The 72,089-nt window shown below is 32.3% G+C and overlaps 7 protein-coding genes across 8 annotated transcripts in view; 4 read left to right on the top strand and 3 right to left on the bottom strand.

The window, feature by feature from the left end:
• Positions 1 to 2,589, bottom strand: part of LOC106126474 (venom acid phosphatase Acph-1) — a 3,772-nt gene extending 1,183 nt beyond the window's left edge. The window contains exons 1-5 of the mRNA XM_013324161.1: positions 2,337 to 2,589; positions 2,153 to 2,246; positions 1,847 to 2,051; positions 1,054 to 1,209; positions 323 to 552 (exon numbers count right to left, since the gene is read on the bottom strand). Of these exons, the coding sequence (XP_013179615.1) occupies positions 323 to 552; positions 1,054 to 1,209; positions 1,847 to 2,051; positions 2,153 to 2,246; positions 2,337 to 2,564 (913 nt within the window). The 5' untranslated portion in view covers positions 2,565 to 2,589. The remainder of the gene's footprint in view (positions 1 to 322; positions 553 to 1,053; positions 1,210 to 1,846; positions 2,052 to 2,152; positions 2,247 to 2,336) is intronic.
• Positions 2,590 to 5,455: 2,866 nt separating this feature from the next.
• Positions 5,456 to 10,417, top strand: nes (lysophosphatidylcholine acyltransferase 3 protein nessy). The gene is made up of 4 exons (XM_013323960.1): positions 5,456 to 5,590; positions 6,053 to 6,780; positions 7,091 to 7,225; positions 7,921 to 10,417. Exons 2-4 carry the CDS (start codon positions 6,060 to 6,062, stop codon positions 8,517 to 8,519), a joined length of 1,455 nt encoding a protein of 484 aa, XP_013179414.1. The 5' UTR covers positions 5,456 to 5,590; positions 6,053 to 6,059; the 3' UTR covers positions 8,520 to 10,417.
• A 3,404-nt stretch (positions 10,418 to 13,821) lies between these two features.
• On the bottom strand, positions 13,822 to 18,884 carry LOC106126148 (enolase). Its single transcript, XM_013323631.1, has 4 exons — positions 18,802 to 18,884; positions 17,681 to 17,903; positions 17,373 to 17,461; positions 13,822 to 15,352 (listed from the first exon to the last, which is right to left on the bottom strand). The coding sequence occupies exons 1-4, from the start codon at positions 18,858 to 18,860 to the stop codon at positions 14,071 to 14,073; spliced, it is 1,653 nt and encodes a 550-aa protein (XP_013179085.1). The 5' UTR covers positions 18,861 to 18,884; the 3' UTR covers positions 13,822 to 14,070.
• Positions 18,885 to 20,842: 1,958 nt separating this feature from the next.
• On the top strand, positions 20,843 to 22,437 carry Dpck (Dephospho-CoA kinase). The gene is made up of 4 exons (XM_013323663.1): positions 20,843 to 21,054; positions 21,198 to 21,489; positions 21,594 to 21,797; positions 22,136 to 22,437. Exons 1-4 carry the CDS (start codon positions 20,943 to 20,945, stop codon positions 22,224 to 22,226), a joined length of 699 nt encoding a protein of 232 aa, XP_013179117.1. The 5' UTR covers positions 20,843 to 20,942; the 3' UTR covers positions 22,227 to 22,437.
• Positions 22,438 to 23,722: 1,285 nt separating this feature from the next.
• On the bottom strand, positions 23,723 to 24,576 carry LOC106126153 (uncharacterized). The gene is made up of 3 exons (XM_013323639.1): positions 24,516 to 24,576; positions 24,379 to 24,447; positions 23,723 to 24,201 (listed from the first exon to the last, which is right to left on the bottom strand). The coding sequence occupies exons 1-3, from the start codon at positions 24,557 to 24,559 to the stop codon at positions 23,997 to 23,999; spliced, it is 318 nt and encodes a 105-aa protein (XP_013179093.1). The 5' UTR covers positions 24,560 to 24,576; the 3' UTR covers positions 23,723 to 23,996.
• Positions 24,577 to 25,505: 929 nt separating this feature from the next.
• On the top strand, positions 25,506 to 35,422 carry Atg9 (autophagy-related protein 9). The gene is made up of 15 exons (XM_013324066.1): positions 25,506 to 25,959; positions 26,801 to 27,071; positions 27,725 to 27,845; positions 28,264 to 28,388; positions 28,483 to 28,610; positions 28,700 to 28,884; positions 29,635 to 29,813; positions 30,384 to 30,515; positions 30,758 to 30,932; positions 31,297 to 31,443; positions 31,685 to 31,751; positions 32,132 to 32,298; positions 32,638 to 32,748; positions 33,092 to 33,310; positions 33,426 to 35,422. Exons 1-15 carry the CDS (start codon positions 25,788 to 25,790, stop codon positions 33,531 to 33,533), a joined length of 2,307 nt encoding a protein of 768 aa, XP_013179520.1. The 5' UTR covers positions 25,506 to 25,787; the 3' UTR covers positions 33,534 to 35,422.
• An 8,634-nt stretch (positions 35,423 to 44,056) lies between these two features.
• Positions 44,057 to 71,482, top strand: LOC106126300 (mucin-5AC). Of its 2 annotated transcripts, none has more exons than XM_013323863.1 (11): positions 44,057 to 44,134; positions 44,379 to 44,482; positions 61,288 to 62,256; positions 62,340 to 62,519; positions 62,594 to 63,252; positions 63,899 to 64,008; positions 66,247 to 66,353; positions 67,481 to 67,645; positions 68,016 to 68,202; positions 69,239 to 69,394; positions 69,918 to 71,482. In XM_013323863.1, exons 2-11 carry the CDS (start codon positions 44,463 to 44,465, stop codon positions 70,125 to 70,127), a joined length of 2,763 nt encoding a protein of 920 aa, XP_013179317.1. In that variant the 5' UTR covers positions 44,057 to 44,134; positions 44,379 to 44,462; the 3' UTR covers positions 70,128 to 71,482. The 2 variants fall into 2 exon arrangements, with proteins under 2 accessions (XP_013179317.1, XP_013179318.1); XM_013323864.1 differs by having other exon boundaries at positions 44,086 to 44,232.
• Positions 71,483 to 72,089: the final 607 nt, after the last annotated feature.

Below are 72,089 nucleotides of genomic sequence, written 5' to 3'. Positions count from 1 at the left end.
GCTAAATATGTATCAGATTTTATCAAAAATCGTTCAGCATTTCCGGAGGATAACAATCATCCATCCATCAAAATTATCGTACCTATAATATTCAAAGGTTTTTTTTAAGAGAAAGAGCAAACGATTGCCTACTATTAGTTGATTCGACGTCCATGGATATCCGCAACACCAGGGGAAACACATATGTGTTGCGAGCCTCTAAGATGTTTCAATTCGATTTTGATTTAAACCTTGATAATTTTTCAACTAGCTTCGTTACGATTTTTATGTAGGCATAATTTTAATAAAATTTAATAGGTGAAAAAATAATACTTTTACTTGCCATATAAAAGTTCCATTATAATTGTTGCAGTGGTCAGTGGACATTGCCCATCAAACAAATTCAAAGCATTCAGAACATTACCTATTGTGCTATCATCTCCACTATATATTGACAATGTAACATCATTTGGCATCTCCAACATTGTATAAGCCATGTTACTCACAATTTCTTGGATCAATGGTCCCACCAATAAACGGGCCATAGTTGGGGTTGCAGATGACAAAGCATAACTGAAAAATATGAAATACTACATATCACCTGCGACTTCGTCCGCGCGGAATTAAAAAAAAGAAAATTAGTAGCCCATGTGTTCTTCCAGCCTATATTCTATATGTATGCCAAGTTTTATCGAGATCCGTTCAACCATTTTAGAGATACCTTCAAACAAACATCCATTCATTCATCTAAACATTCCCAATTATATTAGTATGATTTTCAATTATTACTATTAAAATGGAATTTTTAATTATGACGAAATTATTTTCATCAATATTCTCTAAATGAACTGTAAGTTTTTCAAGGTAATTACGTAAATTTAAGTAGGTTAAAAGTAGATTAACAAATGTACAAAAACTGGCCACTCAATTGGATTCAAGTTGGATCTTAAATATGCTTAAGGTTCCTGCCAGACATTAAAAAATATTGCAAATAATTAACTTCGGAATCATTTCAATTATCACATTCACCTAATTAAAAAAAAACACTAAGCTAATTAAAATATAATAGCTCACCTATAACACGCCAGATCTTCGAGTTTTTTTGGAAAAACCGCTTGAGCCCAGCTTGGCAAAGTCAAATTGTACGAGGACTCGACCAACAAAATGTTATAAATTTCATTAATATCATCGTAGCTTTCAACGGTCTTGTTTGTATGTTCCGATAAGTAACTAAAATTTATTTACACAGACATTCATTAAAAAATATTCATTAAATTAAGGAAAAATTATTAAAATTGTTGAACTTATAACTAGAGATGATTTCAGAGGAAAGAACTTATTTATATTGTGTTTATTTAAGGATGATTAGTTTGGACTACTGATGCTTATGAAAAATTAAATTTGTTTGATGATTTTTGTTGTATTTAATGGACGGGTGACATAGTGTCGGACCGTAGCGGTATAACGAATAACCGTGAACTAAGTGGATCGGTCTTGTAAAATAATGTAAATAAAAAAAACACTAGGAATAGAAAATCACAATTAATTTTTATATTCATTAAAATACAATAATCTTGATGTGTTCAATTGATAAAATCGAAAAGATTCATAACCGATTTTATTCAACCCAACTCTAGTGAATTGTCAAACTAACCATCCTTAAATTGACACACTATACTCTGTACCATCTTTGTTATACACATGTTTAAAACATTTTCAGAACTGGTGATATTATAAGTTAACACTATGCATTACCACTGCCAAAAACACATTCTCAGGTACCAAAAGCTTAGAAATAACTTAATCTACTAAGTAACAGTTTGAAGTTATATGAAATGGATAAATATGGTTAAAAAAAGCTACTTACTCCAGTAGTTTTTTGTAGAAATTGAGTCTATATTTAAAGTACTCCGTGTTTATAAATTCATTTTTGAGTTTATTATATTCCGGACATAATCTTTTCATAGCCAAAATTTCATCATCATTTACTGGTACGGTTGTTATAAAAATCGGTTGCTGGGCCAAATATGCTTTCGTAAGATTGTTGTTGCTCATATTTGAAAGACACATACCTAAAGAAATTTTGTTTCATTATTCACAGATATAAATTTAACAGATCATATTTTATGAAGTCAAGAAGTTGGGAGCAGATAAATATTAAAAATCATCTTACCAGCTAAGTTATATTGTGCCGATTTTATAGATACATCTTCGTCGATAGAGCGTGCGGAGATCATTTCAGGGTCACATCGATTTAAAGACGCATTCTGAAAACAATGAACATGTTAAATAACAAATTTAATTCAAGACGCCATAGAAATCAGTTCAATTTGTATATATAAAATGAATAAGCTTACAAGGTATCGTTCTCCAAACCATCGTCCTAAAGCGTGATGCTGTTCATTACCGATATCGATGAGTTTGCTATATTTATACGGCCATACAGCTTCATCACGTAATGGATCTGTAGGATACGGCTTTATCGACGTATTAAAACCCGAACTAAATAGCATCGCTGAATATTTTATTGAAACTTGAGCAAAAGTGCAGCTCAGGCAAACAAAAAGACAAAATAGTAAATGCATTTTAACAAAATGACAATATTTAGAATTTTTCGTACGAAGACCGCCCAGCTAAAGGGCTAATCTACAAATGGCAAAATCTTCAAGTCTTCCTTGAATTGTATTCGTCCGCCTTCTAGAAATTTCCAATGCAGGCATAAACACAGCAAAGACTGACGTAGATAGAGCACGTGCAGAGTAAACATATTCAGGGATATAAATGGATGTATGGAAATTGGTATGCCAGTATGGCCAGGGACGTATTTATCTCAGGGACAAAAAGGCCTATTGCCCAGGGTGAAATGATGCAAGGGGCATGATTTTGTATGATCGAAGAAAGTAAAAGAAGTCTTTTTAACTAACCTTGGGTTTCTAAGATCACATTAAAACATATCTCTGTTTGAGCAAAGATAATGAAAGGGATGACGATATATTTTATACGGTATGGTCTCAGAAACCAACGTTAGTTAGGGATAAAATATTATCTTAAAAAGCTAAGTGAAGTCTTATTTTTATGTACTGAAATGGATATGATGCGGATTAAATTGGGTTTTGTACAATATCGATCCCATTCCTTAATTGATTCAACTGTTGTATTTTTAAGTTTTAATGGACACTGACGAAACTTACAAGTACCACACTATCTCAGTGGAAATTCATCTAAACCGTCTCCACCACATGATGAAGTAAAACCGGACGTCTGAGTTTTCTTTATAAATAAAAAATTGATTTCTCGTCGTGAAACTGTCGGCTGGAGAATAAAAAACTAATATGCTATGAAAGCTTTCCGTACTCTTTATAGTTTTTTTATTAAAAATATTTTTTTAAGTTATTACAGTAGCGACCATCATAGTCAAGACGGCCCTGGGCCTACAGAGGTCACGGTGACAAGATCGAAATCAGATGTAAATGTATACGGGGGGATAAGTGGGGCCGTCTGTGCCGAATCGTTAGCACGTAGTTCACCTTTAAGTACTGCGTATTGAATATTTGTCGCTATTTTTGAATTTGCTACTTTGTAACATTTAAATCTATAAGATTTTAGCTCTGTGCCGCCAGCATCCAGCGCACTAAAGCTACCTGGACCAGACACTGGTCGTGGTATTGTTTTGAATCTGTTATCATTGGGGAAGTGATTGTTGGGAACGATGATATAATTTTGTATGGCTTAATAAGTGTTCGAAGACGATTTTAATGTTTCAAGCTAAAGTCGTATGTAGAGGAACAACATATACTTATTAATCTCGGTGGCGAATCTCGTGAAAGATGTCTAAATTTCCCTTCACTAAAGAATACATGGTCGCTGTGAGTTACCTTATCCTCAAAAATCTTCAAATATCATAATTATAACACAGCCATGGTAAAAATATAGGTAAAACCTAAAAACTGTCAACATTTCTATTCGTCTTTCATAGTAATTCGTATGATTGTTAAAGTAGAAACCTTTTTGAGCTAAGAAACATGTCTGTTTATTATTTACTAGTTGTCCCCCAAATTCTGTCCACGCGTATTTAAAAAATCTAAAAATTACGTAATACAGAATGTCCCTTAGGTAGGTACTGAATAGACCGACTTGGCATTATGATTAAAAAACTTTTTACGGAAGAAATACTGATTGTTTTTATTGCCAAGTTTTGTTATAAGAGTAAGAAATAAGATAATGTTGAAGGGTATCAATAAAAACTGCAGCATATGTATAGCTACATTACATTACCTACTTATTGATAAAGTAGATGTTATATTTACTTCTCAATGTATCCTCTTGTAAAGATTAATAGTGCATTGAAAAAGATTGCAATATTTTTTTTATATGTAAACAACTAACTTTTACTTGCGATTTCGCATACCCAGAATTTAAAAAAAGAAGCGAAAAAAGTATAAGATATGCGGAGTTATTAAGTTTATATGTAAATCAAACATGTCCATCAGGAACCGTACATCTAAACCAAATTTCATCGAGATCTTGCAGCTGTTCTGGAGATACCTTACCTTCTACAAACATCCTTTCATTCACACATTAGACAGTGTCATCAGCTGTGAATAATTTAGTTGTTAAGCGTCAGCGCAATAAATTGGCAGCTCATAATTTATCGCGATGTGATATAACTATATGAGCCAAAGAATGATGACTCACAGTTTGCAGTTCGAAACGCAAATGATAACTCTATGCAGCTACAAATTGTGCTGAGCTACGAGCCGGTTCATTGATCTGCTTCTTCATACATACGAGTATAAACCGTAAGCGGAACTGGAAATCATCAATTTTAGTTAAGCTACCCATGCCTAGTCAAACGGTATATAAAAGTGGCCAATGTTAAGAATGTTATCTAAGGTCAAGTCAGCAAAGTAAGATTGTCAGTTAAAATCAAATTGACCAAAGAGTATTTAAATAATTGACGGAAATTGACGGTGACAATTCTAAACTAATGCCAGTCACTCATTGCCATATTTAGAAATTAAATTCACTGGTGTTATTCTTTCACGTTGACAAGGGGGCGCTAGTGAGCTATCAAAATTTAATTTGACTTATGTCTACTCCACTGGTTTACAAGAGTATTGTCGGTCTATATATAAGAGCAATAATTACAAAAGATCCTACAATACTGAAAATACTAGATTTGATTTCTAATTGTCATAATTTGAGTTTGATTGACGTAGATGAAAAAAGTTGCAAATCAATGGAGACATCTTTAACGAAATTGTAGCTACCAAACTACCAATACATGAAATTATTACTGTAGGTTTTTATTTTCTGCAATATGGTGAAAGTTTCTATTTATAGTAAGGATAAAAAGCAGACATCAATAAGTATAAAGAAATAAAACCAAAGAGTATATAAAATAAAAACACTCATTATCTTCTTTTTGGATAGCAACACTGAATATACTATCGGTTCGAATCGGGCAAGATTCGGGAATCGGCCATTGCTATTGCTTCGTACTCGGCGGTGTCACATTTTTCATATTTCTTTGTTATCGCTATAGGAAGCAACAATGCTAGGGAATTAGTAATTGTAGATTATTTAAACCACATTGTTATTGATATAAGAGGTAAGTAGTGCTTATATTAAATTAATATTACTTTAAATTATTGATATAAATATAAGTAGTAGTTTATATATGAATATAGTTTAAGAACTTCATAAAAAATTATTTGAATTAGATATTTTAGAATCCATTTCAAGAAGTTAATTTTAGAATTAGTTTTTACCTGCGTTTCTATTAATTGCCGATGAAAAGATAAGATGCCACGTTGTTATGTAAAATTAGTTAAATTGGCGTTCTCACAATTCTGTGTGCAACAATTGTGATGTCCTTCTTAATAAAGTAACAAGTGTTACACATTGTGTGTGCATTCTGTTACTTGAAAATAAATGAACACATATTCTAATAAATAGTGATAGTATTTTTTATTATTTGACAACACGATCTAGATAAAATAAATTATCTAAAACTGGAGTTTTAAAAATGTACTACTGTGTCAATCACCTTTTTTGTACTATTTTTTTTCAGAATCAATATGTTTGGACTCTTTCTCTCCATATTAAGCTGGGTAGGGCTCAGCCCCGTCCCTTTTCTTGCCAATATATTAAATACAACTGAGCCAGCTCTGAGGCTATTAATATCAATTTTATTGGGTTATCCTTTGGGTATTATTTACCATAAATATGTACGAAAATACCCTGAATATAGGAACCTGTATTTTGTTATTACTGGTGCAGACATAGCATTGTACAACTTTGGAAAAGCTATAATACACAACACTGTACCAGCACTCATGATATATTTTACAACATCTATGTTTGGACCCGGCAAACTGAATGTGATTATATCATTTGTTTTCAACATGACATATCTCATTGTTGGTTACATAATGACAGAATCAGAGAATTATGATATCACATGGACAATGCCTCACTGTGTATTAACTTTGAAGCTCATTGCCTTGTCTTTTGATCTATGGGATGGGCAAAAACTCTTAAAAGGCGCAGAATTATCAGAAAATAGTAAAAAAACAGCACTCCGTGAAACACCTTCATTGTTGGAACTTATTGGATTTGTGTATTTCCCAGCTTGTTTTCTTGTTGGACCTATATTCTCGTTTAAGAGATATTCTGACTTTTTGTCTGAAAGATTCCCATTTGATAAGGAAATAGTGAATACAAAACATATTTACGAGACCAAAGCTATGAAGAGGCTAATACAGGGCATAGCATACTTGGCCGCATTTCAAGTTGGAGGTAAGTTTTATAAAGTAATTAATAAATTCCCAGTAATTACACAATAACAAATAATTTGCGTATTTGTAACATAAAATTAAAAATTGTTGATATATTAAGAAACTTCTACGACATAAAAAAGAAGCCATCATTTTTATCAAATTAAATTTTACTATTACTACAGGAATTTGACCGACAAATTTGATTGACGACATTGTCAATGTATGTGTGTGGGTCTTAGTATGCAACTGTGAAATTACTCTGTCAAAATATTTTCGCATTGTATCACATTTTTAAAACTAGATACACCTATTTCAATAATTTTTTTCAGGGTCTGTCTTTAATGTGAAATACATGTTATCCGATGAGTTTTGGGAGACGTCTATATTTTACAGACACTTTTATTGTGGTTTGTGGGCCCATTTTGCTCTCTACAAATACATCTCCTGTTGGCTGCTAACTGAAGGTAACTTTATAAGTTTTAACAATTTACATATACAAATATGTTATTTTCTAAAATAATTTGAATACAATGCTGTATTTTACTATTACCACATATGCCTTTACTGAACTACAACACTGTGTACCACGTCTTTGTGAGTTTAAATGACCCATTGACCTTATAACCTGTAATAAACATATAATGGTTACATGGACATTGGAAATGAGATTATTACGACAAAATCATCACCACAAATAAGTTTATTTAAGATATGACAGCTAATAGAGATATATGGAAGAGTATACTGTAATGATAACCTGTAGGGAAGGGTAGTGAAACAAAGGCCCAAGAAATGATATGTTCTTCAATATTACATCATATTATTTCACAAAAAAATATGGTTTAAGTATTGTGATTTTATAATAAAGTGTTTATCAACATATAGAAATACATATACTGACTAATATTAACATTTCACAACAAATATTTTTGTGTAAAATAAGTAAAGTCAAGTATTGTTTAAGCAAATTAAGATTCTATTGAAATAATAACTTTACTATTCAAATTAAAACAAAATGGAAATAAATTATCAAATATGATTACACAATGTTGTATAGTATATATTAATATATATGTTTACATTAGTTTTATCTATAATTATAGATAAATAAACATTAGAGAGGATATTATTTCTAATATTTTGTGTAATATTTTGACAGCATCCTGCATCAGAATTGGTATTTCATATAACCGTGCGGATGAAACACCAGGTAAGTTATCTAACTGGGACGGCTGTAGCAACATCAAATTGCTGTGCTTTGAAGGTGCAACGAAATTTCAACATTATATTGATAGCTTCAATTGTAATACAAATCATTTTGCTGCCGAGTACATATATAAACGTCTCAAGTTCTTAGGTAACCGTAATCTGAGTCAACTGTTCACTCTGTTCTTCTTAGCGCTGTGGCATGGTACTAGATCAGGATATTATGTTACCTTCTTCAACGAATTCATTATTATTTACATGGAAAAAGAATTTGAAAGTATTATAAGTAAAACTGCGATTTATCATGAAATGTGGCAGAATAAATTTGCTAGATACATTTTATATGTCATTCTGAAGATATACACAATAGTGTTTATGGGTTGGAGCTTGGTACCCTTTGATGTGAAAGTAATATCAAAATGGTGGTCCATATATTCCAGCCTCTATTTTTCTGGTTTTATAATTTTCTTGCCATGGGGTTTTGCTTATAAACCCCTACTCATATGGTCTCTAAAATATTTTAATGTAAGAAAAGTAACTAAAAATGAATAAATATTAATGTTGATAAAGTACCAAATATTAAAAAAGTATATAAATTGTCTATTTAAATGTACAAGAGTTATTTTGCTCTGTTTGATATATTAGGTATACCGGTATGAAATTAGCGTTTTTTTGTGAAAATAAATCACTAATTATTAATGGGAAAGTAAAAAACATTTTATTCAAAGTATTGGCCAAAGTATTCACCATATGCCTCGACAAGCATTCGATGCGACCTTGCAGCACTTTTCTTCAAATGAAAACAAAAAATTAATGCTTTCCTCAAATCATCACTTTCTGGTACAAAATTTGACATTTTTAACACGATGAAAAAATATGATGATGTCTGTTCAATGACTTGATGTAGACTAAATATGTTTCACAGATGTCATAGCAAACAAACAAAAAAAAATAAAGGCTCGTTCTAAACAAATGTTCCTTATCTAGACATTTGTATCTTGACGCTCACTTCATACCGGTATACCTGGTACATAATGTGATAATACAATGTTTAATGATGAACATGAAAAAATTATGCACTACTGAAAATCTTTATTGTTTGTTATATTTTTTTTAAATGTTAAAAAACATATGTCGTTTTTTCGGTTAGTTTTTTTTTGTATTGGTATTAAAAATGTTGTACCACGTTTTAATTTTGGTAGTGACATTAAAAAATTGTTCTTAATCATTAATGAATTTGATAAATCAAAATAGGTTGTAATTCTGTTATCGTACAATTAAATGCAAATTAATGGAGTCTTTTTTTTGTGACTGAGTAGTCACTGTTTGCCTTGAAGAGGCATTTACAGCTTCACCGGGCTTGAGGTGGCCCAGCGCAAATGCCGTGAATTAGGCTTAGCCTGATCCTCGTTTAAGAGTAACAAGACTCGAGGGCTCCCTCAAGAGCCTCGACTCGGGCTGTTACTTCGTTATAGTTACTAGATTCAAGGGTGTCCGATAGGGCCGAACCTCGGCTTGATCGGTTGCTATTATCGGATAGCTATAAATACATCTAACATTACTATCACTTCGGAAAGCGTTATCGTTGGGAGAAGAAGTGGCGGAAGAAACTCCAGCAACGCTTCTATTATTAATAGGAGAAAATCTTCCTGCTATGAGGCCGTATCGCGAGAATGATGTCCGCAGCCGACAGCGACTGCGGCGTTTGATCTGTCTGTGTTGTTTTACCTTAGCTCGAGCGATAGGGATTGGATCGTCTTGTAAGTCAAGGATGTTCCTAGGTCTACGATGATCCCGACGGAATTTACCGAGTGCGATTGGTTTGTAAGTGGCGGCACTTACAACTAGTGGATTAGGATGGCCGACGGCAGAGTCAAAATAACGACGCGACGCTAACTTCAGGTGTTGGGCAAGTCCAAGTCTATATGAAGATCACTGTTGCGCATGTACCACGGGGCTCCCGTGGCTCTACGCATGAATCTATTCTGAATCACCTGAAGTCGATGTATTTGTTTCGGGGATATGTGCGCAAATACCGGGCTAGCAATAATGGAGTCATTTTTGTAGTATTTCATAGTGTTTTATGGTTCTTTTTTATGTTTTTTTTTTTATTACATGTAATAAGAAATATAAAAGGATAGTTGCAAAAATAAAGGAAAATTTTAAATTCATTTTTTAGCATAATAATCTTCACAGTCATCTAAAGTTTATATCTAGAAATATATATCAGTTAAAATGTAATTACAAAAACATGCAAATGAAATTTGGAACACCATTGTGTGCACCATAAAATGCTTTATAGATATTTAATTACTAAACATAAAAGTTCATATAAGCATTTTAAATAAATAGTTGTTTGTAGCTAAAACGTAGGCATTTTCCTCGATGATGCATCAGTGATTTCAGACCTTTTAGCATATTTTGGTAGCTTCTGATTGTATGCATATTAACCAAGCCTAGAACGTTTGCTGATGACTCTCCTACTATTCACAACAACCGCGACCCGCGGTCATCTGCTATTAGTAAGCAGTTAACGCGTGACGTCATACCATTGGCAAAGCTTCTGCGCACTAGTATTGAGACACGAATTGTATACAATTAGTTCTTTCTAGCAAATAAATGTTCTCTAATAGTAAGAATATGGTGATAGTGAGGTGTATTTCACTATTATAGTAGTATTAGTAATAATTTTAAGCGACACTGTTGTTTTTAAATAGTAAGATTTATTCTATATAATTTTTTCCTGTTCCCATAGCTGAATTTAATATAAAATTTAATTACTTTCAAATTGATTTTCGATTCTGATTTTTTTGTGAATTATTCGACTGATTACATATTAATGATATTTGTAGGTGTATTTTGTTATGCCAAATAAAGCTGTATTAATTAAAAGTAAAACTTTTTTTTCTTTAAAACCCTTTAAATGAAACAACAGGTTACATGAAATATAAGTACATCTACATGTAAACTAAAAATAAATCACCTAAGTAATAACATGAACAATATCCCAAAATAAATTTATGTGCATTTCATTTTCTTAATAATTCGACATAAATATTTAAAAGTAAAAAGAAATTACTATTTGTGTTTATTTTAAAGGCGAACCTTTATTGCCTTGCAAGGCCAAACAGGTCAGTCATATTGTATTCAATACATGTTTGTAGTCGTATTTGTCCCGATACTAGCTTGTCGTTGGTTTTTTAGATTAAAATATCTATATGAAACATGTCATCCCTGCCGTCTTTGACAAAACAGGTATAACATTATGTTTTAAACGGGGATTTTGGTTTTGAAAGTCACGGTTAGTACGTAGAAGTTTTATTGGACACGAGCACTTAGATAACGTTTTATGTGGTACCTTGACCAAGGTAAAATCAATCGATAAAACATTTCTACGACGTCTTTGAATATATCAACGTTACAAGAAATTTTAAAACTTTATTACTGCTTGGTATCTCCTTTTATTTATTCTTCTACTTGTGTATCCAATGTTTCATATTTTGGTAAATTCCCGCCTTTGTGAATCACTTATTAACCCAATCCTATTTTTCTTTTCTGTACAGTAGCATTAAAAAATTTATACCGTAGTATCGCAAATGGCAGATAAATATAAAGATTGTAATAAACTTTTGCGTTTAGCCTACCGATTGAGGTAGTGGGGCTTGCTGTTCGTATTCTATCTTTAAAGTATTACAACTTCTTGTAATAAGTGAACGAAATCCGTTGAAACTTAGGCCAAACTATATTAAGGAATAGTTAATCAAGTTGGTTCTATCTCCTAAAACCTTTTCAGATAAGGAATGCGGATTACATATACAATTTATTCCAAATTCTCGTTGGTACACGATGTTCCTGATTCAATGACTACTAATTAGCGTACAATATATTATGGCGTCAGTACTGAAATATTTCATGAAAGTAGAAAATCTGATGTCTCAGACAGTTTGGGGTGTTGCTCGATCAATATCCAGCGTTGTTGGATTGGCCGCAGATGTTGGTTCACATGCCAACCCCGCCTCTCGGTGAGAACACGCCAGTGTTTCGCTATGTCTGCGTAATGTTACCATGGGTTTCCACTGTCGGAAAACCTGTATAAAACCAATTATTGCCTAGGTTTTTTTTCCACCAATAATAAAATAAGAATAAGTCAACAAATTATACGAAGGATCGTCTATCGTTTACTCGTAACGTTTTTGGTAATCCTATTTTCGGTCATATTTACATGAAAATATCATTAGATATTCCAGGAAGTATGTTTTAAATGATGGTGAAGGAAACCAAATTATTTATGGTCATTATAACTTAAATACAATTTAATTACCTAAATGGCGTTCGCTGTTATTAACATAATTTAATTTAACATAAAAACTAGTTAATATATACACAATATAGAGGCGCAATTAAGCTTGTTACATAATAACTTTAACAATATAACAATATTCTGAAATATATAGATTCAGGTTTTAAAATTTGTTATGACTAATATTGTAAAATTTATTCTTTCTTCTCAATGCTGTTTGAGTTGCAGAACATCTTAGGATCTTCTGGCACCCAAATTTTAGCGTGCAGTGTTCCAGCAGTCGGCCTTTCTCCACGACGAGACCAAGACAATGAATGTGCTTGGAAATTACTACCTGTAAATAATCCAAACTAATTAGTTTTATCACGATTTACGTTTAAACGATATTCAACAGATTTAAAAGGGCTATTAAAAATCACCGGTACCTAGAAGGTAGATTACATGAAAGATTTTTAATTTGTAATCTGTATTCATATCTTATCTACTATTATCTATAACCTATTTATGTTTACTTGCAGGTTGGTATACTTTAAATTACGCCTTATTTGATTGTTATTGTTCTGGTAGATTGAATTTGCAAATTCACCGTGACCTTTGTTAATTATGCCTCGCACACTCTGTTGTAAATTTGACTAATTCCAATTAAAATTTTATTTAGCACATATTGAAAGTTATGTCTTACTTACTTTTAAATATTCGAGTGAATTATAAATTATTTAAAAAAATGTCACCTAAAACATTGCTTTGGAGGAAACCTCAAATGGGTGTGTAGCTTTGATATAAAAATATACTTAAATCACCTGTAGATGTTTCAATAACTTCATTGTGTTTCTTTCTTTTTTGTTTTAATGCTTTTAATTTGTGTTATCTCGTCAGCGTTCAATAACTTTATTATTTAAAAAAACGCAACGCCATTACGTTTTGGCGATTTAAAAAAAAAGTTAGTTAATAGTAAATTAGTCAGAACTCCATGGCATTTGTATTATTTCATGATATTTGTAGTAAAATTAAATGGCTAATCCGTGATCGGTGAACTATCAATTAGATTCGCACAATAGCCGGCGTACGGCCCTCGCTGAGCACAAACACAATTCTTATTTATCTGCAATTATGCTGAAGAGAGCTTAAACAATTCTTTGTGGGGACTCTTCTAACTAAACATTTCGCGATGTGGTACAATATCAGGGTGTTGTGTTGGGGGAAAAGCGGGGGACGCGCGCACGTGCGGTCCCTTATGTCCCCTTTCTATTATTTTTCTAGGGCTGGCAAATAATTATCGATACTACGATGAATATTTTAGATGCCGCTTGAGTTTTGCTGATTGAACTACACAAATTTAAATTTATGATGCTGATAGATAAATTTTAAAACATCACACCGTTCGAAATATGTGACTCGTAACAATCCCCGATATTGTTTTATACAATTTTATATTATATATTATGTAATAATCGTTTTATTTTTTTTCTTGTAAACGTTACTTTTCGAAAAATAAAAAAAATAAATAAATAGACTTTACTTTTTTAATTACAAAGTAAACAAAAGTCATGCTTAAACGTATAATTTTTTATTTTTTGAGAAGACATCGATATTTTTAAATAGCACACCCCTACAGTATGACGAACATTTATACAAGTGCATTAATAACAGTTTAGGACTATATCACAATGGACATATTGAACATTTCCGGTAATTACACCGCTTGTCATGCATTTAAGAGTACCACAAATCATGAATATCCAAATACACGGAGTTTACTTCGTCGACTATTTTTTCTTTTAGTTCGAGAGAAAAAAAAGGAAATTAAAGTGAACCGCGGTAATTTTTTCCTGCGTATTTTGCTAACGCACCTAGTTCCTCCTCAATCCTTAAAATCTGGTTGTATTTTCCCATTCGTTCAGATCGGGCAGGAGCGCCACATTTTACCTGGCCAGCGGAAAGCCCAACCACCAAATCAGCGAGGAATAGATCATCCGTATCACCCCATCTGTCACATACTACGGCACCAAATCCACTTGTTTTTATCAACTTGAATACCTCTATTAATTCCGTGAGTGTTGCCGATTGGTTGATACGGATACCTAAAGTATTACCAGCTCGTTTTTCTACAGCCAACCCTACTCTTCTAAGATTAGTCTGAGTCAAATCATTTCCAAATAATTGAGCTTGAGTGCGAGAGGTCAGTGTGGACCAAGCAGCCCAATCATCGTAATCAAAAGCATCTTCGAATGAGCATACCGGAAACTCTTTCATAGATTCAAGATACAATTCAGCAAGCTTATCGGAGGACATGTAGTCTTGAGGATTGGTGTTGGGATTTTTAAACTCCAAGTCATATGCTCCATCTTTAAATAGATCCGTAGCGGAGGCGTTTAAAGCAATTTCTACTTTACCAGTGTATCCGCACTGTTTGATAGCATCCGTTAGAAAAATTAAAGCATCTCTGTTACTTCGCAATGGAATAGAAAAACCGCCGTTATCGCTTACGTATGATGCTTCCATTTTAAACTTTGAAATTATAGTTTTCTTGACGTATTGATAAATTTCAGTACCTAGTCGCAACGCTTCGGAAAATGAAGAAGCACCTGTGGGCATTATTGAATATTCTTGAAAAGGCAATTCATTAGAGGTTAGTACTCCACCAGTTAGTATCGTGAAATGTGGAACAGGCATTATTATGGAGGTGACTTCGGCCATGTCGGAAATATGTCTGTATAGAGGCATTCCTTTTTTCGCTGCTCCAGCTTTGGCAACAACCATTGAAACACACATAATAGCGTTAGCTCCGAGTCTTGATCTAGTTTCGGTACCATCAAGAGCCAACATGAATTGATCTATTTCTTTTTGCATTGTGACTTCATAGTTTTGTTTTATAAGTTCCGGAGCGATTATCGTATTAATATTTTTAACAGCATTGGTTACCCCCATTCCCAGGTATTCAGAAGGATTATTATCACGCAACTGCACTGCCTCAGCAATCTTTTTCACATCAGTATTTGGTACGCCAACTCTGAAGAGACCGAGTTCCGTAACCATATCTACCTCTACGGTCGGAACTCCCGTTGAATCAAAGATTTGCCGAGCAAGTAATATTTTAATGGGCATTTTGGCAAAAAAAAGATAAGATTCAAAATACCCAAAAATAAATTACAGTCAAATAGTTGTCATTAAAATGTCACAGTTATTTTTCATTGCACGTATGAATGTTATGTTTTAATAGCCAGTAAATAAAAAATTGAGAACTGTATTTTTATTCGGCTCTAGCTTGCATATTTTAGGAGTGGGGCATTGAGTAGAGTCCGACGGTAGAGTCAATAGAAGTGGGGTCCAATGGTACACGTGCGCGATAATCTTTATGTAAATCCTATATTATGTTTCGATAAGGTGTTTTTATTAATTGAAAAAGAGATTATGTGGCACTCACTACGAAAAGTATTTTTTGTCGTTTTTATTGTAACGTTTGAAAGGATATTAATTGAAGATATTATTTTTATAATTTTAAGTCATTGTATTGAAGGTTCCGAAAGAAGATTTATAAAAAAATGTTTTAACGTAACAACAGATTATGAACACTACTAGTTTGTAATCAGTCTAGGAAAATTATGAACTGCTAGGAAATCGTGGATTGTATAATTAACAAGTATATTTAAAACGGTATCATATAAAAAGTAAGTTTCTGAGTATGATTTGTATATCTGCTTTAACTCGTATAATAAAAAAAAGTTCATCGTGTCACATAAGGGGGTGTGAAGAACTTAATAGTTTTTAAATTCACTCCTCCCTTGTGTTTACAAAGGGTGAGCACTTAATTTGCTACAGCGTGATTCGCAAACGCAAAGCTTAACAAATACACTTTGTTAATGCATTCACTTAACGAAAAATTTCGCGCCCCATATTGAGTAAATATACGTAATCGTATGAGCAATATATTTTGATAACTGAATATTTAAAAGAATTCATCTTTTGATTTGGAAACTTGTAACATATCTTACTTATTTTATGAATGTTTAGATGGATAGATGGATGGATGTTAGGTAAGTCGCGGGCGACAGTCAGTTTTTTATGAATTGACATCTGTAATGTTTGAAATAATTAACAGAGGGTTGGTATTGAAATTTAATGAGACGATTGTTTCGATTAGTGCGGATCCCACGGGACGAGGTGCGTCATCACGCGACGCGCCGTGGGAATGGCGCAGGCACAACACCTGGACCAATCGATCGCAGATATCCGCACGTTAACATTTTATCATTGTGCTGAGGGGCGGGACGATGTGTCTAAATTAAATGGTGATAACAGGAAAAAAATCCTATTTTTATCATTATTTAGCACTTTAATTTAAGTATGCTAAAATCTATTGATTAATCAAACTTAATTTTTATAGTTGTTAGAGTTGACTATTTTCTTTACGTATATACATACACTTATAATTATTTTATTAAAAGAGCGCAAATTGCAGGAATTTATATTACTAGATGTCGTCCGAAACTCCTGTTTGTCTATGTGTTCTTCCAGACTATGGTCTACATTTATCCAACATTGTAGAAAAATCCATACAGCCGTCTTAAGATACCTTCAATGAAACATCCACCCAAACATTACATTAACAATATTAGTACGAAGTATTATTGTGATTTAACCCTTAACATCACAGGAGGTGCATAACAGATATGTTAGTCACTTTTATTTTTTTAAGGTGATTCATTTTTTTTGTTATTGCAATTTGGTTAACATCGCGACATTATCGATCATCAAAAGGTGCACAAACAATTTAGGGGCGGCGGGGGTCGCGCCCTGGTACCATTTGACCCAGCGCGGCGACCCCCGATGCAACGTATGAACTATGAACTGATGCTACCGAATTGAGAACATATAAACAAATACGTAACTTAGTAGGGTAGGTGGAAAGTATAGATGTCCATTTAGTACGGTAATGGCATCTTCTAGAATCTAAACATTGTGTTTACGATTCTAAATTTTTTGGCAGCATGTGTAATTTTTGTTAAAATACAAAATTTTGTGTGAAGAGCGACTAAGTCTTACTTGTGTTTCCAAAGTTTAGGTTTCCATTTATAATTGGATATAAGTTATGTCCTAGCTTACCTCGGATGATCACCTTTTTCTGTTCTTCCTTATTCTGAACGTTGCCGACCCCAGACAGCATGGTGTCTGAAATACTGCGATCTGTTCGTACCTGTTAAGAATTACAAATAGATTTTTACAAACATATATGACGCCAATTATTTGTAGATATCAGAAATCAATGAGGCAATATTCCTGACTCTCAATTCTTAATGACCTTACGTACAGATTGTATTGAAAGTTTGTGTATATTTTGGGTATGTTGGAAACGGTTTAATAAGACGAGGAAAAGTCATAGTGTAAGAAAAAATATTGTTCAAAATATGCTTACCAGTTCACCCAAGAAACTAATGTAGCCAATAGCGAGCTTCAGAGTGTCAACTTTGGAGAGGCGTTTCTCGTAGGGTAGAGTGGGAATGTGAGCTCGCAGCCCCTCGAAGGCGTCGTTTATTGATTGCATGCGTCTGCGCTCGCGGAGATTGGCCGCCTGCCGTTGCTGCATCTGCTGCTGAGGACAACGCGACCGACGCTTGTGGAGGCGTCGACAGTCCGATCTACAAGCATTTCCCAATCCCATTAATGGTACGTCCCTCAATCGTCAAATTGTTTTTTTTTTGTTGAGTAGTTATAATATACGTGTATTTTTTAAAATGATGATGATTTAATTGATATATTATGAGTTGATTTAAAAATTTACCATTATTTTTGTCTGTACTTCATGAATATTTTTAAAAGTATAAGCGATAAAGCCCTTAAAGTATATAGGTATTTATAAAACAAAAAAAATCACTTCCTTCAGATTTTCAAGAAAATAACGATTTGCAAGCTTTAGTTCAATTACAACATTATTAATATTCACATCAAATTGTTAATTTTTCACTTCATGCGTGAAAAGATGAATAGGGCTTAACAAACAAAGGTCACATTAAGGTCATATAAAGAAAACAACGCTATAAATTTGTTAGTGCCACATTGAAGTTTTATAGACGTATCGTTTTAAGGGAAATCCCCTTAATTTGCCCCATTTGTTTCTAATACGATGGAAAGGAATATCATTCATGAATGTGGCGGATATTAGATGTAATTCTTCAAATTGTTGCAGCGTTAAAGGCACGCGTATTTTTTTAAGAAAAACCTCCTTATAAAAGAGACACCTTGAGATTTTTTTGCAATTACGAAAAAAGTTAAAGAATTGGTATTGCTAGTTTTCACGTGAATTGAAATTATTTTGGAATGTTTAAAATGTATTGAACTTTATTTTTTCACACTATCACATCAAAAATATTGTTCAATATGGGGATTTATTACTTACTATAAAATAAAAGCTGTAAGATACAGATTATGGATATTCAGGACTACAACATACATTCGCTAAACATAAACAATTAAATATAAAACACGCAAAGGCATTGAATCGAATTTTTATTCGCTGTTGCAATAAAATGCACCAACCTTTTTCGTGGCGTAGACAGATTTTCTTGATCACTTGCGTAGAGACTGCCATCAGACATCGAAGAGTCATCGTAAAGGAAAGTGTCAGAGCTATTAGCTGATGCTGGAGATCCTCCTAATGGTACAGGCACACCTGTATCAAGACCTGGACATAAACCTACGTTTATACTATCCATGTTGAACATCTTTTCAGCTCTTCGCAAGTGCTGCACTTGTTTACATATTATTACACGAATTTACAAGATAATGAGCCTTTCCCAACCACACTCTAACGTGTAATGAGGAAGAGGGTTGTTAGGTTGCGGGCCCTCGCGATGGGGTGACCCCGCCTACTTGCCATTTCTCCGCCCACGGATTTTCCCAACCATTCAACGAACAACTATGAAAATCGATAAAATTTCTAATTTCAGAGAACCTTTTTCTAAAGAAAATATATTTGTATTTTAACATAGTTACAAAAACATAGAATATAAAACATAGTTTATTCCATATCTTAACAAACACTTACCTTAGCCTTGTTGTCTATTTCGGTTACCATGTTGAAACAAGACCTATTAGTGTCATTGGTCGGATGCGAAAATGATTTTTTTTTAATTATTACTACTTTTGGAAAACAAACTCAAGCCCCAACTAATTACGAGCGTTGATATAAAAGAAAATAACAGATCTATGGCAAATTAACAATTGACTATTTAATTATCTTTATGATGCAATTTTATTAAAGCCTGAAATTATTAGTTCAGCTAGAAGTATTATACAATTTTTTAATTTCTTAGTAAGTTAAAGAGACAAAAGAGCAATTCATCCCCAAACATTGGTCAACGCCGTGAACTTGGAGAACATTAAGAGACTGCACATACGTTACTGTCTTCTTCGGTAAGAAGAAACGCTATTTTCTTGCAGCCGCAATGGTATTGATTGTAAAATATCTCTGGAAGTTTTTCCAGATTCGTTTATTATTCTAAAAAGCAGGAGCACCGTTCTATAGCCGAATGCATTTCGTAATGTTTACTTATATATTTCATATAATACTTTAATGTAATTTAACGATAAAAATAAAACGTAAGTACTATGATTCATTTCTCGTTCTAGACCTACTTAAAAGTTTTAGTGACTTTTAAACTAAACGCATAGCGGGGTAGTCCATGTCATGCAAAAATATTGGCGTCGTCAAATACCGAGGAAATTTTATGTATGTATAACCTACTTCAAAATACTACGACAATACCTATAGATTTACATAGATAACTCAAAAACTAAGCAATTCCTTTGAATTCAAACTACCTGAACCTTTTAGATCTAGCCTAGATAATCAGTTGGCGATGATCTTGACTAAATATGTGACATTCATTTAATATTCGATTTTATAAAAAAAATATAAGGTAATTTGTGGTTCTATAGGATCTACTTAATCTGTCTATGAGCCGGACACTTAATAGCGACAAAAGTTTCTTATATTATGGCTACGAATAAATCCATGTAGCGTAGCGGTTGACATTTCTTGCAGAATGGATAAGCATGTTTATATGTGGAAGTACTCTTTAGGTTTTTTACTTGGAAGAATACATGATACGTTTGCCTATGAGAATGTTTTAAATCTGAAATTTAATTCTAATGAAACAAAGTATGTAAGTGTTTAATGCTAAATATACAATGATAGTTTTTTTTAAATTAAACTTCTCCAACAATTCTGAACTTAACCAAACTAACCCGCAACCAGGGTTGCACGAGTGATGTGAAGTGACTGACGGACATGACGGTACACACTCAGAAAAGCGCGGGAAATTGTTTTAAGCGCGTTGTCCACAACAACAGAGGAGGAATAGGCGATTGTTCTATTGGTATTGTTTAAAATTTTAATTGTTTTAAATAAATCTAGATTAATTTCTACATTGACCGTCTAAGGTTGGTCTAAGGCTTCAATATTATGGACTAACTTTATTATAAACTTGATTTTAAAATTCATAAACCAATAAATAGAACTGACAACTGTCAACGTCAAATAGAGATTCTCGTTACACTGTCAGCCGTCACTGTTTGTCATATGTCAAATCATACTAAAGATAAATATAGTCGAATTTTGATAAATTTCTGTTGTAAGAATAATTTTTAATAACAGCAATACAATTATAACTCCGAGTATGTTCATTGTGGGTCTCACCGGAGGATTGGCGACAGGGAAGAGTACAGTGCTATCAATATTCCGCGATAACAATATAGCAGTTATAGACGCCGATGAAGTGGCTAGGAAAGGTACTTAAACAATTATTTAATTTAAGTTCATTGTGTTATTAAACTTACAAACACAATACAAGCTCCACCTTACCATTAAATCTCATTAAAATTTGTTTTTGTAATTTGATCTCGTTTTATTTAATCTCACATTGTACTTTAAGTGTTAGAACCAGGAACAAAAGCATGGAAAGAATTAAGAGATTATTTTGGAGAAGAGGTCTTATATCCCGACGGAAAAGTAAACAGGCTGAAATTGGGTGAGATAGTATTTGACGATATAGAGAAGAGGCGAAAACTTAATGCAATAACACATCCTAGAATACAGAAAGCTATGATGAGTATGGCAATGATGTATTTTTTCTCTGGTCATAAATACATTGTAATGGAGGTCCCATTGCTATTTGAAACAGGAAAGATGTTAGCATTTATGCATAAAATAATCACAGTAATCTGGTAAGTATTTTTCCATTTTAATCTCCTCAATAATGTAATACCATTTCATTGTCAATTTAATACAAATCCAGTTGTTTGTATTATATATTATGTGTATATTGCAGTGAAGATCATCAACAGCTTGAAAGATTATGCAAACGTAATGATTTCTCTGAGGTGGTGGCAAGAAAGAGGATAAGTTGTCAGATGCCACTTGAACAGAAAGTGGCACGATCTCATTTTGTTATTGATAACTCTGGTAACATTGAAAGTACAGTGAAACAAACTGAATCTATAATTAAAGTATTACACCGATCTAAATTTACTTGGTGAGTAAACATAGAAGTATTTATAATTTACTTCACAATTTTATATCATCATCATCAGTCTTAGTTTGCCCACTGCTGAACATAGTCCTCCCCCAGTAGTGTATTACCGCAAATCTTGACCAGGTCATAGGTACATTTTGCATGAGGCCTACCTATGCTGCGTCAACCTAACCATGGCCACCATTCTAGTTAAATATGATCCAATTTTATATAAATACACCTAAGTGGAGTATTTTCTTTCTAATCTGATGAATAGAATACTTAGGGGTGTAACTAATTATTCTATTTATTTTACAGTATAAGTGCAATACAAAAATATATTTCCTTTTTCTTTTCAGGTATTTCCGAGTTATTCTTTTGATTGGTTTTCTATCTGTGGCATTTGGTGTAGGTCATATAATCAGTAATTTAATTAATAATGTCACATAAGTACCAATTGTTACATTTAAAATAATTTGTATCAATATGCTCATAATACCTAATATATTTGACATTCATTATAAAAATGTAAAGAATGTTATGTAATTTCTTTGTTAAGAATTTTACATGTTTGATTATAGTCATTTGGTCAATCATACCAACTTTTATTATTCTTTACCAAAAGTTTAGATGTATGATGCGTTTATAGTTTTAATCTACATATGCCATGTATTTCATTATTAAAGATATTTCTGTGTTTTCTATTTCATATTTTTGTTATAATATTTAGATTAATCTTATGCCCTTTTTCCGATTCTTGTTTTTTTTTTAATAATTTTTGTAGTTTTACATGTCAGTTAATGGTAGTAATTTTTTAAGTTTAAAAGTTATTCCGTAAAAAAGCTATAAGGCTTAAATTTTATCATCTCATTTATGTATATCTCCTAAATGCAGAAATGTAGAATCTCAGGATGAGAGAGGGTAAGTTGGATGCTATGTCCTTAATATTTGTTATAATTCTTCCAACATTGGCACCAAAGAAGATATAAACTGGAGTAGGCTAGAGCTGCTAGTGGATCACAAGTAATGGCTTGGATCAGTGGCTCTCTGCTTGTTCTTCTTTGCTGGCTGGCTGGCATCATAAGTCCTTAAAGCTAGGTGCCTCATTGGCTGCATTCTCATCATCAAGTTAATGACATTTTAGATCTAGGTCTGCAACTGAATGGAAGGAATTGACAATCAAATAAAACTGCGTTCAATTCTGTTTGTCCAGAGAGCACAGCTTGTGTTCCATAACAATGATTTAAATTTTTATTTTATTACATTGTTTCAATTTTATGGACGTGCAAGCAAAGGCAATACTCACACATTCCTATATGCGTATGTATGTATGTCTATTTCAACCTTTGACTAAATAGATCACCTTTTTGTTAGACGGGCATTTAGTTACTAATATCCTGTACAATATATACGCACAAAAAAGTCAGTAGAATAGTTTCTTAAAATATACTTTACTTTGTTATGATAATTAGTATATAAATAACTTTAACATAGCATTGAGAAGTATTATCAAAAGTACAGTAATGTAATGTAGATTATTACAAGTGTAATGTAATAAAATTAACTAATAAACCTTGACTTATATATTATCAATAAATACATTTAATGAAATGTAATTGTTATTCATAAGAGAAGTAATTTATTGTATCATTATGACGGACAAAATTAAACTTTGTATGAATGTATGTTTCTATAAAATTGTAAACATTAGTTGACTTAAGTTGTTAATATTCTTTGTTGCAACATATGTTAAGAGATTCCACTGTCTATAAACTTATTAATATCCTTCTTGCTCTGTTCGAAAAACTTAGAAAAATACTCTCGGAATACAGTAAAAACATGGATGCAATGCAAGCATGTTTATTAACACATTAAGCTCATATTTGTATTTAAATAAAAATTAGGCAAGACGAACAAAAAACATATAATAAAGCTACATTCATTAAATAAAGTTTTTTTTAATTTCCGCAATTTTATTAATTTTCACAATACCTGGATGGGATAACAAAAAATATAGATTTGAGTTTATCTGAGAGTTTTGGTGTATACCACCCATATAATATCTTCTATATTGTTAGTCTACAAACAATGGCTCAGTATTTTAGCTGACAGGCTTGTTAGGTACTTTATAGTCAGTTAAACATTCCTGGCAATTTATAATATACCACATTATAAAACCTCAACTCTTTTATTTACGAATTTTACCTTATTTACTTGTACCTAAGTTATATATTTACTCTTAACACTATATCGGCGGACAATATGTCTAAGCTTAAATAAAGTATCATTTTTGGATTCCGTAGTTGTTTCAACTGTAGTCGTCTCGTCCGTGGTTGTAGTTGTGTCAGTTTGTTGCGACTCATGACCTTGGTCTTTTTCAAATTTGTCACTTAGCGGATCATAGCTGTATGAACCGAATATTGCGCTAAAAAAATACAAATATTAAAACATGTTCCTAGTAGAAATGTTGAGATTATGAGCTGATGGATTTTTTTGTATTGGTATGTAACTTCCATTAAAAAGGGAAAAAAAGAAACGTGATTCGAAATTACATATTGAAATCTTTTAAATCTAGTATGCATAGATATATAAATATATATACCTCTTAAAGCCTTCTTCTAAAACGTAACGAGGCAGCAATTCTATACCATTACCCGCAGCACTGAAAAAGCTAAAAAAAAGTTTTAATGTAATTTATTTCAAAAATTAAGACAAGATTAATTTATTGGCATAATTTACTTGATGAAAAATCCACAAACATGTAAAAGTAAAAATGAAAACATCTTAAAAGTAATAGTTTTGAAAACCTAAAGATATTATAGTGGTCTAGGCATAGTTTTATGAGTTACAATAATTTTTATCGCCGCAAGTTTTATTACTTTTCCATTAAATATGTAGTGATAACTATTTTGAATTTATATAATAAAATGAATACAAATTTTTGCAGGGTTTTCACTACCCAAACCACCAAACTTTCATACAAAATAACGTAATTCTTGCCACGTAACAAGAAAAAGGTATTGTGATGCAAAAAGGTTGTGGTCATGCTCAACCATTATTCGTAATGCCCAAAAAGGTAGATGCGAGCTGATAACAGCAGCTCCTGTTAGACTCGACCGCGACATCAATAGTTTAATTATACTATTTTATGCGAGTAGTCTGAGCTACTTCGCGGTAAAGTGGGACTACAGCCGATAGCTGGCGTAATTTAAGCGATTGTATGGCGCATGCCAATCAGCTAATTAAATTATTTTAATTGTGTTAATAAAATTAATTAAAAAAGTTAACTTGGTAGATCTGACGCTGTGGTATTTACAGGTCGAAAGCGATAACCCATACATGTCCTTCCGTTTTATGTTAATATGTTGTAATTTATTTACTATCGCTTTTCACTTCTTTAGAAATAGATAAAGAAATACTTTTTATTTAGTGTGCTTCCTGAATATCAAAATTTATTTTAACAAAAATTATTGCTGTACTTATATTTAATTAAACTTTCCAAACTGTAAACGAAAAAAAAGTCATCAAAGCAATGTATTATAATAGGCAAGAAGTAAAAAAAATGAAAAAAAAACAAGATATTTTATTTTTGAGGTATTAGAAGAAATAAAAAAGTTAGAGAGTAAAAACCAACTGTTTAATTCTGAAGCGTAGAACGGAACGGCCTTTTGTTTGAGAAAATCACACAGCTGTCATTTTTCAGTGGTTTATTTTCGTCATTTCGTTTGTGCAGTGTATTCATCACTCTATCTATTAGCCTTGCTAAATTCTTTGTATCCTTGAACTATTTTAGTTTTTGTTTATTAGAGATACTTGATTCTTGTACCTATGTGTTCATTACACTTAAAAATTATTATAATTACCATTCATAATATAAAAGAAAACTATAATCTTTTGAAAGTTTTATGATTCTGGACTAAAGTCAAGATTTTGTAGACAGCATAAGTGGCCTCTGCGAAGAATAATTAGGCGTAGAAACCAATAACAAGTGTTAGAAGTTAAGCCAAAATAATGACACAGTTCAATAGACGAGATGTAACATACAGCGCGCTCAACAACGAATTAACTCCTCCGTTGGGAAGATCTGTGCAAGATGCAAATGCAACTCCTACTATGATCACTCTGGACCACGAACATGATGATACCACCAATGTTATCATTCACAAAGTTCCAAAAACTAAAGGTAATTCTCTTGTTTTTTCTTTGTTTACATTCACGAATAGAACTCTATTTATAAGCAATGCTGAAAATACCATGCTCTAAACTACGACTCTAAATAAAAACAATGGATCCTTTGTTTAAAAAATTTATTATAAATAATAGAGTTGGAATGAAATATTAACAAATGATTACAAGTACAACAAATATTCAAGTTTTGTGATACAATGATGATAAGAATATGTTTAGGAAATATTTTTTATGCAAGTCACTTGTCACAATTTCTGTATAGTTGCAAGGATTAAATTTTTTGATTAGGAATAACTAGTGTATTCACCCCTTTTCACTAAAACTAGGTTTTGTATACAAGTCAACATAGACAAAAGCTCTGATGACCCTTACAATCTTAGGAATTGTTTATGTTAGGCTCGAAAATAAATCACAAAATATCACAAGGAACAATTGCGGGCTAAAATAATATAACATGATGATAGGTATAAGGAGTGAGGGAAGGCTATGCTCTCACCACTTCACAGCAGATGGGGTGGGGCTTAAAAAGTTGCTATAAAAACATCACATAATGTCCATAAAGAAAGTAACCCAATCTTCAATATAAATAATTGAGGGTGTTTATTTGAAAAGGGATATGATATGTGGTAACTGTGTCCGCAGGGAAGTAAAAAAAAACAAGTAATAAATATGTCACTCCGGCATAATGTAGCACCACAGTAGTAAAAGAAATTTCCAAATCTGTTAGGCAATTTTTGAACATATTCAATGCAAACTAACAAACAATGAAATGTTTACTATTACTATTTATAACAATAGTATAGATTATTATTATTTATAATTCTTTTTTGTTGTAGGTGGTTGGACACATATTGAAGACCTTGATTCATTCTTTACTAGAATGTACAAATATTATGTTCAGGGTGGTTTCTATCCCATGATTATGTCCGATCTATTTTATCTACTACAATTTATATTTATTGTATGGTTCTCAACTTTTTTAGTCCATTGTGTAGATTATCCGAGGTTGTTCAGAAATGATGCAAATGCAAATCGAAGTGAGAAACTATCCCTTAGTGATGTAATTTACCCAACATCAGAATGTGTAAATAGGATATCATGGAAATGGTAAGAATACATATTATTTTATTGTGTAGTATTAAAATACTAAAGTTAAGTATTATGAAGGCTTAATTGAACAATTTTTATTAACATTTAACAATTATATTGTCTAGTGACTGAGTTTAACGGAAGGACACAAACTGAGAAATCTCTCTTATCTTTATAAAATTAGGCTTAACTAGTTATTCATTACCTCTATAGCAGTTAAAAACTGAAGGATGAGCACTCCAGTTCCTAATTCTTTTAAATCAATTTACTTGACTGACCCCGTGGTGCACTAGAGACAAAAATTATTAGAAGAACACCTCACCCACGAAAGTCAGTCTTATCATTTAGACATGACACAAAAGAATGGACAAATAGATAAACTAATAAGGTTGTCTGAACCTATGGGCATAAGTCAAACTAAATCTTTTCAAGGGGGGAACTAGAGATAGTTCCCCCCTGTCATAATCCAAAAAAATTCACAAGATCCTCCTTGTACTATAATACTCGCCATTTCTATGTGTGTGTATGATAAATATAATCAGACAGACACAACTGCAGTAGCAGCACCTCTCATCGGTTATGATATCCTGTCATCCCGGACCATTCCTGTGTATCTAGATTGGAATCTTTGATACATAAATAAGTATATAATAATTACTTTTACATTTCAGGTGGTGTGTAATCACATTATGTACAATTATTTGGTTCATGCGATTGTTTTTATCAATATACCATTTATATCATGCATATGATACAAAATTATTTTATCATAGCGCCTTAAAATTAAATGAGGTAAGTGTTGAAATATTTGTTTTCTATTGCAATGTGTATATATTTTATATTGATTTATGTTAAATTATTTCATTCAATAATAAATGAGCTACATACTTAAAATAAAAAGAAACGTAGATGTCATAATTTAAATTTATTTTGTGTAGTCATGACATTGGTTATTTTACATGTTTTTTGTTGTGTTTGGTTTTTGAATAAATATGTTTTGTTTTTAAATGCCTTACATTACAATTTTGTAGTATAATTATGTTCATTCATGAAAGTAATTGTCTTTTCTTTGAATTAATAATTTTATGATGACATAAATATGTTAAAAGAAATATTTATTCATTTTTATGATATTAATCATGTAATTATTGAAATTGTAATGTTTCATGCTTCTATACTTTTATATTAATTTGAATGTTTTTATTTTCAGAATGACTTAGCATGGATAAATTGGTCGACAGTTCAAGATAGAGTAAGGGAAGCACAACCAGAACATCAAATGTGTGTTCATAAACGAGAAATCAACGAATTAGATATATATCATAGAATACTCAGGTAGGCTTATTAATATGTTTACATAACAATAATTCATGTAGTATATTGAGAATTGTCTATCACTTGGTACATATTGTTTACATTATTATTTCAGGTTTGATAATTATATGGTTGCAATGGTTAATAAGAATCTACTACCTCTGCAAATTCATGTGCCTTTTTGTGGTGATTTTCATTATTTATCCAGAGGTTTGAAATGGAATTTGGAGTTTCTTCTGTTCTGTGAGTCTGATCTTTTATATAAAAAAATGTTTAGTATCCTAGTTAATATAAAAATGCAGGTTGTTTTAAAATTTGTTTTTATTTTATAGCTAGTCCATGGAGTCCTTGGGAGAATTGCTGGCAGCTTCGTGAATGTTATAAAGATCATTCCAAACGAATGATACTAGCCAGACAACTTGATAGACAGATCTTGGTTTTGGCGTTTGTTAACTTCTTGCTAGCACCTCTTATTCAGGGCTGGCAGATACTATACTTCTTCTTCAACTATGCGGAGGTATTTTTACTTTTACATTACTCTTAAATCATGAATTTTTTATGTGTACTTTTTATTTATATCTAGCACAGTTTATAGGCCTACAAGGATATCTAAACCTGTAGGCATAGGTCAAATTAAATTATGACAAGCTCACTAGCGCCGCCCATGTGTTATGTTATTAGAGAAAGTTTAAAAGTAGCAGTGTTCGAGAAATTGAGGAGCAGATGGTTATAGCCGTTTGGACAAATACAGAGGGATGTTAATCACATAAACAAAGAAGTAATGAGATTAAATGTGGATGGCTACAAATGTAGAGGAAGACCAAAGAAAGTATGGATGGATTGTGTGAAAAAGGATATGGGAAGTTACCCCTACTTCAGAATTCAGAAATGACGGCTGATAAAGATGTATGGAGGACTAGTACTTACTGTACCGACCCTTCGTAGGGATAAGGGCTGGTTAATTATTAGTGTCACCCTGAAAATGACAAAAACGTGTCACAAGATCCTTGATGTATCATAGTTTTCTTGATTTTTATGGCATTTTGTATGTCTAAGTAGGTTTTATATAATTTCTGACAGCACTAACCGAGATAGCAAATCTCGCCAGCCCAGGTATCCTTGTTTGACTATATGTCATGTAATTTTGTCAAAGCTTTCGTTTTTTTTAAAATTTGTTTTGATTTATTTATTTATTTATCTGATTAAATAATTAAATAAATAATTTTAAAACAAATAAAAAAAAATGATCAAATAATGTTATATCTAGTTGATAAAGCGTTCTCCCGCATCACTCGGACTGCGTACGTGGTCGTTGTACGCTCGCGTTACTTTGCGTCATTTCAACGAATTGGAACATGAACTGCGGGATAGACTCAATAGAGCGCATAAGCCCGCTACTAAGTACCTAGCAAGTTTCTCATCTCCTATCACTACTGTTGTTGCCAAGTAAGTATTGTTTGGTTCCTTAAGGTCGCCTAATAAATGATCTGTCAATCATAGACGTAACCAACACGAGAGGAACTAAATGCGTTTTAAACTGTTTACGAACTAATATGCTTTTATCTTGATGTATCTTAAGGCGTCCTCGACTTGATTAAAATCTAAAATAATCAATAATCTAATTCCTTTATAATAGATTCCTATCAAATATCTTTAAACAATAATAAAATGAGAGAAATTATATTTAGCAACATAAATATCATTGCGTTACAAAATAAATTTATTTAATTTGGCTCGTGTACAAGTTTTAATAATCGTGAATAGATACATTGTATTGTAAAGTGTATATCTGTGCCAATTATTTTATTATACTACTAACATGACTTATAATAATAATAATAACCCAATAACATTCGCTGCTAAAAACTAAAGAAATAATGGTATTAATTATGTACGATTAAGATAATAAATAAGTTTTTATTTTACATAGAAGAGACAAACGAGCAGTGGATTTCGTAAAATTAGTTGAGCCAGGGATCGGTAACCGTAGGTCCAATGTAATGTGTTTTATTCCAGAAACATCGTGTTTCTATCTGCAAGTGTTCTTGGAGTGTTGGTGGTGCTTTCAGTGTATGACGAAGATGTCTTAACTGTGGAACATGTACTTACTATAATCACAATATTGGGATGCGTGCTAGCCGGAGCCAGGTATATTTATATCTATTTAGTAATATTATATATGCGATTGGTTGTATGTATGAATGTATGTGCGACTGAACGGATTTGGATAAATAAATGTCTTATCTTTGCGAACGAAGTCTGGCGTCAGATTTATATTTTTATGTATGTAAACAGTTATATTTTATATTAATTTTTGCAAGATAACTATTTTATAAAAATGACAATCTCTAAATGCGGTTTTGGTATTTTTTAATAATTTTCTTGTGCAGAGCTTTGATAGGAGAAGAGGAGCGTTTAGGTGGGGGATGTACTGGACCTGCTCGTGGCGAGGAATTGTTCGTGCAAGTGTTGGGACATGTGCACTATTTGCCTGCAGCATGGCGCGGCCGAGCACACACTAAAGACGTAGCAGCACATTTCCAACAGCTCTTCCAATTCAGAGCCGTAAGTTTGAATTTTATACACAGCTAAGCTACCGTCTTGTAATTTATATACATATCGTACATTGTCTGTAAGGGGTCGTATTTTTTGGTGTATCTTTTCGTGCTAATATTATAAACGCAAATGTTTGGTTGTATGGATGGATGTTTCTTTATTTGCGGATATCTCCAGAACGACTCCATGGATCTCGCTTAAATTTTGGCATAGATGAACATAACCTGGAAGAACACATAGGTTTATTGATTGTGTTCTTTTATATCCGCGCGGACGAAGTCGCGGGCGACAGCTAGATTTTAAATTAATGATTGTTTACAATCACAATTAGCCAATAATTAAATCACGAATTAAATTACATTTTTTTTTTCAGGTGTACATTTTGTTCGAACTACTGAGTCCTCTCCTGTCTCCGTTCGTGTTACTCTCGCTTAGATCTCGTGCTCTTGATATCGTTGACTTCTATAGAAATTTCACTGTCAGTGTGCTGGGAATCGGTGACGTGTGTTCCTTCGCTCAGGTATATTTTTTAATATTATATATTTAAATATTTTATTCCATGTTTATAATCATATGGTACCTAAATTATTATTCAGTACTATAAATACAGTGCGAAGATACGACTATTGTTATTAAAAATATTCACAAGCCTGTCTCAATGTTACTTGTCAAATAATTGTCTAAAAGTCGTTTACGTCATTTCTTTTGTCTATGGTAACTTATGATAATTAAATTTATTAATTAAAATTATGTATTTTTAGCTTGACATCAGACGTCACGGTCATCCGGATTGGCAGGCAGCTGGTAAATACGGTGATAAGCTAACTAGTAAGTTCACATTGTATCTTTTTGTTATTATTCATCTTTTTATTCTTTTTTTCGACGGAGGGTCGGCACTACTACTCCATATATCTCTATCAGCCAAAATTAAATTCATACCCTAATTTAACATAACCTCTTTCACACAAACAATTCATACTGTGATACTTTTATAGTCATACTAGCTATCGCCCGCGATTGTGACCGCGCGAAATTAAAATAAACAAAGTGTTCTGCATCTATGCCAAATTTCCTCGAGATTCATGCAACCTATCTAGAGATACCCTCAAAGAAACATCCATCTATCCATCTAAGCATTTATAATATTAGTAAGAAGTAAGATGATCACTAGAGAACAATATACAAGTATCAAAATGATTAAATTCCAGCTGGCAATGCTCAATATAATCAAGGCGAGGGTGGTAAAACTGAGCTTTCCTTGGTCGCATTCTCCTGCCGTCACCCCGGCTGGCAGCCGAGCGAGCCTGCACAGCGCCAGTTCCTGCGCTCTCTGAGACAAAGCATGCACCACGCTATACCAACCAATAATGCTTTGGTAAGTTATAGTCAAACAAGGATATCTGAACTGGTTGGCGGCTTCGCGGTTAGTTCTTTCAAAATATAAAAGATATAACCTATTTAGACAAACAATATGACATAAAAGAAAAAAATACTTGACAGTTACAGTACAAAGAGGATTTTCTAACATTTTTTGACATTGACAGAGGGGCGCTAGTGTGCTGTGATACATTAGTTTGATTTATTCCCACCGGTTCAGATAGCCTTATAGGTTTATATAAACATATAAAATGTCGTGTTACATTTTTTATAGCATAATTATAATAAAACTAAAGTTTTTACATTTCTCATTAATAATTATTTATAAATGTTTCAGAACAAAACAATGCTTGGCTCATATATCCAGCAGAGTATTTTCGGTACTAACACTCCGCTGCCTGCCGTATTGTCCTATTACCAGCAACAAAAACCGCCCTACAGGTTACCTGTGAGTACAGATATATTTATCCTCTATTAATGTATTAAATCATGCACTTCGCTTAAAATTATTTATAAAAAAAGCCTCTTAATTGTGAATTATGGTCGATTAGTAATGGGCCACCACTGGAATTAGTTATTACGTGCAAACTTTCAGTTACCACTATTAATAACACATCTATATATATTAATAAAAGTGGAGTGTCTGTATGTAATACAGAAAAATATATGTTTCTTCCCGTAGCTAACGAAAAACCAATTTTTAAAACCTTTGTTTATCCATAAGGCCGCGTTTGTTCCGGGTAATCTTTGCAAAAACTTTTCACATTGCTTTATAAAATCCTTTATTTTAGGACATGGATGAGACTAGTGATGAAGATGAGTGTACATCAGCATCGGTGTCTAGGAATGTAGGATCTGGTATGTCCGCGATGGGTAACCCTGACTCCGGAGTATCAATCCCGGGACCCATGAGCCGGTTTGACCCAAACACCGCACTACTCGCCTCCCCCGATGAAGCCAGAGATATGTCAGTCAGCACGCTGCATCTGTACGACTTGCATTTGTCACAGGTGATTTTCCCATTTAGATTTTTCCTTTATTTCAAACCAAAGTCGAAATTTATTAGTTATAAAAAGATTTAATACTTTTAAAAAATATTTTATTTTTTTATCATAATATTTTCAGGCCGGCCAAAGTGTATCAGCGTGTTGTACAAAGAACTGCAGTGAACGTAATCGTAGCGAATCCCGTTGGGCGTCCGGTGAAGAGACCCCATTACTCCATCGTCCTTAACAACGACACCACAAAGCCGACCCCGAAGCCCAGCCCGTTTGGATTTAAACACATGTAAAACCTCATCTTATCTACAACGTCAATTAATCTATCAAGTTTACATCATATTTTACAATCAAAAAATCTATTCAAGATTCAATTTTGTCATAAATTTTATAGACCAATAAGGATATGTGAATCGGTGGGCATAAGTCAAACTAAATTATGACAGCTCACTAGCGCCACCCCTGTCATCAACCTCTTTGTACTGTAGCTGTCAAGTCATTTTGTTCTATAATGTCATTTAATATGTCTAAGTAATTTTTACATATTCAGACAGAACTAACCGCGATAGCAGCGCCCCACATCGGTTCAGATATCCTTGTTTGACTATACATCACAAAATCATGACCAACCTGTCTTCCCTTAAACTCCATTCGCTTTTTTGACTCTGAAATTAATGAAATAGATATTATATTTTTATAGTTTTCAATTTCTTGTCTAAAATTATGACGCACGAAATATTTTTCACACACAATGAGTGAAGTTAGGCTTGAATGTGGTAAGCAAAGGTTTAAATACATAAATGTTCTTTATTAATAATAATGGATACTAATAATAACAAAGAATACGGACATGTATGGAGTATCCATATTGAAATTTTAGTTTTTAATTTTTTTGACGTTTTATTAGTTAAGTTCTCCTTTTCCCTCCACATTCTGACACGATCTGACAAATGACCATAATGTAAGTATTTTGACATCTGCTTAAAGTTTGATTCGGTGATTTTGGCCTTTTTTCCCTACTATTTTGATTTTATTCTTTGTCTTGAAACTGGTTGTAAGTTTACATAAATAAAACATTGTAATTTAGTAATGAAATCATCTGTGATACAATTTTACCTTTTTTTTTTAAACTACAATGTATATACAGTGGAACCTGGATAAGCGAGAGTCTAAGTGACTGTGATATTTTTCTCTTTTAAAGGCTTTTCTTTAACCCGAGTTTCTCGCGTATGGAGGTCGTACGTCGGGATTGGACAACGACTTTCGCTTATACAGTTTCGACTTTAAATCGTTATCATTTATATTTAATCGGAATTATTTATACATATGCAAGACTGTCCATTATTGTCCTGTCCATTACCATTTATGTATTTAAATCTTTGATACAGACCATAGACGATGCATATATCGTTTTGAAAAACATAAAACGTTTTATCTTTGGTTTCTGAGGCTAAAATTACAATGTATAACTTATCGTCATCCCTGTCATTGTCTTTGACTTAACAGAGACTAGAATATGTTTTTTAAGGATATTTTGGTCTCAGAAACGATGAGAGCGCCATTTCTGTCCAAAACACTGTCGTGTTCATTTTGGTAGTATGTGTCGATATTTAGTATAGTATGTTTAAAAATATCTTTTCGAAATCTAACTGTGATTTCTGACGATTCATAGTTTCGTGTTATATTTGACAAATAAGTGACCTCGCGTCTTCGTTCTTTGATGTTATTGTAAGATTGATTGGTGTTCTAAATTCAAGATCTGCCAAAATAAACGATACATATCTTACGTTTTTAAAACAACGTGATAGGAAGGCATCGGCTAATATTAAGGGTCGGCTGTACCTCGGGTTTTTAGGTTTTTATTATAATTTTAAAAGGAAAACAAAAACAGTGAGAATCTTAGATGATGTAGTTCGAAGAAAATCAAAACAGCTTTAGTACAAGTAATTTGGTTCATTGTGAGTTTTCACTGTCGTAAGACTTGTATAAGTCATGTTTTACAACAGTGGAATTTCACCTTAAAGGTCAACAAAAACGGTGCTTAATATCTTATGGATATAATATGTGTGCAAGCTAATAGTATTAAAAAATGTTATAAATACAAATTTTTTGAAAACCATTTTTTATAAATAGATAAATTAATCATATTGGTTGAAATCGAAAGTTTACATATTTATATCGCAAATACATTTTATAGCCTTTTTAAAGTTATTTGTACTAATGTTGTAAATTCCAGAGATAAAACAAAATCGCTAGAATTGGTATTTTCATGTATTGACAAGTTATAGTTTACGTAAATAACTTTTAAACGCACATAATAAATAATTTGCGTCTAATTATAAAAACAAAAGGATACAAAAGAAGTAACGAAACAAAGAATTTTATATTATTATTATAAGTATTAGATAAATCCAAACAATTTTCTAAGAAATGAACAAGTATGTAATTGAGTTTACACTGCCGAAACATTTAGACAAAAACATATTGTTGTCTCGTTTTTTAATGAGCAAGTTAGCGATGAGAATATGTTTTATTCACCTCCGTACAAGTCGTACAAAAAAATTGAAAAAAATGTCAAATATAAAAGAAAAAATTATATCTCAGTTGAAATACTATAAAAATTTATTATGATAATTTAATTGCTTTTAATAATCTTATCTTGTATTGCAAAATATGTTTATTGAATGTCACAGTTGAATTACACTTAAAATGTTATTTTGGAATAAGATTTACATATAAAACAGTCCTCAAATTAGTAGAATTGTTTATGCATATATGATATTCTCAGTAATTATGCTGGAATACTAGTATTTTTAAAATTGTCCACGTAATATGAATTTAAATGATACAAAAAAATTACAAATGCCCGGGTTTTGAAGTCCATTTTTCGATAGTTTATTTACCGCGAGTCTTTAGTTCGAAGTCATTAAATACGTTTTTCAATTATCTCATACACTTTTATAAGTGAAATGATGTTACAGTTTAAACTACAAATGTTATTAATTATAGTCAAATAAGGATACCTGGTCCGATAGTTCTGTTAGATAATATATAAAGTTTACATGAGCATAGATAATTGAATAAAAGAAAAAGCGACATGATAGCTACAGTACGAAAAGAATCATGTGACACTTTTTTACATTGATAGGGGCGCTAGTGTGCTATCATAATTTAGTTTGATATATGCTCACCGGGTCAGATATTCTTGTCGATCTTACCGTTAGTTTTCGTTTAAAACATATTTTCATCTCACTTATTCGGTTTGATAAAAAAGAAATGACAATATGTCTTTGTAGATTTGTTGAATGATGGAATTGTTTTTTTTTCTATTTCCTTTATTACTACTTTAAACCGATAGTAATATGTAATTAAGTGCTAAATTTGCAAGCCCGTATTTTATGTATAAACGGCAATTTAATATCATAAATTTTTATGTTAAGATACAGTAATTATTTGATGCTATAAAACACGATGAAAACATGTTTTCTGATGTGGAATTTTTGAATTGATAATTAAGTCCTAGCACTATTTGATATAAATACATATAATTATGCTTTGTCGATGTGACGAAACAAGATGTTCTTGTTCAACTTGATCTTTTAAAGAATTAGGTTACAGTTCATCATGTTTTACATTTTGACATAAATTAAATATTTTACATTATATGATCATTTTTATAGTTAGTTCTTTACATGATATAATAATGACGCAAAGGAACGTAACAATTCGTAATCCATGTTCAATCTTATTCCGTAAGTTTCGTAAGAAATTAAAACGTTTTCGATAATTCGCTAATCGAAATTTGAACAGAATTAAATCTAATAAGATTAATTATCTATGTGCCTCGATTACCTTTTAATATGAAAAGGTATTTTAATATTGAAAATACTTTAACAATCATAGCAGTTACTCATACCACATATATACCATGTTGAAAATATTTTGTAAAATTTTTCATGTAACAAAGATATATAGCTTTTAATTTTAGAAATCATATAAACTGGTTATAGCTTAAATATAAGGCATGACGCTATTTTATTCTAGCGCTTTCATATAAGTGGCTTAAGCAAGTACAATTTAAATCATTGTATATTTGTATTAGGCAAAGAAAAAAAAATCTGCAGTAGAAATCGAAGAAAATAAATTCAAATCTTGATTGAACACTGAAATATATATTTTCAATCAGCAAATAAATATATATATATACTTTTTATATTAAAATTCTCTTACAATTCTGTAAGTTTAATATCGTGATAGATTTGTAGATATTTTTTACAAATTCAAACGTTGACAAAGATAAGTAATAACAATTCTAGTTACATACATTTTTAAAAACCACAAAGTGCACTAAAACTTATACACGCAGTTAAAGTAATATATCAATTTTTACATACATTTTTCATAGAACTTGAGCGTTTAATGTAATATTAAGGAGTTACATTTGGCATATATCGATTCATATAGAATTTATTTTATATACATACGTATTTATGTGGGTATGGTGTGGTTTGAACTAGATCTTGTTAACGTTATACGAAGTTAAGAATGGTCACGAAATTAATTTCTTCAACTATGAGTTTCGATTACAGTGACATTTGTATTAATAAGTATTGATGTCTCTTTTTTATCAAAGAGAAAAGAAAGTGACGACAATATATTTTAACACGTCATTGTGGATGAGTTCAAAACTGATGTACCTGAGAATTTACAACAATCGATTATATAAGATTTACTCTTACATAAGCAATTTCCGCCCAAAATGAAATATATCTAGTAACTCTGCCTTTGTAAGAGTAAGAGTTTCATGTAATCTTCCACTATACTATATTTCTAAAATAGTTTTCTCTTTAGGATAAAATTCAGTGTCATATCTTAGTATAACGTGTGGTTAATGATGTTAGTCTTCCATACAATATTCGACGAGCAAACATTATATTATAATATAGCGATTTTTATAACTACGGATTGAAAGTATTAAGAATTAATATTGTTTTTGAACATTAGTGTTGCAGCACTCAAATAAGATTAATATATAATATGCCTTACAAAAACTAGTTCAAACTAATGCCATAATTCAGTGCCTATGCAAAAACCATTGATAGAAAATGTTGTGAAGCTACTAAATATTATATGATACAAACAAAATAAATATTTCAGTGCGATTTCCACTGCTCTGTATGTTCATGTGTTAGGGAAAGACTAAAAGGCATAAAGCGCAATGAAAACTACGACTCCATGTTAAAATTAGTCATCAAACAAAACAATAATTTTTGTTTTAGATACTCGACATACGGTTTTTATAAAACCTATAGAAAATTTGACTACACTGAAATTAAAACGATATCAAATGGAATCTATAAGAGCTTAAAGTTTCAGAGTTAAAGTTATGCCTTTTTGTTTTCTTTCTCTAAATATATCTAAGCATTAGGTAATAAATACATAAACATACAAAACTGACAGTTTGTTGAGATAGTTAAGATTTTTGTACTAAAAAAATGACAAAGAAAAAATCAAATACAAAAAAAATGTTAATATAGATCTTTAAAGGTAAAAATTTAAAAGTTAAATTAGTCATTTACTATTTACCATTTCTCTTAAATGTATCTTAATATGCAAGAAAGCCTTGAAACAAATGAATTTTATTTGCAACATGGTGGATGCATTTTTATTGCAAGGCACGAAGAAAGTTATGCGTCTGCCGACTGAACTGTGATTTGCATACCAATCGTTGCAGCTCTAGAAAATCTTTTTAATACTTTGAATTTTTTCAACATCTCTTCCACTACGACATATAATCGTGTACACCTTTTATTCTATCTCTTATTATAAACGCTTGATCTCAATATGCAAAACCAACTTATTAAAATTCAATTTTATTCATAGTTATAATAATACGATTGTTAATATTTTTCGATATGAATTATAATATATATATATATATTTAAGATACAGTTTGATAAGGCACTTTTACAATCCTATATGTTGCCGAATACCTCGAAGTGTCACAAAAATTTTAATATCGAGTCATTAACTTTAACTTATGATGACCAAAAGTAAACATACCCTATGATTGGCTCAATAGAAATCACGGAGTGAATAGAAACAAAATCAGAATAGTTTACAGCATATTCATGAATGATTGTTCGTTAATATACCTATTATCTTTATTATAATGATTTCATTACACAGATAAAAAAGGTGATTCTTAACGTAAGATATTGTAAAAACTTTGCTGGTTATGTTTCTATTCACCTCGTTTGACTGTTTTGAATTCATTCAATTCATATTTGCATTAATTAATAACATAAATTTTATGTTATTTTTAGCATAGTGTTTATATTTAGTTTAGCATGTCTTATAACATATAAATCTAGTGTAGAAATTGTATTTTTTTAATAAAAGCGAAGTTGTATATGTCCAATTTAATATTGCTAATGACGTGGGCTATTACAACTGAGAAAAAAAATTAAACTTACTGTTTGTTGAATGTCTAACAATTAGGATTATAGTAAAATAGTTCTTAGTGTTTTGAAATTTTGTAAATTGCACGTACTCCATAAATATTTAGTAGGTCCTCGTATTATATTCTCTCATTAGATACAAAATTGCGATGTAATGATTGTTGTATTATCAATTAATATCATTTATATTAATTTAAAATGAAAACTGAAATATAAAAAAAGATTTTTCTTATAGTTTCTATGCCATACGGTTTACTGAATTCGGATAAATTATCGGATAATTAAAAAAATGACAATTATATTAATATTTAAAAGAAAATCGCGAGTTATTGATTCATTGCTAAGATTTGTTTATTCTTTGCTATAAACTCGAAAGTTTACAGCTAACAAAACGATAAAAAATGTAAACTAAAATACAATTTGACAACGAATGATATATCTGTCTATCTAGCGATATTTCCGTCCTCTTCTTTCGCACTTTATAATGTTTGGCTATCGTTATATATTAATATACTTTAATATTTAATAAATATGTAATATAAAATACATAAAAGTGACATCGAGCAGTCAATAATAAAAATAAAAACATTCAAAATTAATGCAACTTAAAAAATCAGTAATAGTTTCGCTTTAGACGAAAGTTGTAATAACTGAATGGCAAAGAAGCTAAGTACTGTGTTATTTCTGTTTAAATTATTGGCTGTGTATTTTTATTTAATTTTTTTGTTCTAATTATTTTTAGGTTTATGATATTTTTTTTTTGTATATATTTGACATAATATTAATGTGCATATTGAAGAGACATAATTGTGAATTCGACTGGAATACCAGCCAGTCTTAAAACAAATATATTTTGGTATTGCAGTAAATAAATTAACATACTTCGCACACAATGATATCAGAAATCTTAAAGTATAGAAAAAGGTTTTTGAATGATCTCTTATAACAATAAATAACTGTATATTTAACCTTTTTAGGGCACCGTAAAAGAACAACAAAAAAAATCGAGGACTTAACACATTTAAAATATTTTACAGTTTGTTTAAACTAATTGTGTATGTAAATATTCGCGTATGCCATAAAAATATCGTGTTTACGCTATAAATACCGATGATTTGTAAAGCTTAAAAAATGACAAACTTGCGAGATGCCTTACTGATGAGACAGGTCCGATAAATTTTAACATTGTATTTCTTAAAATCATCGAACACTAAAAATGATAAACCAGTTTGTAAAGGTGGCATTGTGATCCGTTGAAACAATCGTTAAATATATTTACTGCAGTTATTACTTGGAAAGAATCAACAAGTCAACTTTGCTTGATTATGAATTTTGTGCCGGAGTTATTTCGATATCGATGCGAGCGATCGAAATGTTGACTACCCCTGGACTGTTGCACTTTAACAATACTACAAGTGCAATATACAGATCCTATAACGTGCCTCTAAAACCATGTTGTTGTAATTCATAAGTATTAATCCAATAGACACAACAAAGCGTACATACCGCTATATTATTAGATTTAGATTAGATTAGTATTTTGTGCTAAATTTATAATAAATTTGGAAATATTTGCCATATTTTTTACTCGAGTATTTACTGAAAGAATTGTAGTGAGATAATAATGCGCAATGTAAAACGAAATACAAGTACAAAGGAAAATGTTATATCATTATTCGCTGTTGATAGTCAAGAGTAGCGTTTCTTTTGCCCCCAAACAACGGTGACGTCACTAATGGGGGGCGTCATTCGGTTGTCGATCACCTTTATATCGCACTTGCTCAAAATGTATCTGCAAACTTTTTAAGATAATTCAACATTATCAACTATTATGAAATAACTACGCAAATTAAATTCAAGAATACATTTCTTGACGGGATAAGATTTTGCGTATTTTCATTGATATACAATATTAAAGCGATATAATTTTGCAGCAAGTGAGGTAATATAGAATGCTAGAATACCCAATGAGAATTTTTTTTTAAATATATATTTAATATATTATAGCAATAGATATATGTATAGAGTCATATAATCAGATATAGTCGCTTAGAGCTACTTGTTCAATCAAAGATAATTAAACTAGGTGATAACCGCAAAGCTTCGGTCGACCTTACCCTACTTTATTTAGCATTGTAATTACTTATCGAATTTGTCTTCTTTGTAGATTATTATAAAAAAAATGAAAAAAAAAATTGTCTCAAACATATTTTACATATTTCAAATTTTGACATGAGTTGAACTCACGACTTTTCACCATTTTAATAGATGCTTTTCATAGATTTAAGACGCATGAACGTAATCCTAGTTAATAAATACTTTATACTAAACTTAATATTTTTTTTTACATATCCCCTTATTCTCTTTTATTCTTGTATGTTGTGATTAAATTGGTATTGTGAAGTTGTTTGTGTTGACCGAGCTAGGGGCTCTCGGATCGCTTCAACCAAATTTGTAAATATTTAGCTCAATTTATCAATAAGTACGTGTAAGTGTATTGTGATATGAGTGTATTTTTTGTTTTCCTGAATTGTAATAAGTTTAGCTAGTTATTTTCTAAATAGACATCATGTACACGTAATACAAAATTTCTTTATTTTGATACAAGGGAATAACTATTTTTGACAATGTCACTATGGATATGCTACAATCATTATACGCATTGTCAATAAAAATTATAAATAAAATAAAAATGATGTTTTATTTCGCTCAGCTTTGACCATTTTTTTATAGTTATATATATGGAATGTTCTTAAATACGGTGTCAAAAGTAGCAAAGAAATGACAGACATTTTGTGCCAGAGTCCAAAATAGCGATGAGACAGCTAGTAAAACAAAGATACGTTGATAAGTGTCCATATCAATGTATATTTTATTCAGTTTCCGTATCCGTTTAAAAACAGGCAGAAAAAAAATTAAACCCTATAAGAATTTCTTCCAAATATATTGCTTCATGATTGTCTAGGATAGGGGTGGCTAACCTCCTTATCTTCATTAAGTTTTTCCAGAATCTAGGCTTCTCTAATACTAAGTCAACTCAAGCTAGCTCTAACGATTAGCGAATTCATTTATCATATTATTTTTTAACTCTCTGATTGCTCTGTTAAATTTGTTTAGTCGTAAAGGCTTTTATTTGTTTAATACTGTCCAATTTTCAATTCAATTAGTGATTACAAACACGTATCGTTGTTTTAATAAGACTGTTTTTTATAGTTTGTTATTCGTGACACATGCGAGATCCTGGGAAAATTTGAGTGTAATTGAATATAAAAATAAGGCATGACAAAACGACGTGGGTGCGACATGAGTTCGCTACATATATTTTTTTTCAATCATTAAAATTCAGAGACTACTACGAAGAAGAGCAAGAACTGGACAGTGCCGAGTGAGTCGTACGTCCTTGACTTTTTGATGCATTGCCTAGAGTGGACCGCGCTACCAGTCGACACACATCATTATATATTCATCAACATATTTGACGCGTAATGTATGTTTGCCCTCACTTCCTCATCGTCTAATATAGGCGTTTGAACTTTTCGGGAACTATACTTACTGGGTCATCAATATGTTAAATTATAAAATAACTTGTTTTAACTTTGTACATCACACTTAATAGTGCCTTTTTGAAATATAATACAGCAGATATTTTATAATGTTGTAATGTACGCTCTACTAAGTTAATTACTCTAACATTGTATATTTTATATTTCTAAGTACGATTCGTAATTTTTCAATATGCCACTAGGAGCACCGTTGAGTTTTGTAATCTTATATGATCGTATCTGACGCTAAATATCAAATATCTATGCAATCACATATGTTAACAACTGATGAGTAATAAATTACAATTGCATTGAATATAGAAAACATGTTCGCTTATTTAATATTTTTGAAAAATTATATTACGAAGTGTGCATGTCACGCGTTTATGTCTTTTATACTGAAGTATTGCCTAAGCTTTCTGTCTCATATTTATAAGCGTTTATCGTCGCATAATTCATAGGGTTTTAATGTTTCTTAATATCTTGTAACATAATTAGTCACAGGATATTTAGTGTTATACAATATCAAGGAAAGAGCATCCTGGATTCTGGCTGGGATGCATAAGATAAGAGAAAATGTTATGTGAAAACATGGGAACAGGGTATAAGTGTAGGTGCGGGCGCGGAATGGTACCGAAGTGGACAAAGTATCCAAGGGTGAGCTGGTGCCAGCGGGCGGCGGTGGCGGCGGCGACGGCGGCGGTGGCGGTGGCGGCGGCGCGCGGGCGCAGCCTCTGCGGCTATAAGTAGGAGGTGCGCGCGCCGCGGCGAGGTTAGTCGCCGTTCGGCAGCGCGTCGCCTGCGGTGTCATTCTTCCCCGCCGTCCCCCGCCGGTGCGTTCTACCACCCCCTCGAAGTCCCTGCACGCACTCGCCTTTCTCACACGATCACCGGCGATCCTCGTTTGCGCAACCTAGTTCAAAACCGAAAGGTCGCCACTATTGGCATTTAGCGCTCTTTGACATTAACGTTGCATTTGAATGTGTGATGTAGCTTCCTCATCGAGCTTCAACTGTCTTTCGCAACTGTGTGTCGTTTGGGAAAGGCGCGTGTGCTGACGTGAGGTTTCTGTTGCAGTCAGCAGCCCGCAGCCCGCATCCCCAGAGAGCTGGGCCGTGCGAACGCAACCGCACACACCAACGCAACCCAGCTGCCTCCAACATGCTCGCCAGGACACCACTGTAAGTTTTAAATCTACACATATTATCTACTAATCTATAACTACTTAAAATACAGTTGTTAATAACGGTTATAGTGTGTGAATACTTTCTAAATCAAAGCTGATCAGTACTGGTCTGCTTGAAACCAGTCAGTGTGTTGTCACTTTCATCGGCTGTTTGCATAGGTGAATCTTACGCAGCCACCAAGCTTTATGTAATACCGGTCGCGAGATGGCTCGGCTCGTCTTTTGCCGATACCGCGAAAATTTGATCTGATTTCTCGTGTGGAAATCAGGTGTTTGTTGCCCAACGGCAGCTGACTGACATCACGAATGAGGGCGCGTGTTTCTCAATGAAGGCTGCGAAACATTGCTTTAAAATATGCAAGACTAAGAGCGGTCGCATATTGTTCCTACAGCGAACTTAACAGTTCATACGATTGGAACGACCTTACACTACTTCATACTTGAAAGTTCTATATCCATGTGGTGACAGTCAAGTACGTAATAAACAAAATAAGTTGTGGATCAAGATTAGAATATCTAGATTAGAATAGTCGTTTTAATAAACGACATGAAAAATTGCGATTCAACAATGAACTTATTATACGATACATGTAAAGTCAATTTATTGCTATAGATGGATATAAAATATATATAAATGTTTTAAGCGAACGCTGAGAAGGGCAATGTTGTTTTCAGACCTCACTTTCAAAGCTAAATTTGGTCATGGATGAGAGTACCGGTTTAGCATTAAGTTTAGAAGTCAAGACATTGTTGCAACATTTTTCTGTGATTCGCGTCACAACTTACCAGTATTTTACAATCAATGTCAGTCAGATTGGCATCAACATATAGGTATAAAATTACTATTACCAAGTCTGATGAGTCAACGGGGTTTAAAAATAAATTTATTGGTAGACAAGGTAAAGCTTTTATTGTCCATTTATTGAATTGCAATGAAAATGAAGACAGGGAAACAAAATGCCTTTGCAACATTAGAAAGACATTTAGAAGATGGCTACATAAATATTCGATAATAGTCATACACGAGTCACTTTTGTCAAACTCTCTCTGTTAAGGTTTGCATCACAAGGCGCTAAATGGCTTTTCGAAAACACAATAGGGGGCATCGCGCTTGTTTTCTTGCACTGAAGTGCCAAGTCCAGCAATAGATGTATGGTGTATAGATACGATGACACAACAACGCTGTCTACGACTTTTAATAATTTAGGAAAGTTCACACGTCTTGTGATTTGGCGCTTTACGTGTAAATTTAGATGTACGTTTCATTTATCTAACTTTAAGCCACTTTAATTCTCAAGGATTTATATGTTATTTTGTATACATTGCACGGAGGCTGTATACTATTATTGTAGTATTAAAATTTCTTTTAAAAGTGTATTACTTGCATATTTTTAAAATATTTTAATTGCAAAAGTTTGGATGATTGTTATTCCGCTACAAGTTTTGCTAGGCATCTCCAGAACAGTTAATATATAATAGGAACGCATAGGCTACTAATTAAATTGTTTAAATTCCGTGTGGAGAGAGTCATAGACAAAAGTTAGTCAATTGCATGAAGAAATAAAATCTTTGTAAATAATTAAATCAATAGTTAATTGAGATAATTTTTGAAATACCCTTAAAACAACACAATACAATTATAAAAAGCTTTAAATTATATAATTTGCTTCAAGTGTTTTTACTTTTTGAGTATTGTTATTTTTTTAGTTTTTGCAAATAAATATCGTTGAATTGCACGTTCGGAACAAAGAATTGCTATTTGGTTTAAATTGAATACACCATTATTATAGTTATTACTTTATTTTCGTTCTTTTTGCGCTTGACATGTAGGAAAGTAGGTTAATTATTCTAAACAAAGTTTTCGCATAACTTTTTAATGTATTAAAAAACAAAGCGCGATTATTCAACCGTACAATTATTAATTGCGCTACTTCAACATTCCGGACTACGGCTGTACGATTATATATATATTGCTTTCGCTATCGAAATGGTAATTTAAACACGGCTTAAATTTTGTCACTAGTGATGCGTAATACGCTTTAGGTTGTATTTGAATACAAAACAGATTTGGAATTTCTCTACGTTACAGATTCGGCTATGTAACACTAATAAAGTGTTGTACTTGAAAAGAAAGTAACCATCGATAGATATTTACACCACGTTCATTCGTTTACTGAACACATTTCGTAACTAATGATTCGAATTTATAAACGCGTGTGAAAGCATTCAAGAATTACACGCAGTGTGACGTTCACCGTCCAAACGTTTTTATTTTTAAGTTTACATCATACTATTCGATGTATCTATTATTAGTTTCTTTTATTTTGAGCAACTTTTTGATTTTACAATTTATATAGTATTGAATATTTATAAGTGCAGTTGAAACCATTTATAATAATATCGAAGAGAAATAACAAGAAATTTATAGAAAAAATCTCCTGTTTTTGTTAGTATATTTATTTTGATAGACTTAAAGAAAATAGAGATAATTAAAAAAATGTGCGTAGTAATTACGTATAATGTAATTTTTTATTAATAAAATCAGTACTGTTTGTTTGTTCTTTTTCCGGTATTACGATAAACAGTTTATAAATTAATTTTGCAATTTTTAATAGTAGTAGTAGTTTTATAGTTTATGCGGTAGTCAAACATTGCCAAAATTATTTGGACTTATCATATGTCACTGTACAATGTATTAAAAATGGGTCACAATAAGTGATATGACGTATAATCGAGTTTTAATATTCGACATTTTTAAGAGGAATTTTAAACGAAAAGAAATCTTTATAATAAACGATTGATAGAGATAAATAGAGTCATAATAAATAGATTTTACGGTATACAAATTATTTGTCTATATCTTACGAATATTTTTATGCTAATAATTTAACCTTGATTTTATGATTCTTGATACAAATTCTTATTTAAAATCTTTTTACGAATTCAATCAAAGAATTTTAATTAGAATTAAAGGTTGATTTTATAAAAGCTCTGCCAATTCCTATTATCTATTGGCGAATTAATTATTACATTTATATTAACATATTAACTCCAATATATTAATAGTAAAATAATTATTAGTGGAATAGTTGAAAACATCCGCATATACCTGATATAAATGGATAGAACAATTTTGAACATTCAATCGGAATTGTAGATTTTTTAATTCAAGAACTACTTAGTTGATATTCTAACTTAAATACTCAATATAAATTAAATGTTCTATTTCAATTTATTACGTTGGTTTGTAGTCGTCTTGTGTCCGTGCAGTGGTCGTCGCGTGACGGTCGCGCTTTGCGTCGTCGCGGCGGCACACTCGTCTTCGACTCTGTTCGACCTTCACTTTCGCTTTTTACGTGTTCCGGCGTATCTCCGCGCCTGTGCCTTGTCACGATGTCCGTTGCTATTATTTTATTAATTGTAAAACCAGTTAGATTGAAATTATAAAAAGGAACGGAACTCTAAATAGCGGTATTTAGGCATGTTGTTATTTTTTGTCGCAAATAATTGTTGGTTTCTTTGGCCTTCTTTAAATATATATGTGGGAAATGAAAATAGACGCCAACTGTCGGATTTCCGAAGGAAAACAACATAGTCGATGATTGATTTTGGGACCGAGCGGAACGTTTTCCTAATTACATCAATACTCGTATTTAATAACAGTTATAGTAGTTATGAGAATAGTTATATTACTTTTTTACATAGAATGAATAATAAATTTTTAGGATCATAATGACAAATTTTATATAATAAGATTATAAAATGTTCATTTTATTAAAAAATATTCTCTTGAACGACATGCACGTGGTTGTCGGCATTTAAAATTTTTATTTATATAGCTATATTATTAATAGAGTATCAGGGTATTTTTTCATTATTAATACGTATCTTGTGACCTATAAAATAGCTCACATTGTGTGTTTTTAGCGTCACTATAATTTTATATAAAAATCCGCTGTATTTTTTTTGTCAATAAAATAAAATATAGAACTTAAACAAATTTTAGCAGAATTCTTTTAGGTTGAAAATGTTTAATGTAAAATATTTTTAGGAACAAATTATTGAAAATCGCTTAGATATGGACAACAACTTATAACTATACTCACCCACGTAACCTAGGGGGGTAGGCAGAGAGATCTGTTTATGTAAGGGCTCAAGCTTCCAGAGTTAATACTTATGTTAAACCAATATTTTCTTTAAGATATTTATTGTTTTTATAAATTTTAAACTCTCCTATTTATATCTGATTACGCCGTTGATTGTTACAGAGTTCCAACAGCCTTGACATTATAGAATAAAATATATTGAATGTTCCAACCTTGTGTGATATTAATAATATTGAAATTAGAGCTTTAAATGAATACCAATAGGTAATATTTTTGGTTACCCTTCGTGGTATTCTTTGGAAGTGATATATTTGCTTTTACTTTCACCTCAGGTGTTTCTATAGAAATGAGAAATCATCTTTACATCTTAGTATCGTAACAATGATACGTCACTTTCGATAAATATAAATAATCATTAAAACGATCTCAGCTCATATAATCATATTAATGGCACTGAGATGACAATTTCATAACAAGTATCCAAATGGATTAATTTCATATATTTCACGCAGTTTATTACTTTTTAAATGAAACCGATGCAAATAATAAATCGATTAGTTTTTTTTGTAATATTCGAAATCAAAACATAACAGATACAAGTATCGATTTTTTATGAAATATGTAATATGGTTTTACATCATTACTGACTGATGCGAAACAGTAGCACGAAGTTGTGGGAAAATTCTATTGCGGAATTTCGACTTCTTATTTATTACCTATTGAATGTTGCCTGTAACTTTGTCCTTGCGATATTAAAAAAAGTGATTTAGTTAGCCGATAGATAGATACATCCGAACATAAGATAGAATGATATTTAGTTGCATCCGTAAAGAGTATAATGAACAGAGTGGTCGAGTTTGATGCTTTGCACTTTCTACATGTTGATATGTCAAGGGCAGCAAGCGGCTTGTATTGGCGACAGCGAGACGGGTCACGACCCATCGGAGCTAATCCCACCACTCTTGCGTAACTATCAAAAACTCGTCGTACCAACTTTGACATAATTAAGCTTGTTTATCCGCGATCGAAACCAGCCTCTTGGAACCTGCTCTACTACTATTTTTATTGCTTGCCCACCGTTATAACATTGATACAATCTCATACCATAGTCCCAGCTCGGTCGAGCTTGAAGCGGTAAATTGCTAAAGTTATTTTCATAGCACGTGCTTTTATTTTTATCACAGTTTATAATTTAACATTTGCCCAAACATTGGTCAAATGTTATTAGACATGTGCAAAATATGTCAGATGATCTCTTTACATTCTATTCCCAAACATTATTTACAAGTTTATTCTGTAATATAGTATATGTAGGTAATAAATAAGAATACAAAATGATAAATTATTGGAATGTGGTAAGTTGTAATTCTATGCAACTTTATCGACGCCAAGGCAAGAATGTGGCTAGGTCGTGACCTAAATGTTTAATTTGTTTTACATTTGCTTGATGAAACGTTGCTATTGAATTCTACCTTTGTATATAAACCTATAAGTGATAATAAACAAATAAAAATCCTTTAAGCTTATGGTTTGTTTCACAGCGAACAAAATAAAAATCTATCTAAAGCTAAGTCTATAACGTAATAGAGAAAGGCGTTGTACCCACTTTCAATGTAAAAATATAATTGTGATTCCGTGTTACTTGCCCATTGTTTACATGTTGCGTATAATAATTATAAACGCGTAATTCTTGTGAAATAAATTTTGTCACATACGTAATAAATAATTTTAGAATCAGTCATTCTATTAGAAATATACAAGATTGATCAGAAATTCTTCGTATATCATTTCGAAAAAAATAATTGGTGAAAGTGTAACTAATGAACAGTCGCTTAATATTATTAATAATAATATGCGCTTGTCATGCAATATGAGTTGGTCTGTTAACTTTAAACATTCAATTGGAATAACCTCTCGATGTATATAAAAATCAATTTGTTATCTATTAGACAAAATCTGATTGCTTAGTGTTTTATTAAGTAACTAATCACGTCGCTTAGCCATTTTAATTTGAAGATTTTGATGCGAACACTAAACGGATACCATATTACGTATTCATAGATGTACAAGACACCGATGCTAGGCATTTAACATATCTATTAGTCTGTGTAGTCGGAATTAAATAAGAATTCTAATAAAAATAAATAATGGGATATTAATACAATTATTAGTAACGTTTAAAGCGTCAAGTAAAGTGACATTTTAAATATGTTCAAACCTTCAACTACGAAGTCAATAGATATAATAGAATGCGAACAGAATAGATGTTTGAAATACAGGCAAACAATGTTTGCGCAAACTGCATTATATCATCGGGTGTCGTAAGATCATTTCGCGCATCTCTCGAGGAGAAAAAGCTAAGGTGTGTCATAAGTATTTGACATTGGATTAAATATGTTGCGTCACTGACATTAAGCGAACTGGGTCCGGGTACGATCCCTGAATCATTTATGGCGGAGACAGAAAACTCGGTTGTATATTTTTACCATATTATGATTATAATGTTATCACTTTCGGTTCTGACCAGTTTCACTTTCCTGCCGATGACCTTTTGCGGAATGTGATGAGATAACGAATGAATAAAACATAAACCATTTGTTTTGTTTATTGCGTTAAGACTAGAACTATCCGATTTGTTTGTTCTTTAGCGACATCTTCGTTGGAAAACTTCTGGACTTTCTATGTTTCCAAAATTTTATATCATTATTTTTTTTATTAAAGCGAAAAGATATTTTAGTTCATGGTACGTCTGATTGGGTAAGAATAGAATGCGTCAATATCAAATCAAATAAAGTGTAGCCGCCGCGCCGCACCCGTGTGATTGCTTCGATGAAATTGACCTTGGCTCTATCCACACCATGGTCTGCTAAGAACGTGACGAAAGCTCTTCGTATATTGTACTATGAACAATATTTGTATAAATACACTTCCATAGCCATGGAGCTATTACATATAAATAAATATAAACTTTGGAAACATTTTTTCAATAACAAAAAATTACATTGTTTCTAAAATGTATTTCAAAGTTATTTCACTTTTCTCTTTATTGTTTATTTTTACTACATTCATCACAAATCAAAAATCCACGCACCCTTTAACGCTACATGTATTCCAATTCGATGTAAAGTCTAGTTTTTTGAAATTATTCATATGAAAGATTTCTTTAAATAAATTCTAAACTAAGTTTAACAAAACTGGACAATCCTGGACAATGCGAATGGCTGTGAATACTGTTAAAAAAATATATACAAGATTTTTTTTAATTAATAGAATATAGATATTTAAACAAAGAACTTTGTGCGTTAAGAAAACACATAGAGGTTGCACACTATACGAACGCACAGTTCCTGTTTACGAGACATGTTTTATGAGGTAAAAGTTGATTTTCTACTTGGAGAAGCGTAGGTATTTAGCAACCACGAAACCTTGACATGAATGGATACAGGAGCATAGAGAAATTTTATACGACGCCCTGTTCTACTTTTTGGGGAATATAACACGAATTTTTTTCTTTCAATCAACTGAAATTGGTGCTATAATGTTACGCCATACGTAATTTTAGATGGATGTATGTTTCGATGAAATTTGGCATACATGTAGTACAGAACACTAATAGGCTACTAATTATATCTTTATTAATTCCGCGCGGACGGAGTCGCGGGCTACAGTTAGTTTCTTTATAAATAATTCCTCTTGAACAAACCAGAGTAATGCGACGAACACACGATTCTAAATTGTATGGAATGTAATAATACATTAGCGAAATATTTTTGTTAAATTAGTCTCATGAGTAATATAAAAATATATGTTTGGTACACTTTTCTTTAATCTTCTAGAATAAGGTTTCTGACGACTTAGAAATCTCATGAAACCTCATTAGGCATTTGAGAATCCAAATGAAAATTTTATATTTCTTAGTATAAATAAAAAAATCCTTTGATTTATTCTTTGAAGTTACTTATTTTCATAACTTAGGAGAATAAACTTAATTGAACAGAGCTTACTCAATAGTATATCTGTATATACGGTTATAATCGATTTCTTTTGCTTTGGCAATAATCGAAAAATCGAAACTGCCCGTGAGTTTTGACGTCACCACTTGAAAGCGATGGGGTCATCATTTATTGCATGTCCGTGAAATTTCTCGAGCTTTGTTCATCGGAAAGTGCGCAAGAATTGCATTCCAATCGCATACTCATAGCAGATTCCACGCTATTTCGAAATTATTGAACATTTCAAAAAAAATTTTAGAAACCCTTGAACAGAATTTCTATTCTATTTCTTAAATATACATACGCAATTGTATCATTTTCAAATTAGTTAAATTTTAATAACATTAATTGTGAAGTTACCGAGTTATTATATTGTATTGGTGTCTTAATAAGCAGACATTTTGCCATTGAATGTAAGTAAATTGCAGTAATAAAAGTCTATATAAAAAATAATATGTATGTACATAATATGTCTATGTCAAGCGTAGACTGGCGCGGTGCGTGCTGCGGATGCTTCGCGCGCTTTATATTCAACTCATGCGCAACGCAACTCCCTACGACAACAAAATATGTCGTGTTTTACGCATTTATAAATGCATAATTAAATATACACATTAATTTGTATTCACATTTATATATTTTTATTTATACGTCCTTCATGGTAACAGGTTGAATTGGACCGGATTTACTTTGTAGCTATTGACAATTTCTATATTTTACTTTAGTTGGCACATTAGGAAGAAGTGTACCCTTGTTTCTAAATGCCTAATTAAATCAGAATACAGCCTTATATTCTTAAGAATGCTATCATATGAATGTCATTTTAAACACCAATTTAATTGTTCAGGGCTTCGTGTTATATCACTTATACTTACATAAGTGGTAAGTGATATTTGAATTATGTCCTTGACAAGAAATATAATGCCATAAATGAATCAGATAAAATCCGCAAGCATATACAATGTCGTCACATTGTCGGCGAGGTCGCCTACTTAATACATATTTTAAAGTAGTACAGCCAGCAATAATAATGTATTGGTCGGCTCAACCACTAGTTTACTACGAACACACAGAAGACAGTCTTGCAGTGAACGCATTTCCGCGTTTCCTGATGCGCGTGCCATAAGTCTAATTTTGGGCCCTTCGCGCTCTTTTCTTGTTAGGAAGGATGCGAAGATTAAGTGGATTTAGCGGAGTATGACGCATAGGTGAGGGAAATATCCTATTTCTGTGCGTCTATTTTTCTGTTGATTAAAGATAGGCAACGCAGATGCCAACTGGTATCGCTTTAGGCAGCGGTCATTTCACTATAGGCAGCGGTCATTTCACTATTTTGGGGAATTTATGTTGCCGCTTGTTTGTCATCTCCTCTCCTAACCTTATACCATAAAAGTATCTTTATGTTGTTAGAAAATTGGAACGCTTCTTAATAGAATATCAAAGGTCACTTAGGTTTAAGAATGTAATATTAATGTTTTTAACCAAGCGATGTGAAAAGTGTCCATCATGAAATATATGGTCGTAAGAAAGATTTTCTTTTAAGTTACCGTGTGAAACGTGACTTCATAAGTTCATATGAAACTAGGTTCCAAAATCACTTCCAATGTTTGGGACATTGGAAAATACCAATGCTAGTAGTAGGGGAAAAATTTCTCGAAACAATCATCGATTATGCTATAAAACGATAATTTGTTTTAAATCGATACTTGAGATATTCATGAGGAAAAATTCTCAAAGTAAGATAAATTGAATCATTTTAGGTTAAGGAATATACACTCTTAAAAAAGGTAATTCTAGAAATTTTGTGGATTTAGTATAAGTCTTTTTCAATTGTGTTTTCGAATATTATTTGTGTTTTTAGTTTTTATATATAATGTAGAAAGCGCAATACAATACATTACACAATTCCGAGAAATGCAATAGCAATAATAATAAATTTAAGGCATGTTCCACCCATGTGTATGAGGTGAAAGCTGTAGGTTGCGGGTAAAATATTAATTCTAAAATAAGTATTATTGCGCACGTTTACCGTTTCCAAGATGTAGTAAGTTTTATTCCGAAATACTGGCATTTTAAGTATAGATTTATCGGCAACAAAAATTGTCTGGTACTGCAACATATCTTTGCACAATACTCTTACAAAATTTACTTATGACTTTGCAAAAATAATTGATTGTTAATTTTACTTAACGTTACAACTTATATAGTACATTAATTTTTATTAAAAGAAACTTTGTACAAAAATATTTAATAACATTAGTTAAAGTAAAATGAAATCGACACAAGTTTTACGTAACACAACGCTGACCCACCAAAATACTTAATTTCGGCAAGTTAAGTATGTAAATTATTAAAATATTACATATAAGTCATGGAAATGAGTAACAGATTGGTTTTACCATCTTTAAACATTTTAATAAACCCTGAGCTAACACTTTGGCATTTCCTTAAATGATTAAACCTAATATTTGTATTCGACTGCTATGACACATATCGCTGTCCCTTTTTTCATAAAAAATTATAAGAGGGATGGCAATATGTATCAATACAAGTGTAACGATGGAGTTCGAAAATAACATTGAACAATTAATCCGCGACAAACCGTGGACATAGGTATTTGCGTTCAGGTCACGTTGTTAGTATTAATTGTTACGTGACGATCATAAGGAATAAAGTAAGGTTGATGAACCCGATTACCGTTCAAAAGCAATATAATTTGAAATGATTGATTTATGGTTTAACGATCGTCAGTTTATTAACATCATGATTTATCGCACTTCATGTTATTGTTGATAAGGGTTAACATCTTTAATTTTTAATATATTTTTTGAGATTCAACATAAACCGTCAATCGTCTTCGGTCATCGACACAGTAATCCATCAATAAGTGTTATAACTTATTAATTTAGACTGATATTTCAAAAGAATATGTTCCATTATGCTTAGACGAGAATGTTCGGAAATGCAATTTATTTAAGTCAGCATCGGTTAAGGTCCGACACTTGAATTGGTCTACGAAATCAATTATAAAAGCAATTGAAACGTAAACGATATTCATTTATTTCTTGTTTTTGCCAAAAAATCGGAACATTTGTGGAAATGATGATTTAAATCCACTATGGTTTTCATGGATATTATTTCTCTAGTTATTATTAATTGCGATTTGAATGCGAGTGAAAGAGACAAGCAGCATGGCAATCGGTAGTTGGTTACGGTTACATATCGGCCACCGTACGTTCACCGGTGACCTCGGAGTGCACGACAGGCAAACCAGACCTTGTGTCAGGATACTGGCTTACACACAGCAAATGTTTACTGTCGCCAATGCCTCACCTCGGCGCCGATCATGTCAATGAATGCTACAGGAAGTTTCCTATTATTGGAAGTTGCAAGCTTATTTTAATAATAAAACCATTTTAAAGGTTAACCAAGTTCATTATATTTTTTTCTACTTTGTCCTTTTAGAATACTGTCGGAGTTGGAAGTAGTTTAGGTATCGTGAGTTTGTGAATTCCAAACAACATTTTAATATAAAATTTGCAAGGCATAAATGCAATAGGGTCTGGTAAATGACGATAACCGCTTTAAGGATTTTGTATGGCCGAGCTGTCGGCCGAGACTCAATAACGTTTTGTTTTTTTTTCACCTTGAAACAGCTTGTTTGATCTGAATTACCAATATAATGATTATTGTAATGGACTTTCTAATATTACCATTTATTGCGTGAATCGGGTTATTTAACTGGTATTTGACATTGATTTTTAGAGTTTTAAAAGTGTTTGAAACGCAACGAAATTATGCATACTTATAAATGTTGTTAGTTGGATAAATAGAATTATTTTTGTCGTCAACATTTTTGCCTTCGTAAGAGTCAAACAAATTTCGTGGTAGGGAGAACAACGGTACACTATGAAAAGCGAATTAATATGCACTTTTTTCTTGTTAAATGAGGTTATCATTATAATAAATGTTGTTATAAAGAGCTTCCATTGTACGTGCATCCGCGTAATAACGGCATTTTATTCTTTACCGGAAAAAGGAACAGAAACCATCCATTGTATTTAATTATCTTTTGTCATTAAACTACACTTAGGGAAGTGATAGTGCAACAGTGTTCATACATTAATTCTATTCAGCAGTAATCGATAAAGTCGTCATAGTACTAAGAATATTACCTTCTGTTACGACCCTCACCTTATTGACATACATTAATATCGATTTAGACTACAAGAGATCATGTTATAGTGGTCAATATACACACGATGCAAATAACATTTTTATAACCTTATTCGTCAAGTAAAATGACTAAATAATACTTCTTTAGGTACTATTATAATATTAATGCGAATGTTTAAATGTATGTATGGATGAATATTCAATAAGGTCGAATAAGAATAGAAGATAGAATAAGAATACAAAGGGCTCTATTTAAGGGTTTTTTATATATTTTCTTTAGAAATTAAATAGCAAGTTGTAATTTTTTATGTGAAAATTCGAAATATTCTCTTACAACATCTGGCAAGCGTTAAATGGATGAAAGGTAGTCTTATACGCTTTATGAGTACCTAATTGGCGTTATTATACTTGTTCTGATGTAACATTATTGTGTATTCAGTGACACCTTGACATGGTAATACGAATCCGTGCCTCAATAACATGATGGAATGTTACACTGAATAGCGATATGCAACAATGCACTATTTCTAATAATTTATATTTCAAAAGTTTTAAACGAACCAAACTACTTATATGTTACTTAATAATAGTAATATTTAAAAATACTTATCACAAATTAATAATAATTAAAGCGTAATCTATTTGTTATAAAACAATTATCGATTTAAGAATTTTCTTAGTTTAATGAAATGTGGTTTACAAACTAATAAAAAAACGTAATGTCTTGTGACGTTCGTCTTATGAAATGCGGATATTACGTGGTTCTTATAACTACCTATAGATATTTTCTGATTAATTCAAAAAAATAAAACAGAAAAAAAATGATTTTTATCATTATAAAATAACTACGGATGACATTTGACATTTTTAAAACATTAACTGCCACACTTAAAACGGTATAATTGATTTGTTTGGATTTCTGTCAGTAAATCGACACTAAGGACTTCATTAGCGACCATTTAATGAGCCTGCGTCAGTAACTGCTGCGCGTAAGATTTTAAAACCATTCTCACAATGAAATTTGTATATATAATCTCTTGAAGATATTTGGTCAAGGACGGTTGAGTGAAAAATAAACGTACAGGATTAGAAAATCTAGAGAGTTAGAGACCATGTCAGCATCAGTCTTGTACTAAGTTTAGGTTACATCAACTGTTAAGTGGCTTATTATTAAATATGTAAATACGATATAAAGCTAACGCGAAGGTGTGTGTGTGTGGGAAATGTTGGTAGTCCTTGACCTACTCACTGTACAGGTGGAATTGGTGTCCCACGAATAACAATCGCCGTTTCTATCCAAAATTACTCTTTGCCAACATTTGGCGCACAAGCTTTCTGCGGAAACCTGTTTTCCACCGGTTTTCTGTTACTTTTTGCTTAAATGTCAACTCTGCATTTTTAACAAGCCTATAAATGAGTCTTTATTAGATGATTATGCATGGACGAAACAAAACCTGATATCGTTGGGTAATTTCGATAACGCTATGTCCTGTTACATTCTATAACCTTATGTTTTTGATATTTTTCCATTTAGCTACAACAATCGACTATTTGGTATTTCACGATTGCGAATACACATTCTGCAGCGCGATAATGCGATCATTACATTACATTTGTTCATTCCTTCAGATAAAAATAGACCGTGAGATAAAACGAAAAATGTTTTCGTAACACAACTTCATTGCACTCGTTTGCTAATACTTAATTATACTATGAGGCATTTTTATTAATCAGTGGATAAAAAAATGCAGAGAGAAATATATCGCAGACGAAGGAAATGAGTTAAGATCTACTCAATATATTTACTTCTAAAAGTGGTCGTGGGTAATGGTCATTGTAGAACACACCATATCACCACTTACAATCAGGTGGGTTTGTGCCAATGTAGCAGTTTATTCGTTATAAAAAATAGTGGTTGTCTATAACAAGCTACACAGGGAAAGGACATAGGGAAGAACTGCTTAAAAAAATTATATTATGTACATATCGATTTAGAATATATACTTATAATTATGTCAGCAGTATTTTTATAACTTGCCAAATGGCAAGTTATTTGGCAAGTTATTTTAGGTTTCTAATAGCTTAAAGTTCATTGTTTAATTACACAGCTATTGCGTGTTTTGTGTTGTGTAATACATTGTTTGTGATGTTAGGTGTATAGAAGGTCATCCCTCCTTATAAGTTATGAGATACAGAAATGTATATAATCAATTTCTATTGTTAACTGTGACCTCAATTTTCATATGTTACTAACATTTACTTGACATTATCTTGTAGGCGCTCGGTGTACTTTAAAGCTTCATGTCGTAGTATCATTTGGGAACAATTAGATGTTTGTGCTTTGAAATTCACTAGACAAATATAACCAAACTATGAATTGGCGCATATAAGTTCATGTATTCTGACTCTAACCACAATATTATTATGTATGAAACCACAATACTTACATAAACATCTGTTACAAAAGCTTTACGTAAGATTATTTAAGGATGTCCTGGCTCTTAAAGAGCGTGCATCCGCTTCACATATTTATGTGAATTTGTTGTGATATTTTCTTATTTTTACAGTTAATAATTATTTTGTTGGATTCTTCCATTTAAAACAAATCAAATTTATTATTTATTTATTGATTTATGTCATTAAAATTATGCTTTAATTTTTTAAATATGACATTAAATGCTTAAAAGATTGTGTTATTTCGAACCTTGGATCTGTTTCCGGTTGACGCATATTTAATGACGTATCGGAAGTCAGAAGTATCTACTATCTTTTACTACTATCTTATAATGACGGAATTTTATCTTATTAAACTTATTCGTTTATTCAAGAGTTAAAAAATCTTAAAACTTTATTTTCTTAAATTAAAGCATTTCGTGCGCAGATTTGAGATCTAAGGCCAAAATCTTCGTGATTTGTGAAGATGTACACATATATATATATAATTTGTAATAAAATAATTTCCTTACTAGTTGGTCGAGTTAGTGCGCCACGTGTACTGTTTGGTTGAATAGCCGGGTTGTCGAACCCCGGTGTAATCGAGTCACGCAAATCGGAGTTACGACATGAACGAACCATCGTCTGGGGACATTAGTCGTGGAGATGACGATGTTACGATATAATGTCGCTGTCTGATGATTGCTGCTCTGCTTTAACTTCGGCTACAATTTAAATGAATATAATTTTGTTTTGTTGCAATGCCAGAGTGCAGTTTAAAGTAACTTGTATACAAAATATGTTTCATGCGTTGTATTAAACTTGGTTATTTCCATGCATTCGTTTTAGTAGATATCAGTTATTTTCACATTGCCTTTTTTGTAACCGGTTGACATACAGCGCTAACTTTGATATAACTTAAGGTCACTTGGAAGAACTAAGACATAACTAGTCTAATTAGATCTTCACGCTCACCTAGCCTTGTTCTCTGTGCGACCTTACATCTAGTGAAATTGAACTATTACGATAGTTAGTAGAATTGAGTTTATGTTATTCAATTGCAGAGTTCATTTTCCCTAAACACAATACTTCTACATACTTGTCCTGAACAAAACCTAACGTGTGAGTTAAAAATATCAATCCAAACCTATCGTGTGTGGCATGCTTTAGCGATGGTAGCATCGTATTTTGGTTACGTAGCAACGAGCGTCCGTACCTAACAACCCCCGACTGATTTCCGCGTCTCATGGCAACATACGCAAGAAATATCCAGGAAGTCTTCCGACTTCATTAAATGGATTCATTTCTTATGCGATATTAAATTTATGTTTTCTTTACATACTAAAGTTTAATGATTGGAATACGTTTACAGGAAAAAAACTATTATAATATAAGTAAATTTTTTATAAAATTATGTTAATGGTAAAAGTTTCAGATATATGTAAGTAACGCTAGGATTATCTTTATAGTAAAGTACAAAAATTGACAACGAAGATATTTTATTACGGTATTGGTCGTTGTCCTTGTCAAAGTATTCCTTCTACTACATCGTGGACGCATAGAAATGAACGAAAATATATTCATTAAGCGAAAGTGATCGTACTGCTCTATCGACTTACACTTTCGTTGTGTTTGTGCACGTCATTTACAGCCACGATCTGACTAGCTTCCTACAACACACTACTATGTTATAATTTCTTACACTTTTCTTATTGCAAATCTCCTTATTAAAAACATACTTTGCAGTCATCGGTGTCTGTAATTTAGAAAATCAAAGTAGCCTACAAATTTAAATACCTAAAAACCATTTAAAAGTAGGTATAGAGTAAGAGTAAAATGGTTAAATATCTTTCTATGAGTTTGCTATTAACTTGCGCAAAAAGATATCACTAACAAACAAAACATTCCCATAGATGAGTCATCACTTTTTGCTTTGAGTAACAATGAGCACGCTCACCGTTCTTACGCCCCAATGCAACAGTCAGATGTCGTCTAGATGACTCATTGGGTACTGACACGTACTATATCGTAGGTAAATGTCATACTAAATGAAGTACAAAAATACATATATAACAAAGATATCTTTGTTTCAGGTTTATTTTCCTCTGCATCTACACGGTATGTGCGGATGTAGATATCATCACGGAACCGCGACCAGGGGAAGAATATGTATTAGTTAGTTCTGGCCAACAGACACCTTTGCGAAATTTTGAAACATCACACAAAATACCCGAGAAACACCCACACCATCGGATTTTAAAACAAGATGAAAACAATGATAAAATTATTAAGAAATTACACAGCGGTAAAATTAAACATCCGACGGAAGGTATCGTAGCCATTGAAGAGGACAAAAAGGCCTTATTTAAAAAGGGTCAAAAGATTAAGGCTTCCGAATCGATAGAAGTCGATATTCCTGTCTCGAAATTAGAGGATATAAAAATAAAGGAGAGCGCAAAGAATGTAGAAACAAATCCAAACTTGGCAGTCGCTTTAGAAGCAATGTCTGAATCCGGTAAACTAAGTAACAAGGCTAGCACGACTACTCAAAAACCAGTTCTAACGACAGAAGCAATTGGCACTACTAAGGCCTACGACTACATTCCTATCAATTTCGATACCATAGACGATATTAACAGTGGTTTACTATCTTCTAACATTAAACTTGAAACGGCTGGCACCGAACAAAAACAACACTCTAGGATTCAAATTAAGAAAGGTCCTAATGGACAAGATTATGAATACGAATATATTTACTATTATTACGACGAAGAAGAAGATAATAGTAAGAAAGAACTTAAAGAAAAACCAACAACTACTACTGAAAAGATACCTGAACCCGTAGTAAACTCGCATGATGGGCCAGCAAAAGAAGAATCTGAAAATCAAATAAACAAAGAAAGCAAAAGAAGTAAATATAGTACTATTGATAGATCAAGTGCAACTACAGCGGCTACAGTAGAGGTACAAAATGAAGTTTTACCAGCTGCAACCAGAGGCCGTTCTCGTGGTCGCACAAACTTTGCTACCGTACCAGTAGAGGAAGAAATTGAAGATGAAAGGTATTTTTCATTACTTAGTAAATTTGAGATTTTTTTTAATATTCATAAAGTTTGGGATTTTATAATTACTTTTTCTTAAATAGGCTTCCATCCAGTACTCGCTTCCCGCCTCGTGGTCGTAACCTGGGTGGTTCGGCATCCACTACAACCCATATTCCGGAAGCAACGTCGGAAATCACGAGACAACGAGGTCGCCCACAAAGTGACAGCGTCGCCGACGAATCGATTGGACAAACTAGAAGTAGAGCACGTGCCCATATCAGGTACAGTTATTGTGCAATGTTATCTTATATCTATTTGTTTTCCTTGATATTTATTTCTTTAACATTTCTTTCAGACGCCCAAGCTCTGAACTTGTAGATCTCGATAGCTTCAAGACTCATTCAGGAGACATTCCTTCTCAATACAAAGAACCTCCAACGAGATATTCTTCTGAAAGTAAACCTGAGTCAGAAGTTTCTGAAGAAGAATCAGTTCCTAGTGAACCTTCACATGCCAAAGACACTGTCAGAGAGGGACACAGCCTCAGCGGAAATATAAGATTCCAAGAGATTACAGATGAATCGAAATTACCTACAGATTATAAGCAAACTACCACATATGAACAGGATACAACCGAGTACACGACAATGACCGCAATGGAGAAGGTTGCCCTCGACCTTTACGCATATTTAGCTGGAGAAAACTTGAATAACGAAATAAGTTCTACTAATGATGTACTATCATTCGATGGATCGACCACTGTAGGAGATGATGGTTGGACAACGGAAGTCATGAGTACTACAGAAGAGGACACTACTACTAGCACTACTACCACGACTACCACCACTACCACGACAACAACAACCCCAGCCCCAACAACTACAACTACCACAACCGCTGCACCAGCAACTCGCCCATCGAGGTTTAAGGGTCGTCCAGGAGCTCGTGGCCGCGCCTCCATCTCGACAAGCCTTGCCACAGAGGCGCCACAGGAAACCTCTACGAGAGCAAGAGGTAAATTTAAAATTTCAGGATAAATTTTATAACTTGTGACAATAGAAATGAACAAACTGTCATGCATTACCAGAAAGTTATACAGATATGCTACTTCATTTAAATCTATTAATTCAAGAAAAAACTTGAAGACGATCACAAATTATAAGATTTCATTTCATTTTTCAAATCCTGTTTACACATAGGCTGTGAAGAGAAAGTTGTCGTCACATAAGCTACAAAACAGGCTCTTCTCACGGCCATTTTACTAGCTAAGCTTTCAATAATTATCTCGATGACTTTTATCTATATTTAGTATGTACGATATATAAAGTGTGCGCGAAAGCGAAATACCAATTATTCTTACATTGCTTTGCGATTGTGTTATGCATTGTTATGAAATAGTAAATTACAGCAATTTATTACATTCTAACACTTGACCACGGCTTGTTGTTAGTTTCTTTTTTTGACGTGACATCTATATTATTTATTTTTGAATAATAAAAAAATGTATTGTAACTTTTACCATTTCTTTATAGACATCTATAATATAGTACTTATCGAAATTAATAACTTCTACATAACTAGCCTTAACCTCAAATATGAAATGTGTTGTAGCGTCTTAAAATCACATGTTTCGTTGCTATATACAAGTGTTTCCCTACAGGTCGATTTGGTAAACCAAATGGTGGAAGAAAAACCACAGCGGCTTCACCTTCTACGGCCGCAGAAACTGCCTCAGCCGCACCCGTAGACAAGCCCGCAGCCCAACCTAAGGTCCGCATCTAATATTTTTTATTTCTATATATTATTTAGCGAATGTCATGCAATATCCTATGCATCAGCGATTGTTTGCAATGCGAATTACCATTCTTTTTAAACTGTATGTTGTAACCAACGCATATCAATTACATCATCAATAAACGAGTATTGTGAAATTATATTTACACATTCAATATAAACTTAAAAAAACACTATGAAGTGATGAATGTTGATTTATTTACAGCCTTAACATCCAAGTATAATATCTTAGTTATAAGTATTTGTAGTAGTTGACACCCGCTTAAATGCTAAACCTTATTTTCTAATTGCATTTCTACGCTTTCATATATAAAATAACAAAAAAAATTACTAATTTACAAACAGCTTACTAAAATATCTTTATTGCTCTAAAAGGCATACTAAAATTTTTCCGATAAGTATATTATATAAAGACGATTCTGTTATCTTACTGTTATAAATGCGAATGTTTAGATGGATGGATGTTTGTTTGAAGGTATCTCCAGAACGGCTAACCGGATCTCGCTGAAATTTGGCATCCATATAGTTCATAGTCTGGAAGAACACATAGGCTTAATAAAGTTTTTTTTAATTCAGCGAGGACGGAGTCGCGGGTGACAGCTTTTTGTTATAAACGGATTTATTTCACTATGAAGTTATTATGTTAAGTAACCTTTTTAGTGTCTTACAAGATTATTGTCCTCAACATTTTAACACTCATAATCTACAGATGTTTAAGTTGCCACTTATATAGCCTATACTTATACTAATTACATGTTCAGCTTAGATAAAAAACCATTACTTAAAGACGGAAAGTGTTAAGAAGAGAGAGTAATGTTTTACAAGTATGGTAATTAAATTAATGTTGTAGAAATGTGATCTTTAAAAACATGTTAGGCGTGACTTTGAATAACATCCGTAAAAGTGTAATTGCAAAAAAAGTCTTTAAAACCTTGTTTAAAAAAACTTTTAAATATTAAAAAAATTAATTGTGGTACTTGTCGTTTTGCATTTAAAAATGGCTATATTTTTAATACAAATGTTTCGCCTGTTTGTTTAACAGTAAACGAATTGATAAAAAAAGACGATATTATTAATCTTATAACTGCAAAAGTTTCGAAGAATGGATAGATAGATGTTTATTATTACGTATTGGAGATAACTCATAATCCATTTATCAATCAGGGCGCCTAAAGGGATCCACCTGAAAATTGGCATAGAAGAACACGTGAGTGGTGCAAGCCGGAACCCGCCTTTAGTACCTGCGCGGATATTTTAAATAACCATTTCATACAGAAGGCCACGGCTTTTGTTCTTTATTTACACATTTCATTGATAGTCCAATCACTATGCGACCTATTTAATATAAACTAACGGTCGAACGTTCAAGTCCCGTTGAGCTTGGACCTATGAAGTTCCGGTTGCTTGAATTTATTATTATAGAATACTATTATAATAATATTAAACTACATGTTTAGGACGAATATAGTAATTTTGTATTGCCTCTGTTTCGTGTTAAAGTGCATTACCATACTTTCTTTAGGTCCCCACTGAGTGGCTCAGAGCCTACCCTAAGCTAGGGATGACTAGACACGATGGCCATGTGTGGGATGGTTGATTTCACATATCTTTGAATTTCTTCGCAGCCATGTACAGGGTGTATCACGATGTTTTCCTTCACCATAAAATGCATAAGTATTTAAATTATTATATTTCAAGTATAATAAATCTGATGTTATTTTGATACAAATCAAAACCTGTCTGTCAGTTGCGTATGAAACCGTAATCGATAGCGAGCATCAGTAATGCATCAGTAATGACGTTACACGAAGATGAGTCGTACTGATAACCGCTTTCTTTAATGCACGAACTCACGATTGAATTACACAAGTTAAATTATTCTTTACGCTTATCCTTTTAAATTAATCGTTCCATAATTCATTCCGAGCGCATGCTGAGCGAATTGCTGTATCAATAGCATTAAAAAAACATTTTTTAGCTTGTCACTAGAACAAGGAAACTAGTGTTTAGTCTCAGGTGGATAGTACTACTGAATCTACTTTAGATTTCTCAGGTTATAAAACCTAAGTATCATCTGAACAATTATTTCATTTTGCCCTAAACAGCAATCGAATTTATGACCCAAATAACTTTAGGTGCACAAACCGCTAGGCTGCGAGGTAGTTAATTTTATCCAAGTGTTCATTTGTTTTATAATTGTTTTTTTTGTTATAGGCATTCGGTCGTCGCGGACTGTTCGCGGGCAGGACTCGTCCCAGCTCGACGACTTCTGCACCTGCACAGGACACTGCCAACGCGCCCACTGAAGCATCAGCGCCTAGGTATGTTTGTACATTCATTCATAGTTCTATCTATAATATAAAAGGACAAAACATTTCTAATTTTAACAAATAGTAAACTCCAAAGTTTAGGGTCGGCAGTATTTACGTGAGGCAATTAATCGATTGCCGGTTTCAATAGAATTTTCCAGCACTCCAAATCAATGGGAAGTTTATTACACTATTAGAGTGTCAGTTATTAGCTATATCAATTAGGCAACTCATTCAACGGTCTATTAATATCAATATTAATAGGTTTAATCAAAGTATATAGTGGGCAGGCGGCAGGTCGATAAAACCCGCTTTGAAGTAATCAGAGCATGCCTTGGTTAAGTAACAAATGGTAGCGCACTCAATGAATACCCGTGTTATGTTTACTTAACTCTTGAATTGTTTTCAAAATAGATAAATATTGTTTGTGAACATAACATTTAAACCAGTATCAATATAAGTTGAAAGCAAAGAGATAAACCTTTTAAAATATTACTTATTCTAAGAGTATGATATGACAAACAATATAAAATTTAGTGAATGGTGAAAGCTAAAATATAATCTCCCGAATGTTTATTAATGTAGGAACTAACCAACTTAAATTTTGATAAGTAGTATTATACTTAGTCGTAGTGCAGGGAACCAAGATTTGTGTGCATATTTCCACAAACAGAGAAATTAAACCGAAAACAAAGCTTTATTTATGAAAGTTTCGCCGGACGCGGTTTATCGGAGTGCACCAAAACATTTTAACATTATTACTTTGTACGAATCCTTTGTTCGAAGGTACGTGAATTTAACAGTAACCACAATGACGCATTGTTGTCCTCTCGCCCACTGAACTTACAATGTCTACAAAGGAATTCTTTGAACTAATTCATTTCAAACTTTGCTTCATTTTAGTCTGTCGTCATGTACTTACTCATTTTATTTATCGAATCGATCGTAATTTTATCGAACCTTATTAAATCCAAGTAACCCAAAGTTGTCTCAAAGAAAATCAAAAGCTTGTGGAACAAACGTAAAAAAAGTATAGAAACTTGAACCAATGTGGATGAAAAATACAGCAGACGAGCAATATCTATTACTTGAGTCGGATACTGAGATAAATGAGGATAATTATAAATTTTATTTAACAGACCACGCCTACGTCCCGGTTTGCGCCGAGGATTGACAACAACCGCCGCTACCACTATCGCGCCATCATCAGCCGCGTCAGCCGCTTCGGGAGAGGAGACAACAGCACCCAGTGCTGGATCCGGAGAAGTTGCAGAAACAACGGCTGCACCTGTTAGGACTATTGGGTAAATACAAGATTAATATAGTACCATAAACACAAATATACACATTCTGATACTACTTTTACAAATACATACACACACATACATATCATAAACACTACCTTATTAAGTGAAGAGGCAGATTATGGATCGATAAACACTAATGATATTGATGATAAATATTTAGGACAAGCCACATTAATTACAAGAGTATCACATCATCATAATCACCATGTAGCCATTATCGACTCACTGCTAAATAGCTAGTTGTCTCTTTCATACCAATCGCATAGTTTACAATATTTCATTAATAAAAAGGACAGTAGAGATTTTATTATACAGCTGGAACAACTCCAACAAATTTATATCTAAAAATTTCTATTATATATTTCAGCCGCAGACCAGGTCAGATTAGACCAGTACCATCACTGCGACCTGGGCCTAGGTTGAACTTGCGACCGAACGCGCGAGCAAGGCCCGGCTTAGTCAGCGCAGCGCCAACGGAAACTTCAGAGACACCCGCAGCTGAAACCTCGGCCGCAGAAGCACCAGTTACTCCCGCCTCTGACTCCGATAGTGAGGTAAGCAAACCCTAGACGGGCAGTTATTTCTTAAAAAAGGTTTGTATACGATATCAAGCGAATAGGTGCACAGTATAAGCGTAGAACTCCATTGCCGTACCCTTGTATTCAGTCTCATCGTCATCCCTTAAATTCTCTTTAAAAAATTAAAACAATATGAGTATAACGGCAGTGGCAACCCATAGTAGCACATCCTAAATTACTTATTCTTCAAAATGAATCTAAATTAAATGATACAAACGACATAAGAGAAAATGAAAATTATATTAAAAATAGGTTTGACCCATATTATTATTTTTATTTAATGTTATTAAAGACAATATTATGTTATTCGTATGTTATGAAATACTAATAGTGTAGCAAAGCGTTATCGTACATATCTCTTATCAGGTCACGATTCGTTGGTAACACTATCAAATTATAACATTTAAAATTTTATCATCAAACTAATATGCTGTATTATCTTAATAGAATTGAAATTTTAGTTGCTATGATATAGTATACTTGCTATAGTTATTTTTATCGCTATAATAAAATATTTTGCAAATAGTGTGTTCAGAATCACGTCAATAAATGTTCAATGTTTTCCAGACGTTCATGCTCAAATTGAATAGTAGTCTTTTTTTTGTCTACCATTGACGTCAATATTAAATGTTAAACATGTTGTTCCGCAGAAAATATTTTTATTATTTTTTAAACAGTATTTTTTTTTCGTATTAATGCTACAAATTATGTTTTTAACACGTTGAATAGGTGTTATTTAATATAATCTACTATTGTGTAATGAAAAATCTGTTTTGAAAATTATTTATTATAATATTTAAAGTAAGCACAGGATAAAAAGGTATCATATTTAACTCCAGACACACAACCTGGAGCAGCAAGTAAAGGCACGCACATACCAAACACGATTCGTGACTGGAATTTCTTTTTACATTTAAAAAATATATATATCTGTAAATCACTAGAGACAAGCATAGTACTTGTCTCTTAACATTTTTTAATGCTTAATATTTTAATTGTTTTTTGTCATCAGGGATCACCTGCGACTCCAGTTCCTGAACAACCTCGTGGAGGTCTGAAGTTAAGAAACCGCCTACAAGTTTCGCCGTCACCCAAGCCACGTGTTGCCGTCACGCCACCAGCTCGGCGTGTCAACCCATTATTGAAGAGAAAGCAGCCGACCACAGAGGTAATGTACCAAATATAATGTAAACAACAAATAATAATTTTGAATGATAAGAAATATACGAATGTATTAATAGTGTTCCATTTACACATCAGATATTATTATTAACGTATTCATCTATTTATCATAATTTTAATATAGTACATTTCATATCCAAAAAAAAATATACAAAACATATAATATAATTTTAAAAATAGAACACCACCGGCTGCGGAATCCCATGACTCAAACAACCAGTGGTCAGGGCTGTATAGACAGGAACCTTCTCACGATCATATATAATACATGTAATCTTTTAGTATTTTTTATAATACGAGCAGTAAGCGTTATCTATGGAATATTTCTTATCTCTTTAAGACATTGAAGTGGTTCTGTTTGAATGATAGCATCTTTTTAAAGCCAATTTGACTTTGAACTTGACCGTAGAATTCCACTACCGTGACACTTGCAAATAAGTGATTTCTATAATGACGACCTTAACTCATCTATTTTAATTTAACAATACAATGATAAATATTTATTTTAGGCGACAACAGAGGCGATAAAGAAGTTATCAACGGAGACAACAGAAGAGAGTACGAGTGAGGAGAAAGATGAGACGGAAACCGAGGCACAGCCGGCGGAGACAACACCAGCGCCCCCACTGCGCGGTCTCGATGCTCTGATTGCCCGCCGCAGAGCCGCCGGCATCGGCCGAGTGGCCAGGCCCGCCAGAGGAACGCGCCAACAAAATTAAATTGTTCATAATGTGGATCTCTTGATACGTACGACACAGTCTTTATCGTATATTAAAGCAACAAATCAATTAATCCTAGGAAGTATACAGTTTCTATCTACATATTATTTCCTACTATAACACCACCAATTTGATGGATATTATTTTTACAGCAGTTCAATCAATAAACATATTTTAATATTATATACTTATAATGGTATTAAACCGTCGCTTGAAGATATAGTTATATACCCTGTGTCGTATGTTCAAGAAGTTTCTACACATTTTTTTTAAATGTTGGTTTAATGACATGCTTTTAAAGCACTGGTAAAGCAAACAATAACTGTATTTACAAAATCAAAAATTAATTACAACTATTTGTTTGATTAAAAAAAAACATGTGACTATTACGTTCTGATTTGTAAAAAAACATTAAAATTGTTTTTGCATTGTCAGTGCCAAAAAATAATATGTAGCAAAGACGTGTCATTTTACTTTAGTCAATTCACTCCCCCAAACTGTTTAGAGTTTAGTATAACTTTATAATATAATTTTCAATAATATCTCCAGTTATTGTAATGTACCAATATTTGTATGTAATTATTTAGGTTTATGTATTAGTTGTCTAACATTTACATATCTTATGTTTCCAAGATTCCATTATTGAATCACAATAGCCTTTTTTATGTAAGGATATTTCTTAGCGTTTATTTTATGAGTTATGTACATATTAGAATTAATGATTGTTATTGCACGCGTTAGGCCACGGGTGGCGATCAAATGGCGACACTTTATTTCCAAATGAATTGCCAATATCACAATTCCATTTGTCTCAAAGTGGTCTTGTACGCCAAAGCAATCAAATTATTACGATTACATTACCTATAAAATGTATGTATGTATAAGTGCAACCAACGATATACCCATTATGTATAAGCTATACATTATATAATACATATATCTAATTTTATGTTATTAGAATATTTACTGTTTTATAAAACAGAACAGCTTCAATTTAATCTTCAATATTTTTAAATTTTGATATCAATCAATTTTATTTTTTTAATTTGAAAACTTACATTTCTTACAATGGAACAAAGATTTTTAGATCAATTTAGAATTATAGGTCACGTTAGTTTACAATTTTGGAATTAAATGAAAAAAAATATATCAAAATTTATCCTAATTTATTACAGTTAAGTCATGAACCTTTCTTAGGGTTTAAGCTAAGAAATCAATTATCAATAGTTACGAAATTTTATCATCAATTTATTATTTTGTATCCTGAAGCACTGATAGTTAGTGCCATCGTGATATATTTTGTATCTTTCGTAAGTGTGATAATAAATTTAATATTAAGAAAATAACGTACACAATTCATTGGTTTTATTTCGTGTCATGAGAGCGTCGGTGGTTCAGGGGTTTAAGCAATTGACTTGCAATCTGCAGGTCCTGGGTTCGAATCCCGCCATGTAACAATGTGTTTATTTTCGATTTACATACACAGTACATTTATCCGATGTTCTTACGGTGCAGGAAAACATCGTGATGCAACCTTCATATATCTGAGAAGAAAATCAAAGATATATGTAAAGTCAACAAACCCACACTTGGCCAGCGTGGTTGACTATGGTCTAGTCACCCCTAATGTAGGGTAGGCTCCGAGCCCATCAGTGGGGACGTATAGTAAGGTGATGATGAATTTCATATACCTTTCATTTGTAAGACATGAGTTAAATTCCCTACAAAACGCTAAAGATTGATACAAAAACAACAACTTTTACTTGATTCGTTTAGCAATACATTTAATTAATGAATTGAGGTCAAGCGAAACAGAGAATAGTATCGACGTTAACAGTAGAACGCCTTGAACTATGTTTATGACAAAACGTTTCATAAGATTTAAATATGAATCTATGTTGGTGTTATAAAAACATTTTAAACCGTAATTAAAGACGCAATACTTACTGTTATTCCAATTTA

Source organism: Papilio xuthus, unplaced genomic scaffold, assembly GCF_000836235.2.
Source record: "Papilio xuthus unplaced genomic scaffold, Pxut_1.1 DF825017.1, whole genome shotgun sequence".
Classification (NCBI taxonomy): Eukaryota; Metazoa; Arthropoda; class Insecta; order Lepidoptera; family Papilionidae; genus Papilio; species Papilio xuthus.
The sequence above is the reverse complement of the archived record's forward strand: the minus strand, read 5'-3'. Positions and strand labels throughout refer to the sequence as shown.

Excerpts from the sequence above, each read along its gene's own strand:
- nes (XM_013323960.1), top strand. The coding sequence starts at position 6,060 with ATGTTTGGACTCTTTCTCTCCATATTAAGCTGGGTAGGGCTCAGCCCC. Across the intron at positions 6,781-7,090 it reads GGCCGCATTTCAAGTTGGAG|GGTCTGTCTTTAATGTGAAA; the intron begins GTAAGTTTTATA and ends AATTTTTTTCAG. Across the intron at positions 7,226-7,920 it reads CTGTTGGCTGCTAACTGAAG|CATCCTGCATCAGAATTGGT; the intron begins GTAACTTTATAA and ends ATATTTTGACAG.
- LOC106126148 (XM_013323631.1), bottom strand. The coding sequence starts at position 18,860 with ATGTCTGATGGCAGTCTCTACGCAAGTGATCAAGAAAATCTGTCTACG. Across the intron at positions 17,462-17,680 it reads TTAGTTTCTTGGGTGAACTG|GTACGAACAGATCGCAGTAT; the intron begins GTAAGCATATTT and ends AATTCTTAACAG. Across the intron at positions 15,353-17,372 it reads CAGAAAAAGGTGATCATCCG|TGCTCGGCAAATCTTTGATT; the intron begins AGGTAAGCTAGG and ends TAAAATATTACT.
- Dpck (XM_013323663.1), top strand. The coding sequence starts at position 20,943 with ATGTTCATTGTGGGTCTCACCGGAGGATTGGCGACAGGGAAGAGTACA. Across the intron at positions 21,055-21,197 it reads CGATGAAGTGGCTAGGAAAG|TGTTAGAACCAGGAACAAAA; the intron begins GTACTTAAACAA and ends TTGTACTTTAAG. Across the intron at positions 21,490-21,593 it reads AAAATAATCACAGTAATCTG|TGAAGATCATCAACAGCTTG; the intron begins GTAAGTATTTTT and ends TGTATATTGCAG.
- LOC106126153 (XM_013323639.1), bottom strand. The coding sequence starts at position 24,559 with ATGTTTTCATTTTTACTTTTACATGTTTGTGGATTTTTCATCAA. Across the intron at positions 24,448-24,515 it reads GTTTGTGGATTTTTCATCAA|CTTTTTCAGTGCTGCGGGTA; the intron begins GTAAATTATGCC and ends ACTTTTTTTTAG. Across the intron at positions 24,202-24,378 it reads TTAGAAGAAGGCTTTAAGAG|CGCAATATTCGGTTCATACA; the intron begins GTATATATATTT and ends GTATTTTTTTAG.
- Atg9 (XM_013324066.1), top strand. The coding sequence starts at position 25,788 with ATGACACAGTTCAATAGACGAGATGTAACATACAGCGCGCTCAACAAC. Across the intron at positions 28,885-29,634 it reads TCTTCTTCAACTATGCGGAG|TTGATAAAGCGTTCTCCCGC; the intron begins GTATTTTTACTT and ends TGTTATATCTAG. Across the intron at positions 32,299-32,637 it reads TACCAACCAATAATGCTTTG|AACAAAACAATGCTTGGCTC; the intron begins GTAAGTTATAGT and ends TAAATGTTTCAG.
- LOC106126300 (XM_013323863.1), top strand. The coding sequence starts at position 44,463 with ATGCTCGCCAGGACACCACT. Across the intron at positions 63,253-63,898 it reads AACCTCTACGAGAGCAAGAG|GTCGATTTGGTAAACCAAAT; the intron begins GTAAATTTAAAA and ends GTTTCCCTACAG. Across the intron at positions 67,646-68,015 it reads GCACCTGTTAGGACTATTGG|CCGCAGACCAGGTCAGATTA; the intron begins GTAAATACAAGA and ends TATATATTTCAG.